The 65,130-nt window shown below is 38.9% G+C and overlaps 2 protein-coding genes across 3 annotated transcripts in view; both read right to left on the reverse strand.

Moving 5' to 3' along the window:
* ND-B14.7 (NADH dehydrogenase (ubiquinone) B14.7 subunit) overlaps positions 1-8,022 on the reverse strand; it is a 10,993-nt gene extending 2,971 nt beyond the window's left edge. Inside the window, exons 1-2 of the mRNA XM_065232235.1 lie at positions 7,940-8,022; positions 7,481-7,744 (exon numbers count right to left, since the gene is read on the reverse strand). Of these exons, the coding sequence (XP_065088307.1) occupies positions 7,481-7,737 (257 nt within the window). The 5' untranslated portion in view covers positions 7,738-7,744; positions 7,940-8,022. The remainder of the gene's footprint in view (positions 1-7,480; positions 7,745-7,939) is intronic.
* Positions 8,023-19,103: 11,081 nt separating this feature from the next.
* LOC135709821 (23 kDa integral membrane protein-like) lies at positions 19,104-60,314 on the reverse strand. Of its 2 annotated transcripts, XM_065232233.1 has the most exons (5): positions 59,995-60,312; positions 19,980-20,171; positions 19,725-19,892; positions 19,408-19,652; positions 19,104-19,215 (listed from the first exon to the last, which is right to left on the reverse strand). In XM_065232233.1, the coding sequence occupies exons 1-5, from the start codon at positions 60,058-60,060 to the stop codon at positions 19,206-19,208; spliced, it is 681 nt and encodes a 226-aa protein (XP_065088305.1). In that variant the 5' UTR covers positions 60,061-60,312; the 3' UTR covers positions 19,104-19,205. The 2 variants fall into 2 exon arrangements, with proteins under 2 accessions (XP_065088305.1, XP_065088304.1); XM_065232232.1 differs by lacking the exon at positions 19,104-19,215 and having other exon boundaries at positions 19,263-19,652; positions 59,995-60,314.
* Positions 60,315-65,130: the final 4,816 nt, after the last annotated feature.

The raw sequence follows: 65,130 nt of genomic DNA on the forward strand, positions 1-65,130 counted from the left end.
GTAACAGTCGGAAGAAGTGTTAGTTTGTTTACTTAAATGAACCATGCCCATTTTGTTATGGCATGTTTGCTATAAGAAATGCGCCTCGTGTTTATTAGCGAATTTCACATCAAAGATTGATTAATTGAGTAGGAAATCAGTTTGGCACGGCATTTGCGACCAGCATACACCTTCCGGTAGTATGAAACAGGTCAAAAACTGTTCAAATCCGCAGATAAAAATTTTTGTTTTGAATTTTTGTATAGCAAAATAGTGAACTTTTCGTGAACATTAACGGCAAAGAACTCACCAACACTGGGAGACTGTGAGTTCCTGCACACCTGTCATAAAACCGTCTCGCCTCACGACCTTTCCATGGAGTTGACGGTTGGCAGTTCCACTCCGGCGTTTACTTTTAGGTTTCCGATTCGTCGTCACCTTTTTTCCTGTACGTTTTGAGCACGTGCCATACGGTATTTCTAGGAAAATTCAACACTTTAGCCATCTTGGACGCGGACCACGATGGATTTTCCAGGCGACTGGGCATGATTTTTTTTCTACGCTTTTCTTGCATGGTGACTGTCTCCAAAATAAGAGCGTTTTATGAACTGTTATTGTTATTGTTGTTGTCAACAAATAGACGTTAAAAACATCCGAAAACGTCCACTAGGGGCACTGTGATAAGCAAAAGAGTTTGTTCCATTACTAAGTGGGCCATGGTTTAAAGTCAGTTTTCTTGTAATCAGTCACTATTTTCATCTTTTCAATATTGATCATTCTTCTTGCAGTGTGTAGAATCTGATAGTCTAGACGATGCCTAAATTTTGCACTAATTTTCAAACAATTCGAAGATTGTGCTTCTCAAGGGGTTGGTCAGTCCGCAGATTGTGCCAAAAGAAGCTTGGACACACCTGGGCACAGTCATTGGCACTATTTGGTATCCATGCTTACAATTTTTCTGAAAGCTACTGTCAACCAAGCATGGGAAAATTCACAGCACATCTGCGGCACACTGAGAAAAAAGTTGACGCAAAATAAGTGTGTAGAGTGACCACTCCCTGATGCTTCTATACACTCAAAATATTTTCAAATCTAAGTAGATTAAAAGCAAGTATAAAGTGAGAGAATACCAAGGGGTGGTTACCCTACACACTTATTTTGCGCCAACAGTTTTTCTCAGTGTGCCGCGCTGTACCGAGAGTGCCATGTCATCGGACTGATTTTTGTGTGTGAATAATTGTATATTTGGCAACCCGGTATTTTGACAATTCAAATGTTTTTTTATGTCAAACCGTACGAGCTGTCGAAAACAATGGCCACGTCAACGCCAGATCAACAGAATGGGCAGCCCATCAAGAATACTGCTGCTGCGCTGCACTCGGATCGGCCCAGTTCCGTCTCCCGTATGTCGCAGTGTGATGAAGATCTGATCCAAGGAGAGTACAAACATTACACGCTGGTGAGGAACATTGGGAATGCACTAATTGAACATTCTGCACCGGCACATCAAAGATGAGAACGTTATCATCGATCACCATTTCCATATCAAGCTGATTGACTTCGGATCGGCGACGTTCGTACAGGAAGGGCAACTTTTTTTTACCTTCTGAGCACGACAGAGTACTGCAGTCCGGAAGTGTTGATAGGCAACCGCTACTCCTGCCCTGAACTGGAAATGTGGGCTCTCTGTGTGACACTGCACGTGTTGTTGTTCTTCGAGAACCTATTCGGGGACGTTGAGGACATCCGTTGACAAGAATCCCAAAACTTGGATCACGATCCAGGAGCTACTAGAGGCGGAATGGATGTCGCAGGAAATTAATTCGTCACAGTTCAATTTTCATAAAATCGTCCGTACGAAATCAATCCGTAAAAGTGCTACGTAGATGCAAATATCTGCTCCAGCCAGACGGGACCATAGAGATAACTCTTAGACAAGTAGGTCCCGAAGAAACGTGCTCAACTTTTTGGCTCACCTCTGGTACTATCTTCGGTCCCAAGCTTGTCGAATCACCCCTCGAAACATAGGAAAAACCAATAACCCCTCATTTTATCTGTCAAACTTTCATAGCGAATCAAAACAAACATTGCGTAGTACTAGAATTTCGACTAGAATAGGGTACGTTAACCGTTTGCCTGGGACCAATAGGCTACTAAAGTGGTGAGCCAATTTAAAATCGTTAGTTTCGTATTGATTGTTGACGGGACTGTCAACGTCGCCGCACAGCCTTTCAATATTAGATGATGTAGATGGTGAAGATCAGGATGAGCATGTCCCATCATGTCGAATAAGACGTCAGTAAATTTATAAAAAAAATGATTTATTGCTATTTAATTAATATATATTGTTGGATTCATTTTTAATGATTTTTATTCGGTGACTGAGGTTAAAATGTCCAGTGGCGGAGTAGCAGTGATTCTATTTTAACCAATCCTGAACTAGTCCAGGTTGAGCGTTGAATGTCTCGAGCTCTACAACAGGCAATGTTAGTGAATGTTTTTGCTTCAAAATCCGTGAAACATCTGGAAGTCAATACAGAAGTGCATAAACTTCCCAATTCCGTGGCAGTTTCTGCACTCCTGCGTTGGCTTTCAAAGATTTATATTAAATCCACCCGGTCGTCGTCGTGATGTCGGCATCTTTCGTTGATCCGGTTGCGGATCATAGCAGTAAGGATGAGGTGGAGGCTTCGGCGAAATTATTTGTTGCGAATACCGAAAATTGTTTGTGTCAACAAATCAAATTTTGACGCGCATTTCAGAAATAATGCAGTGATGCCAGTTACTTTAGAGATCCAAAAAAATGTACCATGGGTGCCAAACAGTGCCAATGAGTGAGCCATGGTGTGCCCTACTGTGTTTTGGTACACTGTGCTGAGTGACCTACCCCTTGAAGAATACGAACTTAGTATAAAATGGTTTATACATAAATTGAATAAAGTGAATGCATTTTTTCGATGGTGATGTGTCCGGAAAGTAGTTCCGAAATAGAAAGATAAATACTAGAGATGTTTCTTTATTCAAGGTCTACCTATCATGCCTCAATACTTGTCAATTGCTCCGTTTATATAGTGTTCCAGTGATTGCTATGATCCAACATTTCTCCCTTAAGGTTTTGTCATCCAGTAGGGTTTGAAACGGGCCGGAAGTTGAATCATACGCCGTCCTCTTTCCAAGCAGTGGCGTCGCGTAACCTCAATTTTTACCTGTTAAACAACTTTGAAAACGTTATTTGGGATCATGTTTACATTCAAATCAGTTTCAAAAGATACAGGCTATTCTAGTTTCGCTGAATTGTATGCATTGGAAGAAATATTTTTTTATTTGTTTACGTTTTGAGAGTTGTTGAACAGGTGGATTGAGGTTAGGGCGACGCCACTGTTTCCAAGAGTGGAGTTCCCGGATGGGCTGCCTCCTCAATTGCATCTGTTGGTTCTGCATCGTCAATATCTTCGGATACGGCGTCGGATTGGAGAAATCTGAATCCTTTAACTCCAGAATTTCTGAGTTGTTCAAAAGTTGTTCCTCAAACCTAATGCTCAACCTGTTTTCTGTCCCAAGCGGCCAGTTCCTTTCAACACAATTCTATCGGTCGATGCTGAAATTACACGGTTGGAATCATTGTGTATCATCGAGCCTATCGATTTCTCTGAATGGGCTGCTCCAATCTTGGTTGTACGTAAACCAAACGACCGGGTTCGTATCTGTGCGGACTATTCAACAGGACTCAACGCGGCATTAGAAACTAATCACTACTCGCTTCCCACTCCGGAGGAAATTTTCGCCCAAATCAATGGCAGTTCCGTATTCAGCATCATCGACCTCTTCGATGCATACTTGCAGTTCGAGGTGGATGACGATTCAAAAAAGCTGCTCACCATCAATACGCATCGGAGTTTATTCCGGTTCAATCGCCTCGCTCCAGGGGTAAAGTCTGCACCAGCATTCTAAGGACTGGTTGATGGTATGATTGCGGAATACCTGGTGTCCGCTCTTTCATCGACGATGACAAAGTACTCGGCCAGGACTTGGAGTCGCATGCAGTATCACCAACCGGTGGAAACTGACGATTTCAAATTGGCTCACTACTTGGCTAGCCTATTGGTCCCAAGCAAATCGATTAACGTACCCCATTCTAGTCGGAATTCTAGTACTACACTATGTTTGTGTTGATTTGCTATGAAAGTTTGACAGATAAAATGAGGGGTTCGTGGATTTTCCTATGTTTCGAGGGGTGCATCGATTAGCTTGGGACCGAAGAGAGTACCAGAGCTGAGCTAAAAAATTGAGCACGTTTCTTCGGGACCTTCTGGTCTTAGAGTTACCTCTATGGTATCACTCAACCAGCTTTTCCTACGTCTCAAGGAGTATGGATTCCACGTCAAGGCAGAGAAGTGTAGTTTCTTCCAGTCGCAAATCCGCTACTTGGGACGCATCGTGGACCGACAAGGTAACCTCCAACCAACGTCACTGAGCTGCGATCGTTTCTGGGCGCGGTCAACCTCTACAGAAGATTCGTGCGCAACCTACAAGAATTGCGCTATCCCATGGACAAGCTTCTCAAGAAAGAAACGAAGTGGAAATGGACATGCGAGTGTCAGCAAACTTTCGAAAAGTTGAAGACAGTTCTTCAATCAAACTTGTTGTTGACACACTACGACCCCAAGCTTCCGATCATCGTAACAATTGCTCTACCTTTAGCTTCTTGCAATGTCCTAGTGAATCGTTGAACACATCTGCGTGCTTGGCCTGGAATTCATGTACTTGCTGATCGATTGGTTTTGTCTTCACTTGGTTGCAAACCGATTCGATGGGAACTGACCACAGCTTGAAAAGTTCGATCCAGTCGATGCCTAGCAGGTTCAGATTAGCAGCCGTTGTGACGAAGCATCTTCCTTGTGCAGTCTTGCCGTTGATTCTCACTTCGCACTCGAACTCACCCATCAAATTGAGCGGCTTGCCTGACGCGTTCATTGCTTAAATGGTTGGTTTCTTGATTGCAGGTTTGCCCAGATAGTACCAGGTTTGCTTCGAGATTTCCGTGATGTCGCTCGTTGTGTCCAGTTGTAGCTTGGTTTCCACGCCGTTGATGAATGTTGGCACAAACTTTCGCTTGCTTGAGTGATTGACGATGTATACGCCCCGGGTTTTTCCTTGTAGGGTTTGCTTGATTTGTTCGATGACTTCTTTTCCTCCCCAGCTTGAACGGATTTTGGTTTGGAGAAGCAGCCACAGTAGCCTTCCTTGTGGCCGATACGGTTGCACTGCTTGCACTGATGATTCGAGAATGGACAATCCCGAACATAGTGTATCTGGCCGCATTGCCAACAAGGTGTGCGAGGCGATTTACCTTCCGTCTTCGAAGACTGTTGTTGTCGAGAGGTTCCCTTCTTCTCCTGAACTGTGTGCACCAGCTTGACTGACGCTCGATTATGGATGTGGCCGCCGATCAAGTTTTGGAGTGTTACGGGAGCTTCTGGTGTTTCAGCTTCGATCCGGGAGAGTAGCCTGGCTCGTATGTCTGCATAGCAATGGCTTTTGAGACCGCAGACAAACACCAAGCATTTGAATTGGTCAATCTTCACGTTCTTGAAATCGAAATTCTCGCAAGCACGGTTGACTTTGCCTCCGTAGCTGATGATGTCTTCAGTTTCAGATTTCACCAGCTGCAGGCACTGATATCGCTTGTTGAAGATGGTCCATAGATCTTCTTGAGGATTTCGACTGTGTCAGCAAAATTGACGTCTTTTGGAAGCTTCGGCAGGATGTAGTTGATGTACCAGGTGTGTGACGGTGTATCCAACTTCCTCAGCAGCAATCGAACCTTGGCGGCATCTTCCAAGTTCTTGGCATCCGAATCGAAAAGATCTGCTTACCGGCTGTACCATTTCTCGAAGGTGATTCCATCTTCCGGGTTGAACGAAAATTCGCTGATGTTCGTTGCCAAGGCCTCGAGCGTTTGCTCCGGGTTGCTATTCAAGGCTATAGTGTTCCAGTGATTGCTATGATCCAACAGATGCATACCCGGTATTTACATAGAGGTAACTCTAAGACTTGAAGGTCCCAAAGAAACGTGCTCAACTTTTTAGCTCAGCTCTGGTACTCTCTTCGGTCCCAAGCTAATCGATGCACCCCTCGAAACATAGGAAAATCCACGAACTACTTATTTTATCTGTCAAACTTTCATAGCGAATCAAAACATAGTGTAGTACTAGAATTCAGTGCCAACATTTCAAAGGGGCGTAATTGCTTTTGTAAACAATGACTTTAGCCGTCAATTTCTCGCGAATGAAATCTTACCTCTCCAAAATGACAATGCTAACTGGTAGAGGAAACATTCCTCTACCTGCTGGTGTGATTATTTTTCATGAGTGTGCTTTTATTCGCGCGAAATCGACGGCTAAAGCCATTGTTTACAAATGCAATTACGCCGCTTTGAAATGTTGGCACTGAATTCCGAGCCAATTGAAAATCGTTAGTTTCCACCGGTTGGTATTTATTTGCAATTGTGTGCTTTTTCTGTCTGTTTCATTTGCTTTTGTATTTTTATTTATGCGAATCAAAAATGCAGGAAAAGAAATCATCAAATAAATATTTTATTATCCTGGTACTTGTGCCAGGTGGGACAAGAGTGTCACCCCCAATAATAAAAAAACACACATTTTCAATGCTAGCTCACCCATGAAACTATGAGTGGTGTTTCTAAACAGTATTATAGAAAGTTCTGTCAAAAAGCGAAGTCTTTCAAAAATTGCGTTATTCGGTTTGTTGAATCGTATCGTTGGAAGGAGATTCTTAAATTCCCGTGGAGTTCGTGTAAGTGTCTCTGATTATGGGTTCGCCCTTCCGCTTTTGGCCCTTCATACAGCGATATTGTGAATTCAGATCGGTAGCTCAAATTGATCTTGATATATTAAGTGGAGCTACATACAAGACAAGATCTTCGAAGGGATGGTGGCTACCTTAGATACATAATACATACATGATACAATAAGGATTCTCGAATTTCCACAATTTTTTTCAACAATTCCTGCATTGAGGCATCACTATTAACGATTAATTGAAACAATAATAACAATGAATAGGTAACTACTCCCTATAATTAGCCAAAAATCACCTTCTTAAAAACGAACCTCAAACGTGGCAAGAGTGCCACCCCTACATTTATGAATAAAATTATACAAAATTGTCAAAGAAATTGCTTCATTTTGCATTTAACTCTTCTGTAAGCTAGTTTTCAATTAATGAAGTTTGATTTGAAGATTGCGAATATGAAGGACAGTTTAAATCGACTTAGGTGCACTCGATGGGCCACCGCAATGTATGGCCTTGAGCCCCCATTAACATAAATACGGTCCTGAACAGTTATACGACAGCTTCTGTTCTGGACCTTTGAATTGCTTCGATGATAACAAAAATGATCTTATTGTTCATTTCCTTCAACGCTACAATGACCAGAACTTTTAACAGGCAATCTGTAAGAATCTGTTATTCTACTTACGTGTCATCCTTTCCGCGCAGCTTGTTGGCAGTATAGGCACCGACGGTGAATGCCGACGCCATTCCCATGAACGGTCCGGTGAAGTAGACATACCGGGCAAGCGATGGCATTACTCCCTTCGGTTTGGAAATCATCAGCACCTCGATCGAGGACCAACCGAGACCGGCAGCCAGGGCGTACTTGTTGGTGGCTACCATCTTCTCGAACAGGTTGCTGCCCTCGGGGCTGTCGTAGTATTTTGCCTTTATCAGACTCATTTTGTGCCTAAAACAAATACCGGATTCATGTTAAGGAACATAAAAATAAATGCCCGTAGCGAACAGCATTGAACGGGTGAATTAAAGGAACCTTCAACAGATAACGGTAGATCACCACAGCGATAAGTATTTTACGAAAGAGTAGCAGCTGAACGCCTACTGTAATTATGGAAACTGGATAAGAAAATTGCAAAAATCTTACCTGAAGTTGTAGAAGAAGGCAATTTTACGTAACTTCACTGAGAGAATCTAATGTTGTTGCCTAGTTTTGACAGTTTGCGAATTAGGGTGACGTTTTGGCTGCGTCCTGATTCTAACGTCTGATTGCAGCCCAGTGAGTTGACAATCTTATGAAGTGCGCTCCCTGTGGTTAACAGTCACCTGTTTTGGAGCGATTTGGGCACGGTGTCTTTGGCAAAAACTTTAACCTTCGTAGTGCAAGGGGTCCTTTTTGACCTGCCAACACTGGGTATGTAAATATTTCCTAAAGTGTTAGAAAGGTTTAAAGCTCGGTTTCGAAGTATATCTAGAGGTAGTTTTATGACTGAGAATACTAAAAAATTTCAACTATAGTTACAAAAACTTGTGACGTCTTTTTCTGAATCACTCATTGCAGAACAGAGTGACTCAGACAGTAATCTTCAATTTTTCATATATTATGATAAATCGCTTGCTTCATTACTGATTGTTGTTGATGGAATTTCTTTTTTTTAGCAGTAGCAGTATAGTTATAGCATTGAATCCGAGCAATCTTTATTTTATGGTTGACACAAAAAAGAAAACTCCGAAATTAATAACAAACATGCGTCCTCATTATATTCAAGTTGTAGAAATGGTTACTTTTTACACATTTTGCAGTAAAACCCTACACACTTAGAAATTATCGGTAAAATTTATGCAATTCAATTCAATTGCTTTTCAGCTACTTTGAAACTAAATCTCCACTAAAATGACAAAATTTGATCATTGAAACAAGGTTGAACATGTTTTAAAATTATTTTAAAATTCAATAGCCTTTAAAATGAAGGTCAAAGTTTTACCGAACATTCAGCTGTTCTGATTTCGGTAAAATTTACCGAACACGGTTCCAAAATCTTAGTGTGTAATGTGTAAAAAATACTCTTCTTTGCTGGGTTTACAAATAAATGTGTAAACGCAGTTAACATACACGGTAACCGCAAAATACCCAATAATGACTACAAGGTAAGCATTTTTGAGGGAAACTGGGACTACCAATTAAATGAGTAAAATTTTACCCATTTATGAGTAATTACAACTACAAAAATAAGTAGTAAGTATTCATTTTTGTGTAAGAAATACTCATAAATGTGTAATATTTTTACTCATTTAATGGGTAGTCCCAGTCTCCCTCGATAATGCTTACTTTGTTGTCAATATCGAGTCTTTTATAGTCATTATTGGGTATTTTTGAGTACACGCTATTTCAAAACTCCCCAAATTTGGGTAGAGTCCACTCAAATCGGTCAAAACAAAACTGCAAAACGAAGAGCTTTTATGATGGCATGAACTTTTTTCACAGATGCCAGTAAGATCATTAATTTTTCGTGGTTGCCAAAACATCTTTTTGTGCCTCCGCTTATCTATGGAATCTATAGTATATATACTTTTTATGCGGGCTGTTATTTTGATCGTTTTGTACCAAACAGTGAAGTGATTATTTTGCTTTCACAATTAACTTCCCAAATTGCTCTGTGAGCGAAAATCCATTTATTTGCTAAACCACAATTTTCAAGTTCTTGAACGTTTTAACGCTTATATCTACATTGGCTACCAAGTTTATATACAAATAGTAATAATTTATTATTTTAAAAATATATTCGACCTCCTGGATCTGTAGCGCCATCAGAACTTTGTTTGAGGTTTTCCACACGAACACATTGCTTTCAAACGCCCTGACTTTACGCAGATCACTCGGAAGGTGGCTCTTTTCGGACACTATCTAAGCTCTGCAGCTCCATACGTAGAAACATTTTCAAGCTAGGATCTGTGACTTTATTTAACACAATCTCTCGAGCTTGCTCTCCGCTATCATCTAAAAGTTTGGTCAACTCATTGGCATACTGCACCCAGACACAGTTTTGACATCCGGACATGCAACAGGTCGTTGGTTCCGGCGGTAGCTACAAATCGAGGAAAAATTCAATGTTTTAAATTGTAGTTGTAATTTGTTTAGCCTACGATACCCAACTCGTTGTACCTTTTACCAGGTCAAGGAAGATATACTTTATTCAACTAATATATGTACCTCAATATTTTTGGTCGTCTTGCCAGCGTTGTCTGCACCATTGTTGGAACAAAACGATCTTACTAGTAGAAGTCTGGTGGTAGAATTATTCAAAATATGCATTCTGTTCATCTTTGTGCAAATCCCTATCCATTCGAGCACTGCTAAAACCAATGGGATTATGTTATAAATATTATTTGAGATTATTTATATAATAACTTTGATTTCACAGAGATGAGGTGAAATGTAATTTAATTGATTGCCATATAATACTCGATTATCACGATTTTTATTGAACATATTGTGGAACAGTACGTCTAGTTCACTACACTGCAATTCCTTTTTTTTACACTACTTAATTTTAAAAGTATTATTTTTATTTAAACGATGACCACAAGTTAGCTACTGTTGTTAAATTTAAACGTCTGATGACGTCTTGCAACATCTGCGGCAAAATAAACATGCACTCTAAATTTGTATCGTGCAATACTTAGAAATCAGCAAAATATTCTGCTGGTTTTTCATATATTAAAAAAAAAATGTAAGAATTTCATAAGAACCTCTTATGAATTTTAGCCTCAAGAAATCGGTATGAATTTTATTGATTTGCCTTATGAAAAATAATGTTGCCAAAAAAACTATAATACGGAGCAGACTGGAACCAACCGGTGGAAACTAAAGATTTTAAATTGGCTCACTACTTGACTGCCCTAATAAAAAATACCATAAACGAACGATAACCCAAATGTTTGAACTACTCCAAAAATGGTTTGTTTGATACCCCGAACACGTCGTTAAGCAAATTAACCATAATATTTTTATAAGGGTAGCCTATTGGTCCCAAGCAAATCGATTAATTAACGTATCCCATTATATTCGAAATTCTAGTACTTCGCTATGTTTGTTTTGATTTGCTACGAAAGTTTTACAGATAAAATAAGGGGTTCGTGGATTTTCCTACGTTTCGAGGGGTGCATAGAGTTCTCTACCACCGTTAGTATTAGTGAGAAGTTTTACTAATACATGCATTTTACTGGTTGAAAAAAAAACAAACCGCTATCAAGTCGAACACTTTGACAGCTGATTTCGTGGTAGAAAATAATAAACAAATCGATTTTACACGGCTACGCTAGCTAGGTTGTATTAGAGAGATCTTGCGTCGAGAAGTCAATTGATTAGCTTGGGGCCGAAGAGAGTACCAGAGCTGAGCCAAAAAGTGGAGTATGTTTCTTCGGGACCTTCTGGTCTTGGAGTTACATGTATGCTGGAACCGAACCTCATGTTAGACGACAATCATTCACAAGTCGCGCTTATGAAATTCATATGTGTGGTTCATAAGTCGAGTTTCATGGAATTCTTAAGTTTATTTGCCTTGATGGCCCACGCACATTAGATCCGGATCGGACGCGTTGCGGCAAAGTGACAGCTAAATCTATTGTCTTACTGTCAAATTTACGTCAACGCAACGCAAACGGATCTAATGTGGGTGGCCCTTCAGTGTACATATTGCTGAAACGGACAACCGAAAAGCAAACCGAAACTACTGAACCGGATTATAGCCGAACGAAATCTAAAAGGTATAAAGCAGACTCTCGGACTGATGATTGAAACTAACTACATTGTTGGTTTGGTGTTTCAACTTGCTGTCTGATCTTCTATTTCTCTGATCGGTTGTAAGCAGTGTTTACCGAAAACATCGCACGAAGTTGAACGATCTTTGACATCTGCGTGTATGCATAGGGCTTGATGCATATATTATCTCACGCTCTAGGAAGGGGGGGGGGGGTTGTGTCTATGATCTTGTGACAAGCAATTAAATTTATCCTCGATTTAGCGTGACATAATTGATGCATGGGCCCTAGAAAGCACACGATAAAGGTGAATACTACACCATCTAGTCCATATGTTAAGTTAGGGCAACCGGTCAGTACTCGTGTTTATTTCAGTTACCGTGGGGCTTGCCGTTGGGACATAATTTGTGATTAGTCCCGGTCCCTTTCAAATTGTATAATTATTTATGTACGGTCCTTATATTTGAAATGACGTTTCACATTCATCTAGTGATGGCCGATTTTCATTCGAATAATCGATTAACGGATTAACGAACCGAAAAGTAAAATATTTGTAATCGGTTATATCAAAGATGAATACTAAGATGAAACTGTCGGAAGAAAAACTTTCTATTTCAGTGTCCTCCTTCACGGTCCCTTTCATCCAATGGATACCCCCCGTATTCAAGGTAATTTTGTGGTTTTGCTGCCCCCTCAGTAGAGATGAAATTTTGCGCTCATTTTTATCAAAACAAACACACCAAAATCAGAGATGTCCCATTTTTTAATTACTCGATTAACAACTAATCGTTTTTTTTTTGTTCGCTGTGCTGCCATTTTTCCACCAATGAGAGTGCAGCACATGTTTGAAACGATTGGTGATGACCCTCTGGAGATGTTAATGCTTATATCGGCATGATATAACCGATTACAAATCAAGAGCAAATTTTCATTACGTCGAATGTAACAAAGGTAAACAAAGTCGAGCTATCAGTGTCAATCGATTCTCCTGCTATTACACTATATACTGTCCGAATATAGGATCAAATCCCATTTTTAAATTTATTTACCAGTCAAATTGCTTTTTGACGTGATCACCTTCCGATCAAAATAGTTTTCGATGTTACTTAAGTCACCCAATTTCTATGGAGATGCCGTTTGACTTAAGTAACAGCGCTGAGAAACCCGTGAAAAGTGTACGTTCGTCGTTTCGCTTTCTCATTATTAAAGTGAATAAATCGAACTGTTTGTTGCTATGTTGTATGTTGATGATTTCGGTGGTCCTAAAATGATGAATGGGCTGCACGTAAGGAGACGTAATTGATAATTCTCCCGAATATCCTGGTAAATACACTTTGACTTAAGTAACAATAGGGGCCACCAAACGACGTATAATAACTTTTGACTCAAAAACCAGTATTTCTTAGCACGAAAGCTAGCGATTTGCATTTGTATGATTAAAACTCTGCTAAATATGTTAAACATTGCTATCAATATGAAATTATATGTGTTTAATTGGAAATAGGAATAACTTTTCGGTCATCAAAACAAAACTTTATTTTTCTCGGATTGGTGCGAATGTTACTTACGACATAATGAAAATTTGCTCTTGAAATATTTTACTTTTCGGTTCTTTAGGCTCTGAACCATTTGGCGATTTTTTTTTAACTCTTGGTTAAAATTTGACAGATGGAAAGTTATCGATTAACCCTGCTATCCGAGCATGGTTATTTCTGACAGACAAGAAGTTAAATTTTGACGACCGTGGCTCGAAAACCGGTCGATCAACAGCACGGGGATTTTCGAACATAAGATATAACTTTCGAAATGTCATTTTTAACCACGAGTTAAATTTAACTCGGCAAATGGTTCACAGCCTTAATCGATTATTCGAATGAAAGTCGGCCTCCCTATGCATGTGAAACGTCATTTCAAATATAAGGACCGTCATAAATAATGATACAATTTGAAAGGGACCGGGGCTAATCACAAATTACGTCCCCACGGTAACTGAAACAAACACGAGTGTTCACACAGCAAAAAAAGTTGTTGAATATTACATCGAAACTGCTGCAACCAGGTCAATTCATCGGTTGTGTAATATCACATTGTACGATATACATCGATTTTGCGAACAAAATTACATCCATTGATGTAATATTGTATCTGCTTTTTGCTATTACATCATTATTTCATACATCAGCTTGAATTACGTTGATCGATATTACATTTTTTTTGCTGTGCACCGGTTGGTTATATCATGCCGATATCCCTTATAAAAAATAACCATAAACGAACGATAACCCAAATCATTGAACTATTCCACAAATGGTTTGGATGATACCCAGAACACGTCGTTAAGCAAATTAACCATACAATTTTTATTAGGGATAAGCACCCATCGTTTCAAACATGTGCTGCACTCTCATTGGTGGAAAAATGACAGCACAGCGAAGAAAAAAATAATCGATTAGTTATTAATCGAGTAATTAAAAAATGAGACATCTCTGATTTTGGTGTGATTATTTTGATAAAAAAGTGCGCAAAATTTCATCTCTACCGGGAGGGCAGCAAAACCACAAAATTACCTTGAATACGGGGGGTATCCATTGGATGAAAGGGACCGTGAAAGAGGACACTGAAATAGAAAGTTTTTCTTCCGACCAGTGTTGGCAAAATCAGAAATCAATTCCAGAACAACATGTGAAAAGGGCATACAAGCTTTTTGTAAACAAACCTTCTTATGCCCTTTTCTCGCCACCCATATGACACCAACACAAACCTTTAGCATCACCGGGTAGGGGACACTTTCCTTTGCGTGGGCGACCCTCGGTTGGTGAGAAAAGGGCCTACAAAGGTTTGTTTACAAAAAGCTTGTATGCCCTTTTCACATGTTGTTCTGGAATTGATATTTTTCCGCTCTCATGTGCTCGCAATATCATGCGTGATATTGGAACAAAATATCATGCTTGATATTGATTTTACAAGCTCCTTTGATATTGCGAGACTATTAACAACGTGAAAAAATCAAGCTGAGAGTTGACTCGACACAAAAATGATTCCATTGCACATCGTTTTCTTAGAAAGAGAAAGCATAGTTTGCTATCTCGTTTTAATCTTCAACGATGGCAGGCGCGAAGGGTCTGCTGCAAGCTGTTATGGATGTTTCTTTTGCATTCGAGTGTAAAGCAAAAATCATTAAACTCAATCTCACCACAGTTTGGTGAGATTTGAAGTTGGTGAGTTTTGTTAGCTTGATATTCCGAGCTGCGATATCACAGATTGCAAAATCAACCGCAGTTGTTTGCTTGTTGATTTTTGTCTACGAAAATCAAGCGTGATCTTGGGCGTTGGTGAGATTTGATTTTTTGATATTTTCCCAACACTGCTTCCGACAGTTTCATCTTAGTATTCTTCTTTCGTTAGGGCCCTGCTTAGAGCAATTAATTCGTGTCTCACTAGTACCAACAATCAATACGAAACTAACGATTTTAAATTGGCTCAGCACTTTAGTAGCCTATTGGTCCCAAGCAAACGATTAACTTACCCTATTCTAGTTGAAATTCTATTACTACACTATGTTTGTTTTGATTCGCTATGAAAGTTTGACAGATAACATCAGGGGTGTGTGGATTCATGCAGAACATGCAGGGGCGAGTGAAATAGCTTGGGACTGCTTGGGACCGTTGTTCTGGTACTGAGTGAGCCAAAAATAATAATGATTTTCTTCGGGACCCAGTGGTCTTAGAGTTACCTCTATGCTAGTACTAGCACCATAGAGGTAACTCTAAGACCAGAAGGTCTCAAAGAAACGTGCTCAGCTCTGGTACTCTCTTCGGTCCCAAGCTAATCGATTCACCCCTCGAAACATAGGAAAATCCACTAACCCCTAATTTTAGCTGTCAAACTTTCATAGCGAATCAAAACAAACATTGTGTAGTACTAGAATTTCGACTAGACTGGGGTACGTTAATCGTTTGCTTGGGACCAATAGGCTAGTCAAGTAGTGAGCTAATTTAAAATCGTTAGTTTCGTATTGATTGAGGTAATAATAAAGGGTGATACGGTCAAAATTTGGTCAAGGGAAAACGCGTGTAAATCGGTGAAATCGTTTATTTAAAAAATCAAATTAAATTTCTTTTTCAAGTTCAATTAGTATAAAATTCAGGAAAAATATTCAGTTAGGCTTCCGCTTTTCCAAATCCGAATTGCCGGGCCTTACGCTTGACCCCTGCCATCAGATTTTGTACAGCCACCTTGTCCACCTTCTTCGCCGCAGAAAGCCAGTTTGCCTTGAACTGCTGCTCGCCCTTAGCAGTTTTTTTGGTCTTCTTTAGGTTCCGCTTGACAATAGCCCAGTATTTCTCAATTGGGCGGAGCTCTGGCGTGTTGGGAGGGTTCTTGTCCTTCACGCAGAAAAAACGCTCTGTAATGAATCAACAAAATATTTTGTTGTTTTTTAATACAATGCCTTGGTTTGTTTCTGTTTATAAAAAAGTTTTAAATTAATAGAGCGCTCCATTCACTTTAAATATATTAATTTGATTGAATTGCATCATTAATGTGATTGATTTAAATAAACGATATTTGGTTTGTAACAATTATATTTTTTTTTCAATCGAAATTGTTACTTTGATTGTTTCAACTGAATATTTTTTAAGTGCACGTTTCAAACTGTCAGTCTGTATCGGCATCGTTTGGCAAACGAAAAGAAGTTCCTCCTGCCTTTGCCTCCATTATTATTGCTCTTAAAATGTAAGCCATAATTTTATTAAATTGTGTAGATTCTTTCAAATTATTATTCATGTAATTACAATTTCAGCGGTGATGTGAAAAAAAACGCAGTAAAAACGCAATACCATAAAATTGTATTTGGTTCGTTAACGTTTTCATATTTGAATGATACGATTGAATTTGATTCCGACTCGAAGAATGCTTTTTATTTTTCTAAAAACTTGAATTGTCATAGAATAAATAGGGGAAAATAAAATTTATTGATTTAAATAAATTTGATTTTGATACAATAAAAAAATATGAATCGCTACAACTAAAATTATTCGTTGCTCTAAAAAATGCTGCAGGTTGATGCAAGTAAACATTTTTTTGAATCAATAAAAATCGATGTTTAATTCAATAAAGCTGGTGGCATTATTTCAATTCAATATTTTTATTAGATTACTCTATGGATTTTATTGATCTATATTCTATTCAAAATTTTGTTTGAAATGAATCGTGCTTTATTTGAATGAACTATGTTTTTTTCTGCGTGTTGGGAACCACCTGCACGTTGTTGGCGGCGTACCACTCCATGGCCTTTTTACCGTAATGGCAAGATGCCAAATCCGGCCAAAACAGTACGGAACAACCGTGTTTCTTCAGGAAAGGCAGCAGACGTTTATTCAAACACTCTTTCACGTAAATTTCTTGGTTGACAGTCCCGGAAGCTATGAAAATGCTGCTTTTCAAGCCACAGGTACAGATGGCTTGCCAAACCAGATATTTCTTTGCGAACTTTGACAGTTTCATGTGCTTGAAAACATCTGCTACCTTTCCCCTTCCTTTTGCCGTATAAAACTCCTGTCCCGGAAGCTGCTTGTAGTCGGCTTTGACGTAGGTTTCGTCGTCCATTACCACGCAGTCAAACTTCGTCAGCATCGTCGTGTACAGCCTCCGGGATCGCGCTTTGGCCGTCGTATTTTGTTTATCATCGCGATTTGGAGTCCCTACCTTCTTATTTGCGGCATCTCGGAGAGAGAGGTTAGGGTTTCGCTTGAAACTACCGGCAACTCTCTTTGACGTCTCAGCGGCTTCCGGTTTTCGATTTCCCCCCGATCCAGACTTCCTGGCTGTCGACAAACGTTCCCCAAACACTTTAATTACATTTGTAACGGTTGATTTGGCAACTTTTAGCGATTTTGCCAACTTTGTGTGCGAGTAGCTCGGATTTTCGCGATGCGCGAGCAAAATTTTGATACGCTGCTCTTCTTGCTTGGACGGCATTTTGACAACTGAAGAGTGAATTCCAAAATCAAAATAGGAGCAACATTCTACACACACACACCTTCAAAATGAGGGGTGTTCAGGTTTTTTAAATGCAAAACTGAAAGAAATACGTCAAGTTGATATTGACCAAATTTTGACCGTATCACCCTTTAAGCACCATTCAGTGAGACCAATGATGGAATTAGATTTTGAAATCTGTGTTAGGAAAAGCGCTGTTTGCAGGCAATCAGTTTTAATTTTGATCACCATTGCAACAGTTGGACATTTGTGTAATTTTCAATAGTGACCTATTGAAAATTAATAAAGTTTTCCATTTAGCAGATCCGTAGCAAAATTTCTAATCGATTGGCTTGTTTAGAATTACAGCCCATCCGCTATTGACAGAGTTATATCTAGATAAACATATCAAAAGGTCCTTTCATCAATAACTCAGCTGCAAAACCTTTCCCTGTTGTACCTATTTGACGTTTTGGACGCTAGATAAGATCCTTCTTTATCAAACTATGTGATGGAATCAGCGCATAATCTGTTATAAATCTGGTTATAAAAAGAGAAAGTCGATGAAGAGAATCGATCAAAGCAGATAGGACCATTTGAAATGTTCATCGAGATATGTGTCCAAACCTGACCACTTTTCGTAATGTGTTCAATTTTTTTTTTAAATTGCACTCCCAATATGTTGCCGAAAGACGTAATCCTACGTCAAAAAAATGGGAGGAGGTCACGATTGTCGAAACAGGGCTGTGATATAACAATATTGTTCTTTATTATGTATAAGCAACCATTCTTATCTAAGCTGACGGAACACATAATTATTTGGACATTGTACATAATAGTCACAACTTCAATGTAGACAATCACAACATTTAATAGGAAACAGTGACAAATCCGCCACCAACACATTTTAAGCTGATGTTCTCCGCATCCATCAAACCTCGACACTCCGCCTAAACCGATGATAACAGTAGCCGACGAGAAGGGACCTACATGGAAAATAATATTGATAACGAACTGTCTTGTCGCTGAAGCTTTGATGTAATCTCTTATTCGGTACATTTTAATTTGTTTGAGGCACACCACGGGCAATAGAGATAAACACACAATCACATATAATGTAGTTTAGGTACCATATAAGTTTATATTTAGTTCGATTTTTGTTTTTGTAACGTACTTCAGTTTGGTTTTCAAATCAATTCTGCTTGCTTATACAATAGACTAACATCTAAGGACTTCAAGTAAACAAGAAATTCATATACATGCAAGGGGGAACTAATGCATCCCCTACTATAATCGTTGTTGTGCGAGCGCGAATGTTATTCTCCTTCCAAGATTCTTTGACCTAGGTAAGTGAGTGAAGAATTTTTCAAAGATGCTTATTTCGAAAATGTTTCGTTATTTAGTGGACATGTGTGTATATGTAAATTCAGAAAAAAATATACACAGTAAAAATTATACAGTGGAGTTGCATGCTTTGTTTGCTTGATTCCACGTGTGAGCATGGAGACTGTTGCTGATTCTGCATATTGATGGGATGATTTTTGTTTTTCCGCATGAAAGTTTCGATGGTGTAAAGCTGCCTTTCCAATTAAGTTTCCCGTTCAGTATAAAAAAAATGACATTAAGCATTTTACAACTAATACGCCCCCGTGTGTCAAGCGTCAACATCAAGCTTAAGCGTATCTGTGGAGAAAATAGTAAACAGTTGATATACGATTAGATCATTTCGATTGTTGTTCTGACCCATTGGTGATGTTTTATTAGTTGTTGCTTATCAGTGTATGTATGTAAATAAGAATCATTAGTGCGTAGGACTACTCTAGATTGATGGAACTGGTTAGTCTGTGTTAACGCGCGTAGAATTAATAGCCAGACCTTCTCGCTTGGTTGCGAATTCCGTTGGCCAGGCAGCAGGCAGCGATCAGACCGATCAGTTCAACGGCGGCCACACCTAGCGAAACCCATCCGAGGACGTCTCCAGCATTATCGATGAACTCTCCGAGGCGAGCTTGGCAACCGGAGGTGAAGGGAATGCACAGTGGAGCGGTTCCAGCTTTGCAGCACGACTGTGGCATGTTGCCCAACCAGTCCAGAGCCGAACTCTTACCGCAACATTCAAGCTAAAATTCGTTGGAAAATCGGCGGTTAAGGAATCTGGTTGATCGGAATAAGTGCGTCGTGGAAACACTCACGTTCGCCTGGATGGTATTGATTAGTTCAGCATTGGGCGGACGGTCACGTTCATCGAACACTCTAGCGAATCCCTTCTTGAAGGCTTCACGGGCATCTCCCACGTAGACAAAGACCAGGACAGCAATCACAATTTGGGCAATGATCAAAATCATCAAGAAGAAGCCATACTGCAAATTAAGTTAATTGATAATAATGAGTTAAGATATAAACATGGACATTCCACATAGAAAACGTCAAAACGATCGGCAGCTTACGGTCGTGGTCATGCAGTACGATTCCCGAATAGCGCCGCAGCATCCGAAGAAGGCAATCACGAATACGATCGATCCGAGCACGATGAACAGGATCGATGGTGCCACGATGTTGTGTTCAGTGCTGATGTCCTGCAGTTCAGAGATTTTGGCCAGCGAGACACCGCCAATCACCACCAGTGCGATACCGCATAGCTGGAAAAGGAAAAAAAATCATACAGGTTAATCACAGTTGGAAAACATTATAAAGTTCTAGTTCGATCACTCATATTCATTCGCGCGCGAGGAAGTCGGGCGAAACTGGTTTTGAACAACAATAAATAAGTGGCAGGAACCAGATGACAAATAGCAGCAGCATGACATCATGTTCTCGGCTTTTCTGCGCAACGGTCAATAATTATACCGGGAAGCGTTCTGCGCTGGAATATAGGCATAGATCATGCACGCCGTACGAGATTCAGTGTGCAAATTCAAACCGTCAATATGATCGCAGACAGGCACAAACAGGGGAGGTAACGTTGTTTGGTTCAATTGGTACAATTTTTATCTACCTACGTTCCATTTGGTCGTTTGCAATAAGATGACGGTGAGAGTTAATACGATAAGTTGAAGGATTTTTTTTAGTGTGGATCAATTTAGAATTTTCCTTTCTAACGCATGTTTAACCACATAAGTTGAAAAAATACATTCCTTAGGAATTCCTTGATTATTTGCTTCAGCAAGACTTTATTGAACAAGACTGATATTTACTGTCGCTCATTTCAAGTTCGTTCCATAGTATTTAGCAACAAGATCGACGAAATGTCATACCATGTCTTTACCGTTTTGTGCGGGATGGTGTTTAATATTTCAGATTTATAAAACGGAGTCTTTACTACAGTAGTTCAGGGTAGTCAAGAAAACTTCGTAGAAGTCCAGGACAATTCGAAAAAGTTAATAGAACATCACCTGATTTCAGAGAACTTCGTAAAAAGTTCGAGGAGCGTTGTAGAATTTCAAAGAACAGCTCGTCAGAAAACTTCGTAGATGTTTTGGAAACTTTCTAGAAGTGCAGCAGATTTTATAGGAGTTTAGCAAACTTTGTATGAGCTCGGCGAAGAGTGCCCTGGAAGAATGTAAAATCAAAAAGAAGTTGAAACTCACCAAAAAGTTCCTTGATCAATCTGCAGTTGTGGGCTGAAAAGCGAAACTTTCATTACTTCTGGGACCATTAACCAGCAAGTTTACCAGGAGGAGAGACTACTGCCAACAATCAATACGAAACTATCGATTTGAAATTGGCTCACTACTTGACTAGCCTATTGGTCCCAAGAATACGATTAACGTATCCCATTCTTGTCATAGTACTACACTATGTCTGTTTTGATTCGCTATGAAAGTTTGACAGATAAAATGAGAGGTTAGTGGATTATCCTATGTTTCGAAGGGTGAATCGATTAGCTTGGGACCGAAGATAGTACCAGAGCTGAGCCAAAAAGTTGAGCACGTTTCTTCGGGACCTACTAGTCTTAGAGTTTCCTCTATGCTACTGCTTTTTCTGGAGCAACACTACTCAAATTCCACCAAACAGCGAGAATTGCGTGACAGTGGTGGGAACCCAACGTACGATTAGAATCATATTTGCCTAGAGAGAGAGAAGGATTAGTAATTTACATTTAATTCCCCTACCTTATTTCCTTATCCTTGACAAATACGCGTATTTATTTCGTCTACAATCCCTAATAAACAAATACCATAAACAAACTGTATCCCGGATGGGTAAACTATCCCACAAATGGTTTGGATGATACCCCGAACACGTCGTTAAGCTCTCTTTTATGGTTATTTTTATTAGGGATGTGCAGACTTTTTCAGTGTCTTGTACTAACACTCGACTGTATTCTTTGAGTATTAGTACAAGACACTGAAGACAGTCGAGTATTAGTACAAGACACTGAAGACAGTCGAGTATTAGTACAAGACACTGAAGAAGTCTGTACATTGTAGAGACGCGTCACGGATAGCAAATATTGTAGTGGAATTAAATGGAAATTACTAATCCATCTCTCTCTCTTTTTATACAGATATTTCACTAAGACGCCCACATTCACAGGAAATTTGCCTACTTTTGGGAACAACTAACTTTTGGGTAGTGAGTGGAAAATTCTATACGAATTTTACACAAGTAAATGAAAACTACTTTGACCCGCTTAAACATACTTTTGGTTTCCTACACTATAGTGCCGAAATGAGTTAAAATAAGTTACTTTTGCTGGCTGAAAATCTCCTTAGGCTCTGAACCAATTGGTGCATTATTTTAACTTTTGCTTAAAATTTGACAGATGGAAAGTTATCGATTAACCCTGCTATCCGAGCGTGGTTATTTCTGACAGACAAGAAGTTAAATGTTGACAACCGTGGCTGAGTTCTTCTCGAAAATCGGTCAATCGATAGCACAGGGATTTTCGAACATCAAGATTAACTTTCGAAACGTCACTTTAAACCACGAGTTATATTTAACTCAGCAAATGGTTCACAGTCTTAATAAAGACAACCAACCAAGTTTTTGGGTGCTTTCTTCTTACCGTGCAGGTGACAAGCATATTTAGGCTGTGAACCATTTGCCGAGTTAAATTTAACTTAAACACAAGTGACATTTCGAAAGTTATTTTCTATGTTCGAAAATTTTCGTGCTGTCGATCGACCGGTTATCGAGCCAAGGTTGTCAAAATTTAACTTTTTGTTTGTCAGAAATAACCACGCTCGGATAGCAGGGTTAATCGATAACTTTCCATCTGTCAAAATTTAACCAAAAGTTAAAAAATCCACCAAATGGTTCAGAGTCTTAGCAACCGGTGGAAACTAACGATTTTAAATTGGCTCACTACTTGACTAGCCTATTGGTCCCAAGAACAGCTAAAGCGTACCCCATTCTAGTTGAAAGTCTAGTACTACACCCTGTTTGTTTTGATTCGCTATAAAAGTTTGACAGATAAAATGAGAGGTTCGTGGATTTTTCCGAGAAGGGGAAACTCTATCTACGATGCAGGGAAAATCGTGTTTTGCTGTGGTTAGCTGCGAGCACGCTGAGAAGATAGAAAGAAGATTGATGGCGATTCTGAAGATTTCCTGCAAAAAGATGATATGCGATGCAAGTAGATGCGAGAAATGACAGAAGATTTTTCGAAGATTGATTCGCTAGTGTGAGATTTGCTGAGCATCTAGAATTGAGACTTAGATGTGTCGCCCCTCGGATTTTTCTATGTTTTGAGGGGTGCATCGATTAACTTGGGACCGAAGATAGTACCAGAGCTGAGCCAAACAGTTGAGCACGTTTCTTCGAGACCTTCTGGTCTTAGAGTTACCTGTATGGTCTTAGAGTTACCTGTATGGTCTTAGGCTGTGTTCCATTTGGTAAATTTTCACTTAAATTTAACAATTCAAAAATAAATTTAGTTGTTCGAAAATCCCTCTGTTGATGATCGAACGATTTTTGACAAGGTGTCTGTCAAATTTGATTCCTTGTCTGTCAGAAATAAGTCTGCTGCAATAGTAGGTTTATTTCGAGGTTGAAAATTTTCCATCTGACAAATTTAAGTGAAAATTCACCAAATGGAACACAACAATCAATACGAAACTTTCGATTTGAAATTGGCTCACTACTTGACTAGCCTATTGGTCCCAAGCAAACGATTAACGCATCCCATTCTAGTTGGCATTCTAGTACTATACTATGTTTGTTTTGATTCTCTATGAAAGTTTGACAGATAAAATAAGGGGTTCACGGATTTTCCCATGTTTCGAGGGGTGCATCGATTAGTTTGGGACCTCGCTTGGGACCGCAGATAGTACCAGAGCTGACCCAAAAAGTTGAGCACGTTTCTTCGGCACCTACTAGTCTTAGAGATACCTCTATGGTCTTAGTGAGTTCGCAGTACCCAGGTCCTAATCCTATAACCCATCAGTAAGAACAAATAATCCCCCTCATGCTCAGCACTCCGTTGTTTCGACCTACACGGCCACTAAGAATAACTCGGAGAGATAGTCACTTCTACCAACAATCAATACGAAACTAACGATTTTAAATTGGCTCACCACTTGACTAGCCTATTGGTCCCAAGCAAACGATTAACGTACCCCATTCTAGTCGAAATTCTAGTACTACGCAATGTTTGTTTTGATTCGCTATGAAAGTTTGACAGATAAAATGAGGGGTTATTGGTTTTTCCTATGTTTCGAGGGGTGAATCGATTAGCTTGGGACCAAAGAGAGTACCAGAGCTGAGCCAAAAATTTGAGCTCGTTTCTTCGGGACCTTCTGGTCTTAGAGTTACCTCTATGCTTCTACTCAGTTGTATTAGTAATGTATCATACAACTGAGTGGAAGCATAGAGGTAACTAAGACCAGAAGGTCCCGAAGAAACGAGCTCAACTTTTGGCTCAGCTCTGGTACTATCTTCGGTCCCAAGCTAATCGATTCACCCCTCGAAACATAAGAAAATCTACGAACCCCTCATTTTATCTGTCAAACTTTCATAGCGAATCAAAACAAACATAGTGTAGTACTAGACTTTCGACTAGAATGTGGTATGTTAATCGATTTGCTTGGGACCAATAGGCTAGTCAAGTAGTGAGCCAATTTAAAATCGTTAGTTTCGTATTGATTGTTGGTAGAAGTGACTATCTCCGAGTTATTCCCAGTGGTCGTGCACGGGAAAACTCTGCCATAATAAGGAATAAGACCTGGATTTTTAAGGAGCTACATTTACAAGACCTATTCTGCCTATAATCGTATACCAGTCCCATATGGATATGAAATCATGCAAAGATGGGACTGATTTGCGATTATGGGTAATATCGCAGCTCGTTGGCTTCGCAAAGGCTTTATAGATGGGGCTTTAACACGTGGGGTGTTCGAATGCGTTCAGTTACATGAATAATTACAACAGGTTCGCACCCTAGATAGCAACGAGCGTCGGTTTTCCCGGAAAAGCTGCTGGGAAAATCCAGTGTGGAGCCGCCCAATAGGTAAAACATTGCTAATATCGGTATTAGGATCGCTCCTCGTCTGTGGAAAAGCAACAGATGGTTTTGATAAGCTGTTTGAGGCAGTTATCGGTTAATAAACTGCGAGGAAATCGGTACAATTTATGGTGATTCACTCAATAATTTAGAGAGCATCAATGCTGCGGCGTAAATCACTCGATTTGCTGAAATTAGTAAAATCAACGGTACAATAACAACACCACGATAAGGTTGCTTTGCTTGGCGTTTGATCTTGAAAGATTATTTTCCCTACAAATAGACGATTGACGGTAACGGAAAAACTTGCAATGTTTGAAAAATCATAGCTCAGCCGTTTATTGACGAATTTCAAATCTATTGGCGCCACTTGAAACTATAGACTTTAAAGGTTTATTCGGTATCAATCCCAAGTAACAATTTTGGTTTTATGAGGGTTCTGTAGACCATGATTTAGACTTGTAGAATGCTATAAAACCTCGATAAAACCTGCAATGTTACTTGGGATAGGTTTAAAATATAGCGACAAATAGCTGAGTAATGATTTTCCAAACAATGTCAATCTGTCATACACATTTTACCAGAGGCATCGTGTTCGGAGTGGTAATCGATAACTTTACATCTGTCAAATTTTAACCAAAAGTTAAAATAATCCACCAAATGGTTCAGAGCCTTAGCATGGTGGGAATTTATTGGCAACACTGGAAATCGTGATCTGCTATTTTCACTTCATTTGTCAACCGCTCCAGTCGATCTCAGCGGGTTCATTTTGTCGTGTAAAATCCTAAGTGTGACGTCACAAGTCATAAGTACCACATTCACATTATTCAGAGTGGCGAATTCCACACACATAAAACACAATTTCCCTATAGGTTATCAAATTCCCAAGGCTCTCCTATGACAGCATTGTTAATTGTGAAAGATTTCTTTCTTCTAACAAACCTTATCACAGAACTCATAACAAGTCAGTCATAAATTCCGGTGCAGGTTTATTCGAACGTAATCTACCGAGAACTGTGTCTTATTCCCAAACATTTACCGAAGCGGTGCGTCAATCAGTTCAACTCAAACAAAACCTACTGGCACATTTCCGTTGATGTGTGAACATAAAGCGAAACCCAGCCCAGCCCCTAAAATCAAATTACAGGACTGTCCCAAATTTAACAACGTTTATCGCACCTTACAACCAGCAACGACCCTAATAGGATTGACGAAAAAAGAAAAAAAAAATGAGCGTCATCCAATTGTAGCAGGTGTATCAATAGGAATCTACTGTGTCCACTTTCGCTTTCCGTTTGCCTTGCTCGGGTGGTCAATCAACGAACGGCCAGGTCAATTGGTAACCTTATAAGCACATAATAATTCATCGTTCGTATCACGATGTGGCGACCTTCTCCTGTGCGGAAGGTAGTTGAATCACCGCTTTGAAGTCTGTTCAGTGCAGGTGGATATATGTACCTATCTACAACAGACAAACAAACATGCTTGTACTTTTCCCCGCCCGCAGGTTGAAGGTAACCTGCTTACCACGGTTGAATGAATCTCCACGCTTCGCGTTTCTTTGGCCGATCGCACTTGGTGGGATGGTATGCATGGGCTTCTCTGGTGGCAAGCAAGTTCTCAATTAACAACACCCCGACCTTGGGGCCCGGGGTGTTAAGTAGGGGAGAATGGTATACAACGCACCCCCTGGGCAGAACGCACCAGCTGACTTTCATTTGTGTTTTTCATGGCTTTTACGTAACTTTTTTGTTGTCTTATCAAGCAGCACTTTTAGCATAGCATCTGAACTCAAAATCCTGCATGATAAATCCTAGAATTGGATCAAAAATTCCAAGAAAAACTCAAAACAAAATGAAAAAGTGCGTCTTACCCCGGGGGTGCGTTATGTACTGTTCTCCCCTACAGTAAATGCAGCACTAGGGTGAAGCAGGAGTTCCAATGTGCCTATAGCTAAAGGGTTTGTTTGGAACAGCCGGCATTAAAAAAAAACGAAAAATTGGTCGTGGAATACCTAAATCGTTGCAAACAATAATGCAGCAAGTCCATCCGAAACTACCTTGCTTTATCATGTTTGAAAAATATATAATACTGGCATTCCTGCACAGTTCGAAAAAATAGTGTGCACATAAATGGAGCGTTTAGTAAGTTTACATTATATACCATGTAAAGTTCTGACACATTTCACAAATATTATATACGAAAGCTCATCTTTGTAAACAACATTGTTTACAAGTTGTTCGGTTGCGTGAAATGAAATTTAAGTTTACGTGAATGAATGTTTACATCACAATTAAAATTCAGAATTTTTATCTGTGTAGGCTTCATATGCAACTGAGATAACTTTTTCCTTCTCTTGGTCAATTTGATTTTGCACAAGGGATTTTTTCAGTAATTTAACTTCCTCTTTTTAATTGTAAATTAATTTCTTTGTACAGGCTCAATCGAATAAACTTTACAGAGCCAAATTATCATAGGTGTTGTGCATACTTAATCTTAATATTAAATCTATAGTGACAGGAATTTAACCGAATACTCGCGGACGTCTCGAGGTTAGTGGAGATTTACAATAATTTGACTTTCTTGAAAACTATATTTAATTTCCATACGATTTTCACTAGTGTATTTTAAGTTCAAATGATAGTTCACATTTTTTTGAAAAATACAGCCTTTTCCCATCATGTCATTCTTGGTTGAATTAACTTAAACAAATCAATACAGCAGAAAGTAAAAAAACTTAACTTAAGTGCACTTATCATCACAAATTTCTTTTTTTTCTGTTAGCATAATTAAGATGCAATTCTTGAAAAATTATACACTGTTAAAACAATGGGTCTTGAATAAAAATTTGAAAAACGGAAAACCCAATTTTGCCAGTTAGTAGCAAACATTATGAACTTCGCTGCTACTGAAAATGTGTTTTTTAAATGAGCTTATTGAATTTTTTTTTTTATAACTTATCTATTTTTTTCATCGAAATAAAAAAAATCACAGCCACCCAACAAACAATTTGTGCTGATTAAGGGCTGAATAAGCTATTTCTTAGCTGAAGAAGCATATTTTTGCCTGAATAAGCTCTTATTCCGCTTCCAATGTTTGTTGGGCAGGGCTGGTAGTGATTTTAGTGACTAAAATTACGGAAATAGTGACCAAGGGATGGTCCATTAATTATGTCACGCAAATTTGGCCCATTTTCAACCCCCCTCCCCCCTTTGTCACATTTTTTGTATGAATCTTAATTTTTTTTGTGTGGCTCGTCACAGTTTTCAAAACCCCCCCCCCCCCCCTCCCCCCTAAATGTGTGACATAATTAATCGACGACTCCTAAGTAACCAATAGTGACATTTATATTATTATAACTCAGAAATTCGAATAAGATTTTTATAAAATATAAACTGTTGTTTGTCATGGAGCTTAAAAAAACATTTCATGGATTCCTCTAATTACACTAGTTTACAAAACAACATAAAAAGTGTGAACTTTAGTGGTTGACCAACGTTTCTAAAGCAAAATCTTACGCTGAATTCAATGCCGTGGTCAGAAAAAATTAAAGTAGAGCCATTTTTGAGATATACAAAAATTTTGATTTTTTGAATTTTGGACAAAAGTACGATTACTAAAATGTCAATATCTTTGGAACTAGTGCACCAATTTTAAATCTTTTTTTATGAAAATGAAGCTAAATAAATTTGCTATCGTTCACTAGAATATTATGTCTTAATTGAAAATTTAATTTTAAAGTCATTTAAAAATTTACAGCATTTTTTTTTTATTTTTCCTGCGAATTTTCCATAAAAATCTTGTTTTAATTAACATTTTTAATGGGATAAAAAGATTCAAAAAATCATTCCATAATTTATTCTTAAAGTCCATTAAAAATTGGAGAAAATGAGCCTTTAATGGATGAAATCGGTTGGAAATTGTCGAAGTTATGAAATTTTTTGTAAAATCATGGAAATTGAATGTTCCAAGATTGGCCGTTGTCCCGCTCCTAGGTTCATGCACCACTTCCAGTAAGCCTTTCTGCGGACGTGTACGCATACGGTGCATTTCACTAACACTACCAGCTGTCACGCAAAATTAAATGGGATATTTTCAACAATATAATTTACGCTAGTGTTTGTGAGACCGCTCGGCGAGAACCTAACGCAACCAACTCAATTTGACAGCTTTCTTTCTTTAACATTGCTTAACGATGTATACGACAAAACGTGAATTCAAGTGTAAAAATGATCCTCAAAAGTTTTGTTACGCGTGTGGCAACTATATATTTACAAAATCGGTCAATTTCACTGCTTCGTTGCAAACTGCATACAGGCTTTATTTTAAAATTGATCCTGGAGACTTTGACGAACCGTGGATTCCAAAAGTATTATGTAGTTCGTGCAAAACGTGCATGGCTACGTGGATGTCAGGCGCAAGGTAAATCGATTTTTTGAATAACTTTCATATAAACAATTTATGTACAGCATGGTAGTGATCGACATTATCTTACTTCATCTATTTTTGATAATGTCTTACTTACTAACTCACTTATTTGTTATCTGTCAGTCGCTATTTGTCCTTTGACATGCCCACCATATGGCGTCGACCGTTTTGTCATGCAACGGATTGTTATTTCTGCTTGACCAAAGTTAAACAACAAGGACGTCACAAAACAGTTGAGTATCCACAAGTGGCTTCTATGACAAAACCTGTTCCACATTCAAGTTCGGTCCCGTATCCTGTTTATCCAAAGCGGAAACGAGCGCCCTCTGTTGAATCGACCGTTACAAAAAGTGAGGAGGAATTCAAGGAGGAATGCGAGGAAGACTTCGAGGTGGAATTGGAAAGAAACCCAAAACTGTTTACACAATCCGAATTTAATGATTTGGTGCGAGATCTCGACTTATCGAAGGAGAAATCCGAATTGCTGGCATCACGCTTGAAAGAACACAACATGCTGAGCAAGGAGGTCAAAATTTCTTGTCACAGGAATCGTCACAAGAAATTTGACAAATATTATTCTACAAAGGACAAGGCATGTTTTTGCCATGACGTAAACGGCTTGTTTGAAGAGTTTGGTGAGCCATATGATCCAGCTGAATGGCGTTTATTCATCGATAGCAGCAAGTTGAGCTTGAAAGCCGTTTTACTGCATCAAGAGAATGAGAAACCTTCTATTCCATTAGCTCATGCCGTTAATATGAAGGAAACGTATGAATCAATGGCTCTATTGCTCAATTTGATAAATTACAATCAACACAATTGGAAAATTTGTTCCGATCTTAAAGTGGTTGCCATGTTGACTGGATTGCAACAGGGATACACAAAATATATGTGTTTATATATGTTTTTTGTGTAAATGGGACAGTCGAGCTCGTAAAGAACACTACGTCCGAAAAGATTGGCCAAAACGGGATAATTTCACAATTGGTAAAGACAACGTTAAAAATGATCCTCTTGTGGTAAAAGAGCGCATAATACTTCCACCACTACATATAAAACATGGGCTATTCAAAAATTTCGTCAAAGCGTTGCAAAAAGAAGGGCCGGCATTCCAGTACTTGAAATCAGTATTTCCAAATTTATCTGACGCAAAGATAAAGGAAGGTGTATTTGTTGGCCCACAGATCAAAAAACTGCTCAATGATTCCGCATTCAATACAGTTTTGACACCAGATGAGGAAGAAGCGTGGAAATCGTTCCAGCGTGTTGTCACAACCTTTTTAGGAAATTTCAGAAGCCCAGATTATGAGGAAGCCGTCGATGAATTGCTCAAAAATTATGAGAAAATATGTATAAATCAAAAATATTGTGTTTGTTACATATAATTAATTTAAAATCCTTTTATTTCACTGAACACAGGTGTGAATATGTCTTTGAAGATACATTTCCTACATTCTCACATGGATTTTTTCCCGGAAAATCTTGGTGACGAGAGTGATGAGCACGGCGAACGTTTTCACCAAAAAATGAAGATGATGGAACGTCGTTACCAAGGGTTTTGGGATGAAGCAATGATAGGTGACTATTGTTGGTTGGAGGCGAACCAGCCTAAGGCTGAAAGCCTCCTTAATAAAGCTAAATAATAATAATAATAATACTATTGTTGGTTTCTGATTCGAGAAACAAGTTCAAAACATCGAAGACAAAGTCATTCGATTCTCAATCATTTTTAATAAAACCTAAATAAATTTCTTTTGTATCAACTCGGTTTTAAATCCTGATATGCCTTAATCAAATTGGTATGTAGAGAAAAGAATCTCCCATGAAAACTTTACATGCGATTTGGATGCTTACAACGTTACAACGACACCTAGAAAAGCTGTTGTATTTCAGCAACATTTTTAAGTGTTTTACAAAAATGCTCATAACTTCGACAATTTCCAACCGATTTCATCCATTAAAGGTTTTTTTGTATAACTGGTTGAGCGACATACCTTAAAATTATTGTATAAACCAATAACCCCTAATAAACCAGCTTTAATAGGGTTAAATATATCCTTACAGCGGCAGCATTTTTTTTTCGAAGATCTTTAATTTGATTCTGCGTTTGAAATCTTTAAAATTTTGATACAACTTTGATAATTCGCTAAGAAATTTTTATTTTCAAAATGATCTTAGGAACTTTTTTTAAATCATTTCAATTCTCTTAAACTTGGCTCTAAGCTATGAAAAATAATATTGCATTCTTGAAAATTCTTTGCAGAATAATTAATTTTTTTTATAAATAGATTATTCTCGTAGTTGGAGACGCTTAACGTCAAATATCAGACTTAAAGTGGACATTTTATACGATGGATGATTAGATGAAAGTACAGAGTTACTAGTTCCGTTTAGTACGGAAGTGTGAAAATTATATATAGAATGTAGAAAGCGAACTTAGGGCAATTTTGAGGAAGGTACGAATCGGGTAGAGCATCCCCTTTACCAAACTCATCCGTTCATGAGGGATGGTGAGGGGAGTTTCCCCCCGCCACACTGGCAAATGGGATGATCGCCGATTTGCTCATGTACCTTCGATGTGCGTAAACAGTTCTATCGATTGCGTCACACACAAATCGTCATCTGATGGCTCTAACTGATTGGTCTACCCGATTGGTATCTTCCTCAAAATTTTCCTATACTCTCATCTCCTCATCTATCGTATACAATGTCCACTTTAAGTTTGATATTTGACGTTAAGCATCTCCAACTATGTAAATCGTTAACTTCACGCTGAAAGTAATAAAACATGATTAGTTAGAGTAGATTATTTTCGATTTTTTTTATTATTCTTGCAGGATTTCCTTAAAGGTTCCATTTTAAATTTACTTGAATTCTCCTTAGAATTCCCATGCAATTAATCTCAGAAATATCATAAATTTCAGCTTAAAATAATCTTGGACTTCTCTCCTGAGTTCTATTGGAAATTCAATTCGTTTTCTCTTCAGAATTCCCATGGTATTTTCATAGATTTCTAATGAAAAAAATCCATATCAGAATACCCTTGAAACTCTTTGAAGAATTCCTTTGAGATTGAATCCTCAAAAATCGATTCCATTGGAATTATTCTCGGCATTTATTTCGATCTCTTTAGAGATCTCTTGAAAGTATCCTCAGAAATGAATGATTGGAGTTCACTAGCTTTGAATTATTATTAGAATTGGACTTACAATCCTCATCCAAATATCATAGAATTCTTCTCAGAACTCTCATTAAAATGCACATGGAGTTCTTCTCTCATTTATATTGGAATTATTTCCAGAATTGTTTCAGAGCTAAATTTGGCGTCTTTAATAATTTGAACAATAATCCAATTGATAATTCTTCAAAGACTTTTGAAAATCTAGCACAGACAAAATACCCTAGGAGCAAGACAGCTTTTGATCATGAGTTAAAACCGAGTTAATTTTGAGTAACTCTGAGTAGCTCGAGTTATTCAAAATTCAAAACAAGCAGACTCAGTAGCCATGTTTTTGTTGTGCTCATTTCCCAGATGTCAAACAACAATATCATCTAACCGCATTTCATACCGGATCATCTCTCTCAAGTTTTGTAATTGTTCGTCCTCCGAAAAATAGTATAGTTCATCATTTATCGATTCTTACCGGAACAATTCTATTTTCAGGTTATAAATGAGTCTTCTAGTCGCACATCTATGAGTACTAAATTGAAGAAATTTAGCTTGCCTGGCCCTCGACTGAAATAACCACGGCACTCACAATATTACAACGATTAGTACTGGAAATTCAATAAATTTTAATATTACATCCAAGAGGATGCACTTCAATCAACAATCAATACGAAACTAACGATTTTAAATTGGCTCACTACTTGACTAGCCTATTGGTCCCAAGCAAACGATTAACGTATCCCATTCTAGTCGAAATTCTAGTACTACACAATGTTTGTTTTGATTCGCTATGAAAGTTTGACAGTTAAAATGAGGGGTTAGTGGATTTTACTGTTTCGAGGGGTGAATCGATTAGCTTAGGACCGAAGATAGTACCAGAGCTGAGCCAAGTTGAGGTCGTTTCTTCGGGCCCTTCTAGCATAGAGATAACTCTAAAACCAGAAGGTCCCGAAGAAACGAGCTCAACTTTTTCACCCCTCGAAACATAGGAAAATCCACTAACCCCTCATTTTATCTGTGAAACTTTCATAGCGAATCAAAACAAACATAGCGTAGTACTAGAATTTTGACTAGAATGGGGTACGTTAATCGTTTGCTTGGGACCAATAGGCTAGTCAAGCCGTGAACCAATTTAAAATCGTTAGTTTCTTATTGATTGTTGATTGAAGTCGAGGGGGGCGACACATCCAAATCTCAATTCTAGATGCACAAAAAATCTCACACTAGCGAATCAATCTTCGAAAAATCATCTTTCATATCTCGCATCTACTTGCATCGCGCTTCATCTTTTTGCAGGAAATCTTCAAAATCGACATAAATCTCCCTTTATCTACTCAGCGTGCGTGCAGCTAGCCACAGCCAAAACACAATTTTTTCTGCATCTTAGATAGAGTCGTCCCCCTCGATTGAAGTGCATCCACTTTGATGTGATATTAAATTATTTTTTTTGCTGTGTTGTTGAGGACGCCTTGTCTTGCTTCAAAAGTTATCCTTTTCAAAGTACTGATGTTCACAGTATAAAGGGCATTATTACCAACCGGTGGAAACTAACGATTTAAAATTGGCTCACTACTGTTGTAATTGTAATTGGTCCCAAGTACATCTATAAGCGTACCCCATTCTAGTCGAAGTTCTAGTACTAAGGTAAGTTTTCTTTATTAGGGAGGCTTTCAGCCTGAGGCTGGTTCGCCTCCAGAAAATTCTAGTAATACAATATGTTTGTTTTGATTCGCTATGAAAGTTTGACAGATAAATTGAGGGGATCGTGGATTTTCCTATGTTTCGAGGGGTGCATCGATTAGCTTGGGACCGTAGAGCTGAGTCAAAAAGTTGAGTACGTTTAATCGGGACCTTCTGGTCTTTGAGTTACCTCTATGTTATTACGGTGCATTAAATTTGATCAAATGATTCACAGTTATATTTGTCCAACGCACACATAAGATTGTTTAATTGATTTAATTTGATATTTATAGATTATTAGAGTATATCATCAGAATGTTCCCAAACCCTATAATTGCTCCAATTAATCATGTTTTGTTGTTTTTGACATCATCCACATCCAGAGGGCCAGTCACTTTTGAATGTATGGGAATGGTAGGAAACCATTTGGAAATGCATGAAAATTTTCAGTTTTTATTTATTATCGTCTGTATGAGCAGTGTTAAATGCACAAAAATTGCACGATTACATTACTATGGTGATAAGGTAAACACTCGTTTATTTGTTTCCTTCTGTGAAAGCATGTTTAGTCTCAAATCGTGGATTTTCTGATATTCTCCATACTGCAAAACTGATTTCCCTACCACTGAAGGGGCGACATCTCTCGGATCTTCAGTATAGCTTCTACTCAAATCATATAATTGACCACTTTGTCAAGCAGTTTTGGCGTGACTTTCTACCAGCGATTTCACTAAACTGGACCAACTAATTTCTATTTTTTAATGAAACGCACCAATTATGGCTACTTTTCTCGAGGTTCTAGAAGAAAAAATCTCAAAATAATGTTTTATTTCAAAGTTCGAGTGGTAGTAAATGTCATTTCAACAGCTCGAATGAAGTGGTTAATTAATTGAATTATTAAACATCTTACATTGGATATTAAAACGATAGAAATTACTGGTTTTTAAAAGTTTAACATTAATAACATTTGATTTAGCTAAAGAAGTATTTTTTTTTCTCTAAAAATCAGCCCATTATGAAGGAAATCATAATTTTTGTAGTTTTCATTTGGAAATACTTGCATCAGTAACGAAATGGAAGCACAAACGAAGTGACAGACAGAGCGGCTCGAAAACTTTGGTGACTAACCTGCTATTGCAATTTTTCAGTGTACCACATGGCAACACCACTACCACTGGATTGTACCACATGGCAACACTACTACCACAAACGAAGTGACAGACGGAGCGGCTCGAAAACTTTGGTGACTAACCTGCTATTGCAATTTTTCAGTGTACCACATGGTAACACCACTACTACTCGATTGTACCACATGGCAACACTACTACTGGATTGAACTAGCATTTTCACCAAGTGTACTAGAATGTTTTGGTTCTATCTCTTTCACTCTACTCAAAACTGGGATGCATAAAAAATGACAAAATGATATACACCCTTTGCACACTGTCAAAGAATCATTGTACACAAAATCAACTTTGTGCAAAACCAAAACCAAAATACTATCCCATCTGGTGGATGATGGCACAAGCTTCTAAGAAAATTCTATTACAGCGAACCACATTATTTTAATTGATTTCTTCGCCAGTTAGTCGTCTGTTACTTCGTTTGTGATGGAAGCATAGAGGTAACTCTAAGACCACTGGGTCCCGAAGAAAATAATTTTTATTTTTGGCTCACTCAGTACCAGAACAACGGTCCCAAGCAGTCCCAAGCTATTTCACTCACCCCTGCATGTTCTGCATGAATCCACACACCCCTGATGTTATCTGTCAAACTTTCATAGCGAATCAAAACAAACATAGTGTAGTAATAGAATTTCAACTAGAATAGGGTACGTTAATCGTTTGCTTGGGACCAATAGGCTACTAAAGTGGTGAGCCAATTTAAAATCGTTAGTTTCGTATTGATTGTTGATGGAAGTGTGAGTTGGAATAGTAGAATTAGGCGCATTTCACAAAAAGTTGTAGAGCAAAATTATCAATATCTTTGATCAATTCGCAGTACGGTTTAGAATCGTATTTTTTGATTATTACTGATGATTCATTCATGCACACTAAGACTTTGTTTCCGTGTTCGGTAAATTTTACCGAAATCAGAACAGCTGAACGTTCGGAAAAACTTTGACCTACATTTTAAAGGCTATTGAATTTGAAAATAATATCAAAACATGTTCAACCTTGTTTAAATGATCAAATCTTGACATTTTAGTTGAGATTTAATTTCAAAGTAGCTGAAAAGCAATTGAATTGAATTGCATAAATTTTACCGAAAAATTCAGCTGTTCAGATTTCGGTAAAAATTACCGAAGTCGGCGATAATTTCTAAGTGTGTGCATGTAAACTGGTATTTATTGTTACACAAACTAGCAACTTGACGGAAATGTTGTTTACAAAGATGTGCATTATATGTAACAGAAATTTACATTACTTTTTCGAACTGTGCATGTATGCAGTGCATAAAGCATACTAGCAATAAAAAGCGTACCTTAACAAAAATTTCGTTACGTAATGTCCCATTATCCGATATGTGACTACATTACAGGGGCGGCCTGCTATGTTTGACTCGCTCTAACACTGATAAACACACACGCAGCAGAGCAACCACAAACAATTTGTTGATTATGTGGGCTTTTCGAGTATTTTTCCGATGAATCCCCCCCCCCCCCCCCTCCCTGTTAAAAAAAAAGATCAGTCAACCTTTATACGAGTTCCCAGAACAATCACTGAGTTTGAACTCCTACACGGTTGACTTGGGCAGCGAAACTAACTTGTATATGCTATCGGGGCAGGCAGGGTGCAGCTCGAACGTTGATAAAGAGATAAGAAGATGGTTCGAACATACGGTTTGCCGTATTATCTGTGTACGCAGGACATGACTCATACACACGCCACTGAAGCACTTTTGATCCCGAGTGTGCACCTGAAACAAGTCAGAAACGGTGGCGGGGTTTAATGAATAACGCGCTAATTTGAAATTCTACCGGCAGTCCGGCGGTTGGCAGCCGCACGGAACGAAGCTTGATTGTCCCTTTCATCGACAAGGTCATGTTGTCAGTGTAGCGATGTGACGAATCAAGGAACCACATTGTATTGGATATGACCCAGTTCCCTGTCGTTCTGTCCATGATGAGGGGGGGGGGGGCAGGATGACTTGGATTCTTCGGTCGAACAAAACATGTTTTAGCGCGTGTGAAAGCAACATTACAATGATTTTAATGTCAATAATTAATGACAGTGCGGCCCTACTTCCATGGGTGCAGAATGGTATTATTACTTGAATGAAGGTCTGTGTTAATGTTTGATGTTATGTCAGACCACAAACGTGCATGTCGAATGTACGTGGGAAATTTACACATTTTCGCTTGGAAGTGAAGTTTTGATAGAAAATCATCGATATCGAAAACGATAAAACAACCGATGATCATCATCATCATCATCATGATTGCATCAATGCAATAATTCGAAATGAAAAAAAAACTTTTGTTCACTCAAATGCCATGAGAATAGCCCCTTTGCTCGTAATATTTTCTTAACATTAATCATTGACTGCTCGCATACAGTTGGTTTATGGTTACTGTATGATGGAGCTGATTTAATTTCCTTACTAGGACAAATGAAAAATTCTAAATTCTAATTGTCGCATTAAAATTTCACTCGTGCAACTTTAAGGAAATCATTAAATAAACAACAGAATCGATAACAGGTTTCCTTGCTTGTTTAAACAATATTGTCGATTAAAATAATGATTTTTGTTTTTGGGATATAGGGGAAATGACGGCTTCGGCATGACAGACTATTTTCGGCAACACAAATTGACACTATTTTCACTGGATTTTCTTACGAAAACACTTCGCTGAATGCATGCTAACGATTCTTTATGCTTTCAGCTTCAATTTGACTATATTTTTACCACTTAGAATCACAATGAACAAAAGCAATCTAGCAAGGTTTTCTTGAAATGCAACACCCGCACTACAAATTGTAGCTGATTTCGAGTTGCCGATAATAGAACAGCAGATTTACACGCAGTTCAAATGGAACGGTTTCCGATTAAAAACTGGTTGCCGACAATACTCGCTCTCACTAGAGAAGATTGGAGCTTTGTAAAAGCGTTTCAAAACAGTTTTTGACAATTCTTTCGACTGAAATTGTTAGAGCAGCTGGCAGCAAAAGATTGTAAACAAACCAATACTGCATATGTGTGCGTTCCTTAGAGAAAAAGGCTATAGAAAGATGGTCGCTGCTTAGGTTGCCGAGAATACGTAAATTCCCCTATTTACGTGAACAAACTTGTAAGCTTGCGTCAAATTTTCACCGTTAGAAAAATTCATGCAAATCTCAGTGACTGGTGGAGCCAGAACTGCAAAATCTCGACAATACACGACGATATTCAAAATTGTACTTTGGACATTCATTTGATCTTACAATCATCGTCAAGGCAAACCATGTCAGTTACATGGAACCGTTAAGGTGAACAAGAATCTACGTCCTGACCTGCTTGGATAACAATAATATGAATCAGAATGCACGAAATTACACTTTTTGTTATCATTTGTCATTGGCTGAAAAATGAATGAGATTTTTTTTTTGGAGGATCAAGTCTGTCAGTGGCTATGATAATTTTTTTGTCAATATCGTTCCAAAGTCTGTCAATGACAACGCCAGATCTCAGCACTGAGTAGAGCACACAAGTTATTGCTAGATTACACGACAATTCATGTAAATTTTAGTGAAATGTCGCGTAAAATGCCAATATTGCATGTAAGGGTAATACAAACTTCACGATTGAGCGACAGCTTAGAAGAAAGATTTTCCTACAATTCTATAATTTTTTAGTTGATTGGTAAAAACAAGGGTGGGATATGCTGTCAAATCCGCCTACTGATCATCCACCAACGATATGTAAATAAGTAAGGCGCAGTGCATTTGTCGTCCCTTTCGTTCTCCCGTTTTTCTGAATGGTTATAGGAGTGTGACGTCAAACCTTAAACAGCCGAAGAACGAGGGAGATGGCAAATTCACTGGTCCTACCCTGTTTATGTTCATTGATTTTCTAGCAAGAGGGAAACAAATTAGTGGGAAAACAATGAATCCATTCATCCTCGTGTGCTAGATAGAGAAAGACAATTAAACATCAACATTTGGTTCCAAACATCGTTGCTTGTGGCTTGTTGTCTTCTTCTTCTTCTTCTTCTTCTTCTTCTTTCCTTTATTTAACGTCGGTCTCTGTTCCGCAATCTAGTGCCAATCACCGACGGACATCGATTGCCATCCATTGACGGCAATCGAATGTGCAGGAAGGCAGCTTCCACACCTGCGTAGGATATCGCACCCATTCAAACACACATGGGCCGGGACCAACGGCTTTACTTCCCTTCCGAAGGAAGACGTAACCAGAGATTTTTATGCCTCAGAAAAATCCCACCGACCTCGGCTGGGATTGAACCCAGACCCATCGGGGTGTTAGAAAGAAAGCAGTCACGCTTGCCACTACACCACCGGCGCCGGCTGGCTTGTTGGAACCTAAGAGGAAGAGGTGACTCTATCTTTATCTATCTCTATCTCTATCTTACGCACATGAAATCGGCCAATCAGGAGCTGGTTCACGTTTGACAGAAAAGTGGTTCATTTTCGCCCCCGTATTGTCACCTCTTCTCTTAGGTTGGAACCAGTTATGCGAGCTAGGCGACGATTGTTCATATTTGACAGTCACCTCCTCCCCTTGGTATAAAATGGGCAAGGATTCCCAGTTTGAGTTGAATTATTCTGCTTTGCACGTTTGAATTCGGACGCATCAGCCACCAGTCATAACCATCTAATTGACCAGTTGAATTGTAAGTAATATTTTCCCATAGCACGACACACAACAACCGCTCTAGAACCTTGGCTGACACTCGATGCTGTTGCATTTATTAAATGCATTGAAAATTATATGTAACATGTATCTATTTCTACGTATGCAGTGCCATATTCAACACGCAATACTCATTTACTACTGTGTTCGTCGTATCGGCAGTCATCGCGCAATGTCAAGGTTAGTAGTCAGCAGCAGCCCACAACAACGAACTGGGTATCATCATCCTCCACCGAGATGTTGAGCTGATAGTCACTTCACTATTTACAATACTACTCGTCAGCCACGTCACTCATCCCAAAGGGAAAGAATGATAAACATACTTATGGACCTCCTTGGGCCGACTATATGGTTTAATAAAATAGCAATCATTCATTACGTGACTAAAATATTGTTCGTCCCCAACTTTTACATTCATTGTCACACCCTGCCTTGTTTTCAATTATGTCGTTCCTCATGCAAATGAAGTAGGTACAGTCAGTAGTTCGTTTGGGCGTGGGGAAAACAATGGGACATTTAAGCCATCACGTGACACGACCACCGATTATCGGAGCGAGTCAAGTGGAGCCGCCTGGTTTGTGTTTCGCTCGGGGAAAACATTTTTGTCACTTTGAAATTGCTCTGAGGGTCGGAAATTCAGGTATTTTGGAAACAAACACAAACATTCCAATTATTTGCGCAGCTCACACACATTCGGCAGGTGTGAATCAGATTTGGCCCATGAACGGTGCTAACAAACCAAATGACGAAAGCCAAAGAGTTCTCGAAAATAAACGCTAGGTGCCTTCGCTGCCGGTCTATTAATTGCTATCTGATTGAGTTAGCTTAGCACCCTCATCGGAAACGTGACTTGACCCAAATAGAAACATGATAGGTCGTAAATATTCACAGCAAGAGGGTAGTGAATCGAAAATAGATTGACTCTGAAGATCAAAGTTAAAATATAGGTACTAGGGCTGCTCAATGAAAAATAAAAATATATACGCGATCGAGGTGGATTTGAATAGATAACTCTCAATTGCTTACAACTCCACTAAAGGGAAATCCAAGCCTACTATATTTTTTTTATATTAGTGACACATGAAAATGGTGCCTTAATCTACAAGCCTACTAAGTAAAGCTCACCACTGTCATGGACAGTGTTGCCGGAACTAATCTAAACACATACAATGAAATGGAAACGCATTTAAGTCACTATTTTTCATTACTCGCAAGGCTCTCTACAAAGTCTGCTCGATGATCGTAAACATGGAACGTCACCGGGTGAGTAATTTATATACTTCCGCGAACGCGATGAATAAGCACATAAGCAGGAGGGGAATACCACCCTGGTGGCAAACTATTGTTGCTGTCGTTCGTTGCCACTGGTGACGACCGGCGACGATGAAATCTGATGACTTCAGCGTTTCATCTGATCGCCACCCCTGGGACCGAATACAGTAATCCCTCCATTTATGCGGTGGATGGTACCGTCCACCCACCGCTGTTTCTCGGCTGTCCTGCAACTAATTACGCTTTGTATGTGAATAGTGTCAACCATAAACGAGTTATCTACAGAAACTGAAATAACAGAGAAATAGCGGTGGGTGGACGCTAACACCTACCGCATAAATGCAGGGATTTCTATACATTCTGACTGCATATATAAATAACCGCTTCCGGTCGTATTAACCCAATATTGAGTAGCTATTAAGATTAGTCCCTCCGGGTCATGGCGGGGATCTGTCACAAGGAGTTCGAGGCCTACTGCGTTATGCTGAGATTAGTTATTTCCGTTCGGAAAATAAACAAAACGTCTACCAAACCTGTATTCGTTTATCGGTAGGTAGGGTTGGGAATTCAATGTTGGACCTGCTAAGCAAAAGCGATTGTTTCAAGCGTAACTATTCAAATCGACGTATCTACTTTTGTAAACAATCGTTTCAATCGACGATTTGTCTTAACTGCTAACTCACCCAAGCAAACAAATACCATCAGCAGGTAGGGAATCCTTCCGCTACTAGCTGGTGTTGTTAGTTTCTGTGAGTGAGCTAGCAGTTGCCACAAATCGTCGATTGAAGTGATTGTTTATAAAATCATATACGTCGATTTGAATGGTTACGCTTGATTTATTAAATCAAACCGGTTTGTACTCATTTGAAACTAGCTTTTAGCAGTCTTGCACCTCAGAAGGAGATATGTCTTCCCTGCGTTAGCAGGTTTTTGAAGATTTTTTTAATTGGTGAAGTGATTTATTAAAATCAAACAACCAATCAACGAACTTCAACAAATGCTTTTAGATGACTTTTGCCGTTTCTTTCCGTTTTTTGCTTTCACACGACGAACATACGTTCCCAATGATCAAGTGGATCGTAACACTTTATACGTTTTAGGATTTGCGCGATAATTAGAGCACCATTGTTATTGCACGATCGGGATCAACCTCTCTCTCCCTGTCTCTCTACATCGGAAGAGCAGAAACAAGCATTCTTATTCTAGAGATTGTTTATCTCAACTTCAAATGAAACGATCCGCAGCAGCAGTTTTGTTTTGCTTGTATTGATTTTGCTTCGGTAAACAAACCGTACACAGCGACAGCACAGTCATGTCGAGTGTTTATCTTTGCCATAGGGGGGAAAATGATATCTCAAGTGCTGGTGGAGTTTGAGCTCTTGAAATAGGATTATTCATCAATTCTCTATAATGTTGTATTGCTCGATGAATGATTTCTGGTTCATTCTGGTAATTGGGTTCTGTGGCACGTTTTTCCTTAGAACTTTGTTGATTATTCGATGGATTATTGGACAAATGGGTACATTGTCACGAGCCTAATTGATCACATGCTTTAAATTTGTATCATTTAGAAAGACTGAATTTGAGATAGAGTCAAAGTTAAAACTATTGGTTATCTTAGAGTGCCTATTTATAGGTAGAGTGACGGCATGTCAAAAATTTAAGTTTAAATCTCTGTTTGATCCATCAACGGCTAGGAAAACGTCGTCCCAATCGAACAGAAGACATGTAAAATGGTTGAGACGTCATCATACTCCCTAACAGAACGAGCTACAGAGGCACTCTAGAGTATCTGAGAATGGCTTGGTAAACGTCATTCCAATCAAGCAGAAAACCTGTCATATCGATGTGGTTTCGTCTGTCTATTAAAATTTATTATGCATTGCAAGTTTTTTTTTTATTTATTATAACTAAACAAAGTACAATGGCCCCAAATTCCAGCATCGGTCCACACAGAAAAAAGCTGAATTTTAACCATTGTGTAATTTCTCCCTCGTTTAATTTTAAGCTATAGTCGACATAAACAACGAAATTGATTAAAAGCTTGTATGCAATCATACTGGTTTATGCGAAATCGCGCTTTAATGGACCAATGAAAATGCTGAGGTTTTAATAGAACTAGGCTATGGCTACCACAGTAGTTTACATTTGATCGCCAGTAGCTAGTAGCGCCAAAAGAATGCTGTGGTGGGTTCAAAACATGACCATCTGAATTGAAATATCTTGTTAATTTGATTCAACCGGAAATCTATGCCTAGTCCCACCATGGATTCTTCAAAAGACAGTCAGCTCAGCGCACATCACAAAGCCTGTCCGAAGCAGCACGTTATTTCGCGTAAGACTCTGCGTGCACACATTCGGATAACTGCGCATATCAAATTTAGGGAACTCACTGCTGTGCTGAGAATGGTCACAACACTCCACAAAATCAATCCCACATTCCAAACATCACCGATTGTGATATGAAGAAAAAGAAGAAATCTAATCGCTCTAATCCTCGGTAGGTAAAAATCTCATTCCTTCCGGATGCATGATACCTTCCAGGTCTATAATCACAATCGTAACCCAGAGCTATCGTTTGAGCTCAATCTGTTATTTATCTTATCCGGCAACATGTCCGCAAGGTTAATGTCCAAGCTACAACATTTTAGCAGCCAGAAATACCATCCAGCTCGTCGTGATACTGCGCTGTTATTTTTCACCTTACTGCTTCGACGACGGCCTTTATATCATCCAGCATTGAAAATTCATCGCCCAACCTGTCCCGCAGTTTAGGTTCCGTTTCTACGATAGCGTACTCCCGGTATTATCTTCTCGATAAGGAAAATAAAACATTCAGGCTGTCATAATACCGGATTACCAAACATGTAATTCTTACGTCACTTTTCAAATAGACCAATGTAACATATCCACAATTTTGAGAAAATCGAAGTTGAACAGATTATTATTTTAACTGTTTAGAAACAATACAGTTTGCAATACCATTTTTAATGTTTTCAGTGAATAATAACGTTGAAAATTCAGTTGAAACGGTAAAATCACAACTTAATTTTGAGTTTCATGCTACAATATAGAAGTTGTACATCGGACATGTTACATTGGACGATTTTTCTCATAATCAATGAGTGTTACATTGGACGTTTTGTCTACATGATACTAGATTCCCTTTCACAGATTTCAGAGTAGAATACCTAACTTTAGGTTGGCCCCGCCTTTAGAAAATGAACACCAATCATGTTTGGACTATTGACCGAAGTATCATTTCAAACTATACTTTGGACAATTTTTGATAACTTAAATAAATGAAAGTAAATTTGGATGGATGTTTTTGTATCACATACAATGATAGAAGAGCAATAGTTTGTATCGCTTAACTCGATTTGTTTGCATTTGTTACATTGGTCTATTTGAAAAGTGACGCGAGAATTATTCACAAACAAAGTCAACCAGATGACTGGCACTGTCGGCACAGCGCAGCACACTGAGAAAAAAGTTGGCGCAACATAAGTGTGTAGAGTGACCACCCCTTGTTCCATACAGTAATTCAATTCAGCTGAAGCGTAAAAACGTTCAAGCACCATAGAGCTTTTTGACGTTTAATCGGCGCACACTACTGAACCAGTTAAATCGAACTAGTGCGAGCAAGAGGGAAACAGATTAGTGGGAAAATAAATCGTTCATTCATCTATGTGTGCTAGATAGATAAAGACGAAACGTCAAAAAGGTCTATAACATTTGAATCACCCCTTTCTGACATACACTGAGGCAAAAGAACGTAATTATTCCATATATGAATTTTAGCCACAAGAAATCGGTATGAATTTTATTGATTTGCCTTATGACAAATAATGTACACAGCAAAAAAAAATGTAATACCGATCAACGTAATTCAAGCTGATGTATGAAATAATGATGTAATAACAAAAAGCAGATACAATATTACATCAATGGATGCAATTTTGTTCGCAAAATCGATGTACATCGTACAATGTGATATTACACAACCGATGGATTGACCTGGTTACAGCAGTTTCGATGTAATATTCAACAACTTTTTTTGCTGTGTAGACAAAAAATATAAAAACTGAGTAGACTGGAACCGAACCATGGACGTTGAGATAACGGGGTCCTCGTTAACACTCGTCTTTTAACGCTTGGGGAAATGAAATTGATAAAGGCGTATAAGAGCTACCTCATGTTAGACGAAAATGATTCATAAGTCACGCTTATGATATTCATATGTGTCGTTCATATGTCGAGCCTTATGAAATTCTTAAGTTCATTTGCCTCAGTGTATGACGATTGCCATTATGATTATGATTAGTATTGACAGCACAAGCAAAACAAATCTGATTTCAATTTTGGTTGAGTCGATATATTTTCATTTCAATCATTAAAGTTCGAACGACACGTGATAATTCTCGAAGAGAACTGTGAATTGACGCCGTAGATATGAAAGAAAGAGGACATTTCCAATACGCCTTTTTATTAGAAATTAAGCGATCGGAACGTCAAAAAAGAGTGTTGTGAGCAGCTCCAAAACTTGATCTACAGTTGAAAAATTTAATTCTGTATAATTTTTGCAAGGATCTTGCTATTGTCCAGGGATACTTTTGTTGAGAAAAATGGAAACTTATAAAAGTGCCTTAATGGTGATGATCTTCCGGATATCTTGTGTGTGAATAGTTTAGGTGCAAATCGGTTCACACGGCGAATGAGAACGACCCAAATTTGAGTTTAGTTAACTCATAAAACCATAACAGCAGGAACTCAGCGATGAATAAACTTGCCTCATATTTATCCAGGTTTTCCCAGGTTTTTCCAGGTTTGTCCAGGAAACACTTCCTGAATATGAGAAAAGTAAAGATTGGATTCACTCAGTCTATTGGTACTACTCCTAGACTGCACTGAGGCAAATAGACGTAACAATTCCATAAGATCCACTTATGAATTTTAGCCACAAGAAATCAGTATGAATTTCACTGATTTGCCTTATGAAAAATAATGTTGACAACAAAATAATAAAACGTCGCAGACTAGAACCGAACCATGGACCTTGAGATTACGAGGCCTGTGTGTTGACCATTCGTCTTTCAACGCTTGGGAAAATAAGATGGTTATATTCGTAAAGAGCTACCTCATGTTAGACGAAAAACATTTATAAGTCAAGCTTATGAAATACAGATGTGTCGTTCATAAGTCGAGCCTTGTGAAATTCTTAAGTTTATTTGCCTTCACGTGAGTAAATTTTTTAAAATAAAATAAAAATTTATTTTAATAGTTCAAACCCTCTAGCTAATGTTCCATGAAAATCGAAGAAGGTTGCATCCTAGCGCCTCGTCTTTTGGCGTGGAATTGCTCTATGCTGACAAATAAATATGAGATCAGAAAAACAAAACTATAAACATCCCGAAACGCATTTTCACGTGACCCTCTTGGTTATTTCATCAACCAGTCAGTGTGTACGTTTGGTAAATCACGCACGCAATATTCCCATACTCACTCGCTTCATGGATTCGTTCCAGTGTATTTCTTGTATGTGTTGTTGCCGTCGTCGCCAAACTGGCGGGAAACGAGAAGTAGGGGCTCCCTAATTTTCGCGTCGCTTTTCAAATAGAATACATTGATCGATTCTCTTAATCGACTTTCTCTTTCGTTAATAGCTTGCCTGCATTCATATTTCGGGCTAACTTGTCTATTGGACTTGGACGATAAGAACAGCTGAACATGTTTTTGGAGCCGAGCTATTAACGAAAGAGCAAGTCGATTAAGACAATCGTTTGTTTGATAAGTGACGCGAGAATTCTCATTATTTGTGCTTGTGACATTTACATGGTGGTGACGCGTTCTAGAAATGACACCACATCGCTATGTGTAATATCGCGTTACTTTTCAAATAGAACAATCTACTATTGATCGATCCTCTCCATCGACTCTCTCTTTCGTTAATCGATCAATGTGGATCAATGTAGATAGGACTTATTGAAAAATGACGCGAGAAATGTGATGACTATACCCATTCGTCAATTGATGGTGAGGAGCACTCCCCTATCTATAATATTCAATATGATTGCTGGAAGGAACGCCAAATTAGCAAAGCACTGCTAATGAATGGTATGTTCTATTACTATAACATCAGCACAAATAGTAGGGAAGTATTACGCATTTTCTCCAATGTTGACTAAACATCTTCCCACGCCATATGACGCCTAAATATCTTAGTATGAAGGGTGCTCATGTGTTGCAGTTTCCAATTTGGATGTGCGTTTTATTTCATTCACGGTTTGCTTTTACGGAAAAGGAATGGCTCTGAAGGACGTTGGAAGTCGTGTCGAGAATGTTTCAAACGAGTTCTGGTGTGCAAAGGCAAGCGACCACGATCGTGTAAAATTAACTATTGTATAGGTACGTGAAGGGCACACATCTGGTTCGTTGGGTCAGGCACCGCTGCTGACAACCTCAGTCAGACTCGCACTTGAAGTGCCACCAGGATTGGAACGTTGATGTTTATGTGAGCAAAATTTGATAAATAGTAGAAGTTATAGGAAATAAATTCTGATAACGTTTCTGCTTTTGGCAATTTACTTCATGGTAGACCGTGCTAATCACAACGCTAAATCTGGCATCGTTCACGTATCAGCCTTGAATTAGCGCGCTTCTTGGTTTTGTTCCTGCACTGAAACTGCGTTTGAAATCCATATATGTGTCAACAACATCAATATCTACGAGCATACAACGGCAGTGGAAGATATGACATCATCTCTCGCCTGTTGATTCCGTTGATTCATTCAAAATCGTTCCACCTTCAGCAGAACTGCACAGAAAGGAAATCGGGTAAACAAGTGTGGGTTATACATACAGTGAATCTCAAAATTGAGCGTACAACTTTTGGCTGCTGGTTCGTCAAACATTCCTTTAGTATTGGGCTAAATTGGTTGAGTATGTGAGTATGTACGTAGTTAAAGCAATTTAAGAAATCCCTGATCACATGTAGTTCCAAAGAGCCTGAACGAAATGTGAAACTTACGAAGATAACTTGAAGACACGATATGACGGAACATTGATACTAATTGTATCTAACACAATTAAATTCTTCCAGAAATTAGTTAGTTAGGATAACATATTGAAAAATGTGTTAATTGTTAGTGAACAAGTGTAATGTTGCATTGAAATGCTTTAAATCGTGTTAAATTTAAATGTTTCACATCCGTTGTTGTTATATCACATCATTGCTAATAATCTTACTCTTAAGTGTCCTGAGCGCCATCCCTGGCGCAAAGGGCCAACGTGAAAGATCTCCATCCTGGGCGATTGTTTGCTTTCGCCTTGACCTGGGCCCAGGTCAAATTCCGGTCGACTTGCTTAATCTCCTTGTTTAGGCTTCGCCGCCATGAGCCCCTGGGTCTGCCTCTGCTGCGATGTCCGGCTGGATTCCAATCCAGCGCTTGTTTGCAGATTTCATTTCCGCTCTTCCGTAGAGTGTGGCCAACCCACCTCCACTTACGTTCCCGAATTTCTGTCGATATCGGCTTCTGGTGACACCGTCGATGGAGCTCGGCATTCGAAATCCAGTTGTGAGGCCACCAAGCACGAATTATATACCGCAGGCATCGGTTGATGAACACCTGCAGCTTCTGTGTGATCTCCGCTGATACGCACCATGTTTCGCTAGCGTACAGCAGTACAGATTTCACGTTAGAGTTGAAAATTCGGATCTTCGTGCGGAGACTAATCTGATTTGACTTCCAGATGTTTCGTAAACTCGCAAAAGCAGCCCTTGCCTTCTTGATCCGTGCACCTATGTCACTCTTGGTTCCGCCGTCCGACGCTATCTGGCTGCCAAGATATTGGAAACTTTCAACCTTCTCCACTTCCTGACCAGCTACCGTAAAATTGGATGGATTTCCCGTGTTGATATCCAACGATTTAGTCTTGCTGACGTTGATGTTGAGACCTGCCGCTGAGGAGCGTTCGGCGAGATCGTCGAGCTTACTCTGCATGTCAGAACGCCGTTGTGATACTAAAGCAACGTCATCCGCCAAATCTAGGTCGTTTAGATGCTCCATTGTAATAGGCTGCCAGAGCAACCCACGGTTCGGCACACGGTCGATCGCACCAACCATTATCTCGTCGATTACGATGAGGAACAGTAGCGGTGATAGAATACATCCTTGCCTCACTCCAGCGACTACCCGAATAGGGTCAGATAGGGCTCCGTTGTGCAGCACCCTGCACGTGAAAGCCTCATACTGAGCTTCGATGAGGTTGACGATTTTATCCGGAACTCCCTTGCGCCTTAGGGCGCCCCACAGGTTTTCGTGGTTGAGTCGGTCGAAAGCTTTTTCGTAGTCAATGAAAACCAAGTAAAGGGACTCTTGGAATTCGTTGACCTGCTCCAAGATTATGCGGAGCGAGACAATATGGTCCACACAGGATCTTCCAGCACGGAATCCCGCCTGCTGCCGTCGGAGAGTCGCGTCGATCTTCTCCTGTATCCGGTTGAGGATAACTTTGCATAGAACTTTGAGAACACAACACAGTAACATAATGCCACGCCAGTTATCGCATACAGTTGGGTCCCCCTTCTTTGGGACCTTCACTAAGACGCCCTGCATCCAGTCAGCCGGAAAAGTCGCGGTGTCCCAGATATTGCAGAATAGTTGATGCAACATTTGTGCAGATAGCATGGGGTCAGCTTTGAGCATCTCTGCTGATATGCGATCGACCCCGGGAGCCTTGTTGGATTTCATGGTTCGGATAGCAGCTTCGATCTCCGGTAGGGATGGCGCCTCAGAATTGACGCGAGTGATGCGTCGCACTCTTGGCGGTGCTAATAATGTATACATCTATATCTTTTCCGGTACCATGGAGTCAACCCAAGTAAAAGTGAAAGAAGAGCTGCAAAATGGAGTACATGCGATACGACAATGGAGTGATGCTCGTTAAGAAAATACCCGGAGACACTGTCCATTTTCCGCATTGGTGTTACGGTTTTATAAGACGCAACTAGGAACTCGAAAACACATCAGAAATAACATGGGAGACTAGTAGTGACTAGCAGTGATGCATAGAAGGACAACGAGTTCACAAATAGGCAGCAAAAGTTGGTGAGTTCGTTTTAATTTTTTAATTGTTATTATTGCTCATATATACAGAACAATGCTGGGATTGGGAGGGACCATCATTGAAGCGATTTGGATAGGGCGAGTGAAATTGTCAACTCCCTGGCAGGCTCAACTCCACATTCATTGGGGTATCCTTCTGTCGGACGGCTCGTTTTTTGACCAATTGTATAATCATGTGGTTGGAAGGAGATTATCTACCATCCCGTGGAGACGTATAGGTGAATTTACTTATTGATCCACCAAACCCGTTTTTGACCCCTTCATACAGTGACATGTTGAGGACAGTCAGAGGTTATTAAGCTTAATCAAATCAAACAGTGAGGAGCGCCCACTGCTATCGTACTTAGTTTCCGTGCTACAATGAGTGGTAGACAATTATCATACATACATAAAGCTATTTTAGAAATACCCCAACAAACAATTTTAGCAGCAGACACGCTTTTGGCTAATGTGTAGCTAAAATTGTTTGTTGGGACGCCTTTTTCTCAAATAGGGGAAATGGCTCTAATGATGGATCTAAGATTGGGCCCATCGCTAAAAATCTGCTATTTATCAATTTTATCTAGACGAACGCGTGATTGGGACGGTACTTAGGATACTTTTGGTGGCTATTGAAAATTTAGTCGATTGCTGAATTTATGTATGGGCCCAAATTAGACATTTATCCATTTTCTCTATAATGAATAATCGAAACCGGTTTTTATCAGCAGTGAAATTGTGTTTGATGCCGTTAGGTATATAGATTTCACAGGAAAGGGAAGAACTTTAGGTAAGTGAAAAAAAAATTCCACTGAAATGTTTATAACTGAAACAAATTACAAATAGGTACCTGTCCACATTCAAAATGTCAGATGCACTTCGACACCTCGCACTTACCGAACGATGACTGTACCTAAAAGTTTATTGCAAAATATCTTTTCGCAGAATGGGCGATGTATCTACTGTGGTTACCACCGACCAGCAGCTTTGGCCGTACCTAATCTTATCAGCTGTTATCTCAGTTTATTTTAGGCCGGTGTGCCTAAACCTGATTTGCGCACCACGTCGGCGGTGTTATGTAAACATTATATATCTTGACAAAGTGAGCTGTCTTGACAAACTCGAATTTCTAGCGATGAGTGCCGTTCATTTTGCAACCCTATTTTGCAGTTCCAGGAATATTATACATTAAATTATTCAATATTCATAGTCAATATTTACTGAACTTTTTGTTGATTGTCGTAGATAATTTTGATTTGAGGACTGGATAACATGTTTCGCAAGTGAAAATCTGAGGTAATCAGGACAGCAGTAGTTCTCCTTTCTTCATTCGATTTGTTGTCAATAATCAAGAATGCAAGTTTAACTAGGTTTTATATCATTCTACAAGTCTAAATCATGGTGTACAGAACCCTCATTAAACCAAATTTGTTACTTGAGATGTCATGAATTGGTTCTATGATAAACTGTATCTTATTCACCAGAAAAGTGTTGAAATGTTAAACAGATCGTATAGTCGAAGAGTGAAGGGGGGAGGAATTTCAATTACGATTATCTGAAATTATTAAAAGAGAATTTCTGACGCGTGGAGGGTCATTACTGTATTCTATTGAATGTTTTACAATAAACGTTTTTCCACAGTGTATTGTCTTATGGAAGTAAACAATCCGATGCTTGCATAATGATGATGCATTGATTTTTTGCGTAGGTAAATAATCCACAACTCGACATTGAACGATTTGTGGAAGTTTGATTGATTATTACATTTTTTTAATTAAAACAACTGCTTGATATCAGGATCTTTGTGATATTGATATGTAAAATGATTCCGATATGCCGTATATCAGAGGGTCAGTTGATGAACGGGTGAACTTTATAATAATTATGCTACACGTAGTTGAAGATGCTAATTTCAAATAACAGACTGTAGTGGTAATTTTTATACGATAGATGGAGTAGATGAAAGCATAGAGTTGATAGTTCCGCGTTAGAGTACGGCAGTGTGAAGATTGCATATAGATATTAGAATAGCGAGCTAGGACAACTTTTAAGGAAGGTACAAATCGGTTTTTTCATCTCTCTTTACCAAACTCCCCCTTTGTTTCAAATTTGAAAATGTTAAAAATCTTTCACTATCGATTCAAGTGCATTGCACATTGAATCACGCTACTGTTCAAACCAGATGGATTTAAAGTGTTTTGCATTTCAATGCGATGTGAATTGCTTGCTCAAAAAGGTAAACATCGAAAACAAGACTTTTGACTTTATCCTATCAACCCGCCTCATATATGAGAACAACCGTGGCACAGTGAGATCGAACGAAGACTCCAGCAGCAGCACACCCCAACAGTCCACGATCGAATCCCAAATCAGACCCATTAAAAGATATGTGAAAGCTCTGGCCTCTGGCAGTTTTGTTTATATATTTGTCGATTCATTGTTAGAGTCGGTAAAGTAGAATTCGATCAAGTAGAATATTGTAGAATATTGAACTATGATGTGCAAAGCTATTGATATCCCCAAATGAGGCACATAGAATCCAAGTGTGTCACAATTCAAATCCATAGTGCTCAGGCATGATTCATAGCATAAGATTCACACATGAAATGGATGTGTTTCACAATAAGCGCAAAATTAAGTGTGAGACACATGATAAAAACGTGTGGAATTTTTCGAGTGTACCGATTTTTTACCGCACGTGTTTTGGTGCCTTTAATAAATTTTCAAGCAGTTCCACGGCAAATGACGAATCGGAAAAACTCGAGCTCATCCGATTTGCATAGTTGTGTGTTATGGGCAATCATTCACATTTTTACAAAAATTGTTGATTTGTTTTTTTCAAAATGGCGTCTGTTATTTTTCAATAAATTGTAGTACGAAAACATCAATTATTATTGAAATGTTGTCTGAGACAGGATGAGAGGACATACCTCAATTACAACTTCTATTCATGTTTCACACTGTCGTACTCTAGCGGAACTATCAATCTATCCTCTTCAAAACTTTCTATAGCTAATAAATTGTCGCACTAAAGTTTCATGTTGATCAAGGAATCAAAAATATCGCCAAATGACAAAATTACAAGCGATCAACGAACCGAATGATAACGCTGTGTCAGAAATGGAAAGCAATAATGATATAATCTTCTTCCTTTCTTTTCATGACAAGCAGCCCGTGCGATACAGCTCACTCGGGGCGGTAAAAGGAAACGAGCAAATTTTTGGCAAGCTGCTTCACGAAGTAAATCCGATGATGATGGATTTTTTTTGTTATTCTAGACCAATAATTGAAATAGGTGGAACAACCAAACGTAAACAATGGCTTTAAACACAAAATTCTCGAGAATCAAAACACTCCCACGCAAACTAACAATGCCATTCGATGAAGGAAGTTTACTCTATCAGATGATGGTGTTAGATTGCTTGGATGTGCTTTGATTCTCGAGGAATTTGCGTTTAAAGCCATTGTTTACGTTTGGTTGTTCCGCCTATTTCAATTGTTGGTCTAGTTATGTCGCGATTCAGATCAAGCTATGTCCTCATCCGTGTATATTGCAACAAAGCAGGCAAGCAATATATCATTATCCTTTTACCACTCCGATCGAGGTATGGTACAGAGCAAGTTTGTCATGGTAGTTGTAGCAACCGGTCTGTCTTGGATTCGCTGATGTTGATATTAGTATAGACCTTTTTGACATCTTTCTCTATCTAGCACACATGAATGGAAGGGCGGTTTGTTTTCCCACTAATCTGTTTCCCTCTTGCTCGCACTCGTTTGATTTAAATGATGCAGTAGTGTTCGCCGATTAAACGTCAAAAAGCTCTATAGCATTTCCTCCCAGTTCTAAACATCATGTTTTTCAAAAGAAATTGGTCACAATCTTAAATAAAATTGGTCAAAACCGAACCAAACTAAAAATTTCCAGACTTAACGAAAGCAGCTGCTAATAAATACAGAATAGAAATACAATTTCTGCAATATTGATATATTAACATTTATAGATTTTTTTATTGTTTTGTTGTTATTTTTTATTTGAGCTAAAGAATGTTGTTCCTTGTAATTAAAATAGCAATCAAAATATTCAGCCATATTAGGGAAATTAAAATAAGAAACATACTAAAAATATGAATAGCATAAAGTTTTGATCTGTAATATGAACAGGTTTGTTAGATTAATTTAGATCTGGGCATCAGTGTTCGGAAAAACTCAAAAACTCAAATCTCATGCATAAGTTTATGTGCCTATGAGTTTTACCTTGCAAAATTCAACGTCGCAAAAATCACCGATGAGTTTTCAGGTTCAAAAATTCATTGCTTTACATTTTGGTGTTATTCATTGTTATTACTATTGATTGTGCATCAGGGGTTGGAAAACTAACACAACATGCATAGCCATGACATCAATTGACGTTTGAGTGGTTTTTATGAGTTTAAAGCTGGAATGATTTTTCAGCGTTGTGAGTCTGAGTGCGTGAATATGCATGAGAATCTCATGCGTGAATTTTGTTTGCCTCATTCGCACGCGAGTTTATTCTCGCAGGGAGGCTCAATGGATGCGATTTGAGAATGATTTTCCGAACACTGCTGGGCATAGACGTTAGGCATTTAAATTCAATCAAATTTAACATGAGCCAAAAAGGTGCTCATGGGGACCGACTTTTGGGACGATCTAGTTTAGAATTATTTTTCATTAATCGGAGTCGGTGCTTATTTTTCGGCTCCGACGCCCACTGTTAAAAATGCGCATGTTCTAAAATGCGTCCGATTCCGCCTCCACAGCCCTGGTTATAATAAACTTAAATTCAATGCCAGAGGTAATACATCTGGCAACGCATGCTCAATGGTACTTTTACGATCACTATTGACTCAAAATTATGTTGGCGCGCGGAACTGCCGCTCGGCCTGGGTGAATGGAATCAGTGCTGCAAAATCTCGACAATACACGGCGATATTCAAAATTTTGCCTTGGCAACTCATTTAAGCTAACAGTTGAAGTAGGCCGCACTGCGAAAATGACGTGTTTTTGTTTTGCTGCTTCGTTTTCGTTCAAGTGAAAATGTTATAAATTTACAATTTCATTTTTAAAAAGTGCTAATTTGAAAGTACAGAAGTGTTGTTGAAAAGTGCATTAAGTGAACATTTGCAAATTCTTATCCGTTGCATGTGGTGCCGACTGTTCTAACCTACGCGTAGTTACGCTCAGCTAAGTTTATGTACCTTGTCGTTCCTCTGTCCGCGATAGGAAATATCAACCATTTCAAAACTTAATAAATACGCGTCAATCAAGTATTGCACTACTGCTTGATTGAAAGTTTCAGTACATTATCAATGGTGTATATTTGCATCGATAATGTATTGGAGCGGGGCTCATCATGTGTGAAAATAGCTACGGAATGCTTGTGTTCTTGAAATGAGCTATTGTAGCTGCGGTAGAGCGGTCACCTTCTAACTCCCGGGTTCAAGCTTCTTGCATTCATAAGAAATGATTGCAGGCAGATTTTATCCATAATGCCACTGCCAGACAGTGAGAGTTAGGCCAAGGGCGAATCTTCATTCTAGTCTACGATTCCACATACTATTAATAACCTTTTACACTTGAGAACCTCCTATCGATCAGAATGAATTGTGCATATGTTTAGGATCAACAAACATTTTCAGGCGCAAAGGAGCAACAGGATTGAGCTGATAACGTTTCTTAATTACAAAATCTGAAGACTGTTTTTAATAATATGTTTAGGTAATGGGCAGCAACAACGGACAGATAAACTACTTACAGCTTATATTTATTAAATGCTTGATGTAACGATTGCCAGCAACGCCGGCTGGGCGTATCCTATGGCTTACCCTCCCTACTAACAAAAATCCACCCTTCCCGTGACACTTATGAGGGGTCATAGAGTTCTCACCATCTCTCTTAAGTAAGTGTCGGACTAACATTCCTCCCCTATCCCCACCAGTTGCAAGCACGTGGCCAGGACAGCTCTGGTCTGTTGGAAGGAGACACATCCTATATCTAAGAGGTAGTAATTAATCACAAATTACTATCTAACAGCAACGGATGAAGGTAGGTATCCTTCTTAACAACAGTTTGGAGCTCGTACCACCTACGACATTGTGCAACCTGGTTTATGCTATGCAACTCATTTACGCTAACAGTCATCGTCAAAGCAAACCATGACAATTGTCAGTTACAGTTTATCAGTGACGAACATGAGCAGATTTTATTATTAGCTAAATTTGAAGCGCAATTAAACAACTTGAGCAAAACAATTACATGGAGCCGTTAAAGTGAACTAACATCTACGTTCTGAACTGCTTGGATAGTAATAATGTGACTAAGAATGCACTAAATTACACTTTTTTGTTACCAGGTTAAGCTTTGTCATTGACGAAAAATGAATGAGATTTTGACAAAGGCTTTTTTTTAGGTATATCAGTGACTATGTCAAAAACAATTTTGTCACTATCGCGCGAAAGTCTGTCAATGACAATGACAAATCTCAGCACTGAATGAAACTGAATATCAGGTACATACTTTTTTCAAGCCTGTCGATCAAAATATATTGATCAACTCTATGGAATGCTGCCTTGCGGTTGATATAAATGGCGTCGACGCCCACCAGAGTCGATTACGCTTCGGTCACGATAATTTCGAAACCTTGAGAACACTAGCCTGGTCATTAGACTGATGCAAAATTTGACATTTTCGCTCCACAGTGCTCAAGCGGTTCCAAATCGGGTCTTGATTAGCCTCCCAAGGTTTGAACTGATTTGGTAAGAAACTGACTGGGCACAAACCATTTGAAGTTTATATGGAAATTACTAAGGGGAAACCAAACATTTTCTCCGTAGTCTTCTATCGTTCTTCCATATTGCACCGTTAAAAATTTCTATAGCTATTCTTATGGAAAATTTTGTCAGCTATAACTTTGCGGAATACTCTTTTTCTGCCAAACATCAAATTAAATAGTTATTAATTGTTTAGGAGATTGATAATCTTATGGCATGATCAAGCAACTGTTTTGTGGGCAACACTGTATTCTGCAGTGTGATATAGTAGCCATGATGTTTTAGCTCTATTCTACGCGCCAGAAACACCAATGTTGCCTGCTGAGCAGTTGATTGAGCATAATCATAAGACAATAGTGACTTGAATCATTAATAACTTTTGATCCTTACATTTGATCGATAAATGGTTTTTAAACAAAGTTGTAGCTGTTAAAATTTACTACAAGTACAGCTATCATTTTTTACAGCAGAGTAACATGGTTAATTATTAGATAGATATGAATACAAAATTTGGTTTCCCCATAGTAATTTCCATATAAACTTCAAATGGTTTGTGCCAAGTCAGCTTCTTACTAAATGACTTCAAATTTTGGAAATTCAGGAACCAAATTGGAACCGTTTGAACACTGTGGATGGATCAACACCAACAGCTGAAGAGGATTTCAGTTTACCGGTTGCAGCCAGGGCTGGCAAAGCCCATTTTCAATGAAAGATCTCACGCGATATTTGCAGAGATAGTTCTGTCAATATCATATCATGCTCATCGCAAATAGGGTTAACTACCTCATTTCCGGCCTATTAAGCACCGTACGTACCATAAGATTTGATAAATAGAAACCAATCGTTGAGATATTGTCAAAAGTCTAACACTTCTTCTTGACGCCAAACTCGGCCTACGGATTCTAAACTCACTTTGACCTATCGGATGAAGATAAAAATTGGTTCGGTCGGAGCGCTTCTTTTGTTTTTGAGAATAATGGATGCAAACCTTCATATCACGCGTTCTCATTGACTTCGTTCGGTAGCTTACTAAGTAAAGTATAGTACCTAACGCATAATTGACTTGTTCACTCTGAAATCATGGATTTATTTGAAGTTTTCTGCTCGATAGGCCCAAAATGGGCGATTAAGCCGAAGTAGTTCTCTACCCTACTAGCTCATTTATTGATATTATTGTTAATTATACCGCGGAAATCGTTAAAATATATTCTCTCTACCGATTACATACTGTAACTTGCCTAAATTCATTTAAATCAGTTTGAAATTATGATTTCCAAACTGTATGACAATTATTCTTATGAGAGCTTGATAATTGGGAAATGGCCTGTTTTGCCATTGTCACATGACGCCCGTGATATTTCCCAGCTCTGGTTGCAGCTGCAACGGCTCTTTCAGTTACTTGACATAGATGAAGGTCAAAAAACATTCCGTGGAGTCCTTTGCAGTGCAGCTTCTGATTAGTGCAAGTTTGAAAGGCAGTTTTTCTACCTGGATTGACAGTGCCTCACTAGTGAGTCTGAATAGAATCCTCACAACCTTTCTACCGACACTTCTAGTTTGAGACCAGCGGGTATGAAGCGGAAGTTAGGTTCACGACCTATCCTTATTAAGATTATTTTTTTCATTCGCTCTCACTACCACTCGGAATAGGATCTTTTGAACATTTCAAAAGGTCCTACTTGCTTTGATCGCATCTCTGCCGTTTTTCTCTATTCTCCATTCTCTACCACGACTATGCCAAAACATTAAATTTTGTCTTAATTTTTCGATCACAAATCACCTACCGATGTCGATCTACATTACTGTTCTCTCATGAAACATATATGTACAGAGAATGTAAGAAACCTACAATTACAGTTGCATGTGATCCTTATGATTTACAACCAGGATAACCACACATATACACACAGTCTGTCTTCTACATCATGAAAATCAATGATGGGAATCGAATTCTTAAAATATCTCAATGCGGTTTGAAATTGATAAATGAACGGGAATCGTAGCTTTAGATTATTTGAAAGGCATTTACTAATACATAAGCGATCGTCATGATGAACTCAACAAAAAAACTCACACAGAAAGTGCAATGACAATGTGCTACTTGGAGTCACATACATAGTTATGTTTCATTCAATGGAGCCGCTTGATCTTAATACCAGAATAATTATCAAGACGTAAATTATGAACTGGTACCTTTCGGTATTTAAAACAGAACTTCTCGATTGCAAATGGTGAAGGTTATCACAAAAAAAAAAACAACTCTCCCAAAGTCAACACTGCTCTAACCTTTGGTTGGTGCATTTTCTGATAAATCTTGGCCCTACAATATATTCATCTGCTTGCCACCATGTTTTTTACCAAACATTTCTGTTCATCACAGAGTATTTCGAATAAATTGCGTTTACAAATGTGTCCTATCTGATGATAACGTATTCAGCTGCGGTATTCATATACACACCCATATAGTACACAGAGACAATCACCCAACCACAATTCAAACGAATAATTTCCACACTAACTAGTCGGCAATTTCACAATCGAGTAAATCTCTGCATCAAATGTGTTTTTCCACATTGTATCCATTTGTCATCACCGTCGTCATTTTTTGTCGCAATTATCCACGTGTGCTCGTCAGGTATAATTTCCAAGTTAGGTATCGATCACCAGGTTTCCTCGATGCGTAAGTGATAAAAATAAAACAATACAAAAACAACAGCGACTCACCGAGCACAGCAGGTTGAACACAAACAGTACGTATTTGATCGTTGACAATCCACAATTGAGTGCCATTTTTGGGCGGTTTATTACTGCTTCTTCGGTATTAAAACGCTATCTGTTCGTTCGTTCGTCTGGTTTTCCACACCCGCGGAAAATATTTTTAAACCGAAGGTACTTTCACTCGTGAACTCGAACTCCTCTCGATATATAGTTCAGAATCTTCGAACTACAGGATTACTTTTTTTTTCTTTGCTCGTGGGTTGGATGAAAATTTTCCTTCTCGGTTTTTGTGTTTTGCTCTTACGTTCACGACCCCATGCGTCCGTATTGCTTTATATCTCAAACAAGACTAACGTTGCCGAAGCATTCAACCGGTGTGTTTAACTTACTCGCACTCTCGCCCACCAGCATGAAACGGACACACTCGATGTTTACAATCTACCTATATCCTATACTATTAGTAGGTACGTTGAGTCGTTGATTGATCTACCAATACCGACTAAGCTTTTGAATATTTGAAACAAGGCGCGAAAATTTTATTTCTTTTTCCATCGTTGTGTGGGAAAGATAAGGAATCCATACAGGGAAAATGATGCGATGACTGATGAGTCATACCGTACTAGTGTGCGTGGCTTCCATATATTTTAGGGAAGGTTGGGAATTTGTTAGCTGCTACTGTGTTACCTGACTTATAACGAATTTACGTTATATACGAGTACCTTGAATACAACGTAATAGTTCGTCTAATTTTACATTGCAAATGCTATGCAAAATTAGACGAGTCATACGTTGTATTTGGGCTACTCGTACACACCAAATTTTGGAAACGAGTTCCAGCAAAACAAATAGCTGAATAGCTTCCAGCAAAACTATATCTTGCTGCATGTTCAGTAATTTGAGGTATTTTGTTGAATGCTCAAAAACTGTGTTTTTTTTTGTTTTTTTTTTTTTTTTTTTTTTTTTTTTTTTTTTTTTTTTTTTTTTATGGTCACTTTAACACTCTAGGGTCATTTGTGACTTGTCCGGGGGTGACATTTGAACTTGTGACTTTGGCGTGAGAGGTATGGATGTTAACGACTACGCCGGGGTCGCCCCCAGTAGCTCAATAATTTGTACACACATAAATTTTTTCGCCGAGATTCCAACAGCCGAGTAGTAGGGTTAACTACCCCATTTCCGGCATATTAAGCACAACCCGCACTTAGTCTTTCTTATTCTAGCGTAGTTTAGCACCAAACGGAATATTATTATAACTGATGGCTTCCAAATTTATTTACCTTTCCGTACGTACCGTAAGATTTGATAAAGATAAACCAATCGTTGAGATATTGTCAAAAGTCTAACACTGCTTCTTGACGCCAAACTCGGCCTACGGATTCTAAACTCGGCCTAACGCATTGAAACGGCAATGAATTCACTTCGGCCTATCGGATGAAGATAAAAATTGATTCGGTCGGAGCGCTTCTTTTGTTTTTGGGAATAATAGGTGCAAACCTTCATATAACGCGTTCTCATTGACTTCGTTCCGTTGCTTATTAGCTAAAGCATCGTATTAAACGCATAATTGACTTGTTAACTCTGAAATCATGGATTTATTTGAAGTTTTCTGCTCGATAGGCCCAAAATGGGCGATTAGGCCGAAGTAGTTCTCTACCCTACTACAATTTATTTTGCTGAGATTCAGTAAAACAATTGCCGAGACTCCGCTAACAAATAACTATTCGCTGAGATATCAGCTAACAAACAGATATTTTGCAGAGATATCACCAAAAGTAAATGCCGAGGTAATCGGCTGTTGGAGATTTTACCGAGCTAGATTAAGTGTGTATGAAACGTCAAAATCATCACCGTTCACCGTTCCCGCGTATGCTGTTTTGCTATTGAATAGAGCCACTAATCATGAACTACATGTAAAATATAAGTAGAATATTCACAAATGGATAGTTAACTCAATATTTACTATTGATTACTCCGATTCTCTGTTTATCTTTAGCTGCAAGGATTGCCGGAGTTGACATCAAATGAGTTTAAAAAACCGTCGATAGATCCAACGAAAATATGAATCACTTTGAAATTAATTCATCGCCTAAAAGTGAACAATCAATGTGATTGATATGTGAAATGTCCATGTGTGTAATAAAATACCAAATACAATTGAGTTTTATATCAGTTTGAACTCCAATCTCGGTTCAATTGTTTTGTATCAAATAACTGGTCTTTCAGCAATATCATTGCCACTCTAATTTGCTGGATATACAGTAAACAGCTGTCATTTTTACGTAGGGTCAATTTACTGGTCGTTCAGTGAAAGTATTTTGCTGGTTTTACAGCTTGGCAAAATCCAGCAAAATTTTACTGGTGTCCAGCGATATAAAAATAGTGTGTATACAACGTTTATTCGTTATAACAAGTCAGGTAACACAGTAGGATGAATGACTGACATTACCAGTTGATGCTTCCTGGTGGCTTCCTACACGAAACGAAAATCAATTTTTTTATTTATATGTTTCACTTATACATTTTTGCCAAAACATCAGCCTTATACATTCCATAAGACAAACCACATAGGTCCAATAAGAATGCATAAAAGGTATGTGTGACCGCTTATACATTTCATTTGACACATGATCTTCATTAATTTTTTGCAAGGCGTCTGCTTATTAGTTGACTTATACATTTTATGAATAATCAGCAATAGAAATTTGCCAAGAGGTATAAGGAGATTTCTATCCGTGTATCAAAGGTTCAGGTCAGTGCTGAGTTTTGTCATTGACACTGAATGATTTCAGGCAATATTGGCAACATTATGTCGAGTTATGTTTGACATTGTCACTACAGGGTATCGACTCAATGAAGAAATGGACCTAACCCAGTACAATTTCAAATTGAATAAAAATGCGTTCGATACATTTTATGGAATGCAAAAAAACAGAAATCGCCTGTTGCCAAAAACGGGGAGGAACCGATTTTTGACGTACAACTACGTCTTTCATCTCTATACTGGGGGTACACTTTGTGAAAACCGAAAATGGAACATGAAACAAAATTATGAAAGATTTTGAACATTAATAACTCAGCTGCTTCTGAACCGATTTCAATAATTTTATCACCAATCAATCAGAAATATTTCTACGCAATGCTTCCGACTGATGGTTTAACGAGAAGCTATCGAAAAAGTGGTAATGTCAAGCATTGTCCAATGTACACATAAAAAGAGATAATCACTGTTAAACATTCTTCCCAAACCCAGTGACGAGGCATACGTTCGACAAGTTCCTGTGAGGGGTAAGTTTGTTGCTATTGATTCCCACACCCAATTATTGATTCGGTTGAGAAATGTGCGTAGGCGTCAGTTTCAGAGGACCGGAGATCTAGGCAGATTGCTTCCAGAATGGACTCACTCCGAAATGAAGGTTTCGGGCGTGTTGTCCAGAATCTGGACGACCGCTTCAGACCATTCAGGAAGGTAGCCAAGGTCCTGAAAACTCATCCCAAACCCGTTCCACCTCGCAGAGTCGAAAATGATGACGATCGGCTTTTAATCACCCCACAGGAGAAAGCAAATGCGATCGGGAAGCATGTCGCTTCATCGCATTTGCTTGACTCGACTATCCAAAGTCCGCTCGATGATCAGGTTGCGCAATGCGTTCAAAACCTAGATACCTCCCCTTGTGTTGTGCCTCCGGCGGATATGAATACAGTACAATAGATTTGCTCAGCGCTGAAATGCACCAAGAACATGAAGGCTCCTGGGTTTGACGGTATATTTAACTTGATCTTGAAGAGACTCTTCTAACCGCTATCTTCAACAGATGCTTGGAACTGCACTACTTTTCAAGCATCTGGAAGGAAGCAAAAATCATACCAATCCGCAAACCCGTTAAGTATCCAACATTGTCTTCAAGCTACAGACCAATCAGCCTCCTTTCAGCGCTGAGCAAATTGTTCGCGAAACTCATTCTCAATCGTTTGCTCAAGTTTGTCGAGGAAAATAACATTCTCCTTCCGGAACAGTTTGGATTCAGAAAGGGGCACTCCACCAATCACCAGCTAGTACGGGTGATGAATAACATCCGAAGTAACAAAGCTGTATCCAAGTCCACAGCCATGGCCTTGTTAGACGTTGAAAAGGCGTTTGACAATGTTTGGCATGACGGACTTGTGTACAAGTTTTGTAACTTCAACTTCCCATTACATCTGGTTAAAATCACCCGTAACTACCTCCAGCAAAGGTCGTTTAAGGTATCGTTGAATGGTTGTCTTTCAGACACGTTTTCCATCCCAGCAGGGGACGGTTGCGTGTTTTTCCTGTACCGCAATAGCCGTCAAAGGAAGGATGGCTCGAGAAATAACGAACAAACTTCAACGATGCCTTAACGCCTTTGCTGATTATGCCACCCCGTGGAAAATCAAAATCAATGCCCCCAAAACACAAGCGATCATGTTCCTCCATCGGCAATTGCCCAAACTGAAACCGTCTCCATCTTGTACTGTAATCATGGAAGGCACAAGGGTTGAGTGGTCTGCCGAAGTAACCTATCTCGGGATGTTGTTTGATGAAAAGCTCCTCTTCCGTTCGTATGTGGAGAAAACCGTAATCAAGTGTTCTGCCTTGGTTAGGTGTCTGTATCCGCTGATTTGCCGAAGATCCCGCCTCTCAAGGGTGAACAAACTGGCCGTCTACAAACAAATCATAGCACCTGCGATCCTCTACGCAGCTCCGGTGTGGGAATCATGTGCACAGACTCACAGGAACAAAATTCAGGTCGCTCAGAATAGAGTGCTGAGAATGGTTCTTGATCCTCCTTTCGACACTAGAATAACAAATTTACACGAAGAGGCAGGTATTGCCAAAATAGATTCCAAAATTAACGAAATTAGCACTAAATTTACACAAAAATGTATTTTATCAGAACATGCTTTGATGAGCAATTTGTATATAGTAGATTAGGTGTATATAGTACTTGTAGGTTAGTAGTAGTTGTAAATAGTAGTTATAAGTAGTCTCCTTTTTAAAATTTAAAACAAACCAATTCCACCAAGGTGGTCATTCCCTAAAACAGGCCTGATAGGTCTAGGAACTGTAATTAATAATAATTGAAAATCAAAAGATCTAAAGTTGAAAAGACGCATCTGTGTCAC

This window comes from Ochlerotatus camptorhynchus, unplaced genomic scaffold (assembly GCF_037179485.1).
Source record: "Ochlerotatus camptorhynchus isolate MF236.1 unplaced genomic scaffold, CSIRO-AGI_Acam_v1.1 ptg000365l, whole genome shotgun sequence".
In the NCBI taxonomy this organism is placed as follows: domain Eukaryota; kingdom Metazoa; phylum Arthropoda; class Insecta; order Diptera; family Culicidae; genus Ochlerotatus; species Ochlerotatus camptorhynchus.

Bases quoted from the DNA above. Each gene is read 5' to 3' on its own strand.
- LOC135709821 (XM_065232232.1), bottom strand. From the start codon at position 60,060: ATGGCACTCAATTGTGGATTGTCAACGATCAAATACGTACTGTTTGTG. The intron at 20,172-59,994 runs GTGAGTCGCTGT...TTCCTTTTCCAG, and splicing joins TGTTCAACCTGCTGTGCTCG to CTATGCGGTATCGCACTGGT. The intron at 19,893-19,979 runs GTAAGCTGCCGA...CTTAATTTGCAG, and splicing joins CGTACTGCATGACCACGACC to TATGGCTTCTTCTTGATGAT.